The 54,040-nt window shown below is 39.4% G+C and overlaps 1 protein-coding gene across 2 annotated transcripts; it reads left to right on the top strand.

The window, feature by feature from the left end:
• The first annotated feature begins 22,695 nt into the window (after positions 1–22,695).
• Positions 22,696–51,691, top strand: PCF11 (PCF11 cleavage and polyadenylation factor subunit). 2 transcript variants are annotated; one of them, XM_066249239.1, is made up of 16 exons: positions 22,696–23,184; positions 26,799–26,924; positions 28,931–29,119; positions 29,467–29,661; positions 30,753–31,867; positions 32,430–32,610; positions 32,714–32,804; positions 33,723–35,284; positions 37,764–37,863; positions 41,096–41,215; positions 42,049–42,154; positions 46,593–46,776; positions 47,577–47,732; positions 48,152–48,244; positions 48,772–48,807; positions 50,636–51,691. In XM_066249239.1, the coding sequence occupies exons 1-16, from the start codon at positions 22,993–22,995 to the stop codon at positions 50,849–50,851; spliced, it is 4,662 nt and encodes a 1,553-aa protein (XP_066105336.1). In that variant the 5' UTR covers positions 22,696–22,992; the 3' UTR covers positions 50,852–51,691. The 2 variants fall into 2 exon arrangements, with proteins under 2 accessions (XP_066105336.1, XP_066105326.1); XM_066249229.1 differs by having other exon boundaries at positions 32,714–33,197.
• The last annotated feature ends 2,349 nt before the right edge of the window (positions 51,692–54,040 follow it).

The raw sequence follows: 54,040 nt of genomic DNA, 5'->3' as shown, positions 1-54,040 counted from the left end.
CTTCCTTCTCCTCTTTCTGCGAGGACAGTGTTGAAAGAGAATATCCTTTGTACTTCACAACTAAAGTGACCATATTTTTAAAAATGAAAAACATGAACATAAACATCGAAAACCTTTTTTCCTCAATCTGTAAATTTATTCAAATAAAGTCTTGCAAAGCATAAAATTAAACCATATCTAGTGATTCATGAAATTACAAGATTATAAGCTCCATGAGAATGAGGGTCATGTCTCTCTTGTTCAATATTGTAACTTGCTTATCTTCTTCAGGTATCCAATAAAAATCTAAAGGAATGAATAACAATTCACAAAAATATATTTAAGTTACCTGGATATTTTAAATTTGGATTGTCTCAAAAAACAAAATCAAAATTCTGCACTCTGACCCCAATCTGCCGGCCAGTGGCACAAGGCCAGGGCCTCATAGTTTGATTTGATTCAGGATGGTAGGCAATAGAGTCCACACTGAAGCAGTTGCTCCTGAGAGATCAGTGGGGCAGCTGTAGGCAGAATAGGCACAGAAATGGAAGTTTTACGCAAAGTCCAAAAATGCCTCAAAATATTGATTTTGATAAGAACAGAAAAAGTAAGGCCCTGGCCAGTTGGCTCAGTGGTAGAGCATCAGCCCAGCATGTGGATGTCCCAGGTTCAATTCCCAGTCAGGGCACACAGGAGAAGCTACCATCTAATTCTCCACCCTTCCCCCTCTTACTTTCTCTCTCTCTTCCCTTCCTGCAACCATGGCTTGATTGGTGCAAATTGGCTTGGCACTAAAGATGGCTCCATTGCCTCTGCTTTAGTCACTAAGAATAGCTTGGTGTGCTGAGCAACAAAGCAATGCCCCAGATAGGTAGAGTATTGACCGGTAGGGGCTTGCTGGGTGGATCCCAGTTGGCGTGCAGGAGGGAATCTGTCTCTGCCTCCCCTTCTCTCACTGAAAAATAAAAGAGTGATACTCATCTAGCCAATTATTCTCTGAAAGGGTGAAGCTTTTGACCAGTGAAGGATTTGGTAGGGGATTGGTAACACCACTTTTCTAGAGTATTGTCTAGTTTTCAAAACTATTTTTGCCAGTTATCTAGTGTAGTTTAGGTAGTTCAATTAACACTTGAGCCCTGGCCGGTTGGCTCAGTGGTAGAGCGTCGGCCTGGCATGCAGAAGTCCCGGTTTCAATTTCCGGCCAGGGCACACAGGAGAAGCTCCCATCTGCTTCTCCACCCCTCCCCCTCTCCTTCCTCTCTGTCTCTCTCTTCCCCTCCCACAGCCGAGGCTCCATTGGAGCAAAGATGGCCCGGGCGCTGGGGATGGCTACTTGGCCTCTGCCTCAGGCGCTAGAGTGGCCCTGGTCACAACAGGGCGACGCCCCAGAGGGGCAGAGCATCGCCCCCTGGTGGGCGTGCCGGGTGGATCCCGGTTGGGCGCATGTGGGAGTCTGTCTGTCTCTCCCCGTTTCCAGCTTCAGAAAAATACAAAAAAAAAAACCCCCAAACAAACAAACAAACAAAAAAACACTTGAGAATTTTCTAGGTCCCAGGTAGTGTGCTTAATCATAGGACATAAATATGAATAATTGTTCTTTATAGTAATAATAAGTACCATTTATTAGGCTCTTAATACTTGCCAGGGACTATGTTGTTGTTTTAATGTATCAATTCATTTAATTCTCAAATAATTTGTGAAACTGAAATTATTATTACTTTTTAATATAAATTTTCTTTTATTTATTTATTTACTTAGTGAGGGGAAGAATGGCAGAGACAGACTCCCATATGTGCCCCAACCTAGATCCACCTAGCATACACACTAGGGGGTGATGCTGTGCCCATCTGGGCCCCCTGCTCTGTTGTAACCAGAGCCATTTTTTAACACCTGAGGCAGAGGCCATGGAGCCATCTTCAGCGACTGGGGCCAACTTGTTCTAATAAAGCCATGGCTGTAAGAAGGGTGGAAAAGAGAGGGGGGGGGGGGGAGAGAAGCGAGAAGGGGAGGGATGGAGAAATAGATGGGCACTTCTTCTGTGTGCCCTGATCAGGAATCGAACTTGGGACATCCGCGTGCCAGGCTGACTGCCAGGCCAATGCTCTACCACTGAGCCAACTGGTCAGGGCCAATGAAATGATTATTACTTTTTTTTTAAGATTTTATTTATTGATTTTAAAGGAGGGGTGAGCCAGAAGTATTAACTTATAGTTGCTTCACTTTAGTTGTTCATTGTTTGCTTTGTCATATATGCCCTGATCAGGCAAGCCCTGGGTTTTGAACCAGCAACCTCAGCAATCCAGGTTGATGTTCTATCCACTGTGCCACCACAGGCCAGGCTTACTGTTGTTTGTTTTTACACATACAGAAAATGATTGTTAGAGATATTAACCTGTTAAGGTCACATAGTTAACAAGTAAGATTAACAAGTAAGTTAATCAGTAAGATGTGGGACTCTAACCTGGGTTCAACTGTCAGATTCCCTAAAAAATAAATTATCTAAAATTACAAGTAATATTTGTTTAAAAATGTATTACTTCAATTGATGTAATATTCAACTTAAATAATACCACTTGTCTATAAACAATGAGAGTTCTTTGAACATATTATAAAGGTATAAAGTAGATTATATGAGGGATAGTGTTGCAATTCTGGTTTAGAAGCAATTCTGGTTTTCACAGAAGCAGATAAGCACTTTAATATATTTAGAGGCAATATTTAGCAGAGAATTTTTAGGAAATACCTAATGAATACTAGAGTCTTACTAGGACCATGGAGAGGGAAAGTTGAAATAGGGACTATTCAAGAACACTTGTGGTCCCCTACCTCCCACCCTCAATATTCCCATTATAACCTTAACATTTTTTTAATTTATTGATTTTGGGGAAAGAGGAGGAGAGAGAGGGAGAGAGACAGGTACATAGACAGAAACACCAGTTTTAACGCTTTTTTTTTTTGCACCCATTGTTATTCTTTTGCCCTGACTGAGATCAAACCCATAACCTTTAGTACCGGGTCCCCTGAGATCAAACCCATAACCTTTAGTACCGGGTCAATGCTCTAACCAAGTGGGCTATCAGCTGGAGCCCGCATCATCACTTCCTGTCACCTTTTCAAGTCCATTCTCCACCTGCCTGTGCAATTTTACTTCCTCCCCCTCATCTGCCCTGCTTAACATATGAGGATGATGACCATGCTGGATTGTGGAGAGGAAAGGAGAGAGCATTTATGGGGGGAAAAGCCCTTGGTTGTAAGGTGCACAGAACCAGGGTAGGGGAGGTCACCAGAACAGCCCATGGAGACCCGCCTTCTTTGCTAGCAGTGGGGACCTGGGTACCCTGAGAGCTTAGAAGGACTAGTCCCTTCCAGGAGGAGCTGGCTGGAGATAGCAACACAGGTGGCACTAGACACTTCACTGACTAGCCGCAGAGGCAGATTTAACGGCAGTGCACCCCGGGCCCCAACTTCTGAAGGGCCCTGCAAAACCTCTACTTTACACTTTTTTCTAATGACACCAAGTTTGGTTTCATATGTGCAATTTTAAAATTAATAGTACATAATATCTTTTTATTTAAAATATGGTTAACATGTATTTTTATTTTCCCTATAGCTCTCTCTTTCTTTTTTAAGGGGCCCGATATTTTCTTCTGCGCCCAGGGCTTCAACTGACCTTATTCCACCTCTGACTAGCGGGGAAACTCCTTCTTATCCCAGGGCCTTGGGGTTAGGTCTTACTAAAGAATAAGTTCTTGAAGGCATTGTTGTAGGTCTTGCTGAAAACTGTATAGAGCAGGGGATTGAAGAGAGAGTAGAGTAGCCAAGCCAAAGGAAGATGCTCTTCCAGACGCTGGGGATGTCGCAGGAGGAGCAGAGCAGGCCGATGAGCTCCGTGGTGAAGAAGGGGATCCAGCAGAATACAAACACCCCAATCAGGATGCCCGCCATCACAGTGGCCTTCTGCCCCTCTGCTTCTTCGAGTTGTTCCCTTCCACACTGAAGAAGGTGACAGTGGCGGTGTGGACCGTGAGCACTGTGTGCAGCCTCTGGATCCTTCATTCTGTGTTGAAATCAGGCTTTTTCCTGTCTACTTAGAACGAAGGTTCAGTAGGACCATTCGTTAGGACATTCCAAGGACTTTTTCCGTGCCCTCAATGGACTATATCTCTAGAGGCAGATGTTCCTAGGGAAGGCTTTGGCTATTGAAACCTTTGATTTGTAGCAGAGAGAGTAAAACCATTTCAAAATAGAAAAAATAAGGCTATGTAAAATGCCTCACAATCAGAATATTTCTTGGATTTATAATGAAGTGATAAATAGAAACACATGAAAACCCTGACTCCTCTGAGATCATAGGGCAGCTGATTTTTCTGGATTAATCTGTAAATGTCAAAACAATAAAAATAAATAAATACAGGGTGGGGCAAAAGTATGTTTATACTTGTTTATATGGAAAATAATACAATACATAGTAATTCAAGAATAAACTGTGGCCTGACCAGGCAGTTACACAGTGGATAGAGCATCAGCCTGGGGCACTGAGGATGCAGGTTCAAAACCCCGAGGTCATTGACTTGAGCGTGAGATCACAGACACGACCCCATGGTTGCTGGCTTGAGCTCAAAAGTTGCTGGCTTGAAGCCCAAGGTTGCTGGCTTGAGCCCAAGGTCTCTGGCTTGAGAAAAGGGTCACTCACTCTGCTGGAGCCCCTCAGTCAAGGCACTTATGGGAAAGCCATCAATGAACAACTAAGATGCCACAACAAAGAATTGATGCTTCTCATCTCTTTTTCTTCCTATCTATCTGTCCCTCTCTGTCTCTCTTACAAAAAAAAGAATAAACTGTTTCTTGTACTCACAGCTGTAAACCTACTTTGTTCTACCTTGAGTAGTTATTTGTTTGTTTGTAATAGAACTTTCTCTGAAATGTTCTACTTAATGAAGGTGTACAGAATGTTGTGAATCCAAAACAGAGTGCATTCACAGGCTTCTGACAAGAGGTAAAATATTCCTCAACATAAAGAAAATGGACCCTGGCCGGTTATTCAGTTGGTTAGAAACAAGAAGATTGTGGGTTCCATCCCGGGTCAAGGTACACACGGGGAAGTGACCAATGAATGCACAACTAAAGTGGAACAATAAATGAATGCTTCTCACCCTTGCCCAATCCTCTCTGTCTTTCTAAAATCAATCAATAAGAAAAAAAAGAAAATGACAAATCCTTTGAGAAAATGATTTACTTGAGAGCTAGAATGTTAATATATTGCTGATGAGATTGAGGTGTTTCTTAAGTCTCTACAATGTACGCAGTAGTCTCCCCTTATCTATAGTTTAACTTTCCAAAGTTTCTTACCCACAGTCAACTTTCTGAAAATATTAAATGGAAAATTCCAGAAATAAAAAATTCATACATTTTAAATTGATGCTATTCTCAGTAACATCATGAAATCTTATGCCATCCTGCTCCATCCTTCCCAAGATGTGAATCATCCCTTTGTCCAGAGAATCCATGCTGTACACCCTCTGTGCCGACTATTCACTTACTAGCCACCTTGAGCCTTAAGGTGCACATTCAGCTCTTTTAAATGGCATGATAGATTAAGTCATTTTTCCTAATGCTTCATGACCTTCCTGCATTGGGATTCTACATACATGTCCTTATCATGTGACTTTCCTTTATTTCTGAGTCATGTGACTTTCTAACAGAAGATTCCCCCACTGGAGGAGACAGAGGATATCTCCTCTCAGTCCAAATGATGACGTATAAATTGTTTTGTACATTTTGAGATGTAGACCAAAGTGATAAGTATGCTAGTTCCAGGCCAGGAGGACCTCAGTAAGCATCTTGTATTTTTTTTCACTCTTTTTAAAATAGTTTAATATTTAGTACAACAAATATTCATGTTTCACTACAACTTAAAAAATTATTACCAACCTCTTGCTTCCTAAAGGGTGTCTTTGGCCAACAAAGTCTCTCCTGCTGTTCTTTATTATCATTTTGGGTTTTTTTTCATGTCATGAGTTCTTATCTATGTTCTTTTTCATTTGTTTTTCTTCCTTCTTCCCAGGTATTTCTAACCAGCTGACCTTCTAACAAGCCCCACCCGAGAACCAAGCAGCCCCTTTGCATAGTGGGCCCATGGCGCGTTGAGCATCAGGTTTGAGGTTGACACCCAAGGAACTCATCTGAGAGCAGCTTTGGACGCTGGTCACTGAGGAAGCTACAGGTTAACTGTCCACCTGTCGCCTACCAGGGGGTTTGTGACCACCTGGCCAAGTCTGAAGGGGCAGGGGCAGCAGCAGGAATGCTCCCCCGGGGTACTCTGCCTCTCCTGCCACATCTTATGTTTCTGCTGACTCTCTTGGACTCCAGTAACCCTCCAAGAGAAGAACATGTCCCAGGTAGCCACTGGTCCAAGGAGAATGAGGAAATATGTGGAAAGGCTTGAACCCAATCAACTCCTTGAAGTCAAGCCTGATTCCAGTCAAGCTTAGCAGAGCCACATTCAACCTACAAACCAGTGAGAGAGGAAATAAGTATTTGTTGCTAAAAGTCCCTGACAGTTTAAAGTTGATTACTATGTAGCAAAAACTGTTTCAAATCAATGGTTAGTATTAAACATATTTTTAAAGTTTATACTGATTTGGCTCTATAAAATTTTCTAGTTCAATCAAATGAAGAAACCCATGCCATCTTTTTTACTAATTTTTTTCTGAAGAAAAGATAGTTATTTTTTAAAATGTTATTTATATTAATATGCATTTATTGTTATATTTAAATGAATAGTTTTGTAATTTCTAAGTTCTAATTTCTAAAATGATATACATTGATAAATGTAATACATATAAACTAAAAGCTATTTGGGGTCCTCAGTAAGTTTTAAGTCTGTAGTATGGTCCTGAGACTAAAAAAAGTTGAGAACTGCTGTTCTATTGCACAGATATATCATAAATTAACCTATTCCTTACTGATGGACATTTTGATTGTTTTTCAATTGTTGCTACTACATGCTCTACTTCACACTTGTGAGTAAATCTGTCTTGTGTTCTTAGAAGCGAAATTCCGCTCCAGCCAGATAGCTTGGTTGGTGAGAGTATCCTCATGAAGAGCAGAGGTTGCCAGTTAAATCCCCAATCAGGGCACATACAGGAATAGATCAACGTTCCTGTCTTTCTCTCTATATATAAAATCAATAAAATAAACAATTAAAAAATAAATAAAACTTAGAAAAAACAAAAGAAGTGAAGCCTGACCTGTATCAGTCTGATACTTTATCGTGGCAAAGCAGATAAAGTATCAGACTGAGATGCAGAGGACCCAGGTTCCAAACCCCAAGGTCCCTGGCTTGAGCGCAGGGTCGCTGGCTTGAGTGTGAGATTGTAGACATGATCCCATGGTTGCTGGCTTGAGCAAGGGGTCACTCGCTCTGCTGTAGCCCCCCAGTTAAGGCACATGTGAGAAAGCAATCAAAGAACAACTAAGGTGCTGCAATGAAGAATTGATGCTTCTCATCTCTTTCCCTTCTTGTCTGTCTGTCCCTATCTGTCCCTCTGTTCCTCTCTCTGTCTCTGTCACACACACACACACACACACACACACACACATTTCCTTTTTCATATGAAAAAATGAAAGCTGAAAGAAAATAACTTTGTAGCCCTGGCCGGTTGGCTCAGCGGTAGAGCTTCGGCCTAGCGTGCGGAGGACCCGGGTTCGATTCCCAGCCAGGGCACACAGGAGAAGCGCCCATTTGCTTCTCCACCCCTCCGCCGCACTTTCCTTTCTGTCTCTCTCTTCCCCTCCCGCAGCCGAGGCTCCATTGGAGCAAAGATGGCCCGGGCGCTGGGGATGGCTCCTTGGCCTCTGCCCCAGGCGCTAGAGTGGCTCTGGTCGCAATATGGCGACGCCCAGGATGGGCAGAGCATCGCCCCCTGGTGGGCAGAGCGTCGCCCCTGGTGGGCGTACCGGGTGGATCCCGGTCGGGCGCATGCGGGAGTCTGTCTGACTGTCTCTCCCTGTTTCCAGCTTCAGAAAAATGAAAAAAAAAAAAAAAGAAAATAACTTTGTTAGGGCCATTCAGCTAAGAAGTTGTATAGAAACAGAAGTAAAACCATTTTGTAAGAGTCCATGCTTTGCTTAACTAGGCAGTAGAGCAGTGGATAAAGCTTTGAGGACCCAGGTTCGAAACCTCAAGGTCATCAGCTTGAGCATGCAGTCATAGACATGACCCCAAGGTTGCTGGCTTGAGCAAGGGGTCACTGGCTTGAACAAGGGGTCACTGACTTGGCTGGAGTCCCCTGATCAAGGCACATATAAGAAAGCAATCAAGGAACAACTAAGGTGCCCCAACTATGAGTTGATGCTTCTCATCCCTCTCCCTTCATGTCTGTCCTTGTCTATCTGTCTCTAAAAGAAGAAAAGGAAGTTTCTCCATAATGTACACATTCCTTCAGTTTAATTCACTTATCTGATAACAGGCTCTATTCTTACCTTGGCCAACATTATTTCCTGGCATAGAATAGTTCTGGTATTAGGTGAACTTGGCCTCTCAAAGAAGCAAAAGTCAGAAAATGGCTTAAGTGATAAGACTAGAGCTTTCTATTTTGACTCACAAGAATTTCAAGCCCCAAATAATCTGTGAAATGTATTTTTAAATGTGATGCACTTAAAGCTAATTTATATAATTCTCAGAGTAAACTAAAAACAAACTTGTATATCAAAATAACATATGATATTTGTCCACTTTCTTCCCATGAAATTTATACTGTATTATTGCTTTTGGTTAAGCAACATCATTTTCTGCTTAAACATACAAAAAAGACAACACTAAGTGTTTTTAAAGATATGTAATTTAATTTTTCCCAAACCTGGCATTGCCAAAATTATCTTTCTGATACCAAAATCTGATCGTTCCCCCATAATAATCCTTCAGTGGATTCCCATTTCTTGTACTGGAAATCTCATAACAGGTCATTCATGATTGGCTCTTATCTCATAAATTCTTCTACACACATATATTTCATCTGTTTGAAGTGCAGAACTCAGCCTGCTCTATAGTGGCTCAGTGAATAAAGTGTTGACCTGGAATACTGAGGTCGTCAGTTCAAAACTCTGGGCTTGCCTGGTCAAGGTACATATGGGAGTTGATGCTTCCTGCTCCTCCCCCTCTTCTCTTTCTCTTTCTCTTCTCTCTTCTCTCTAAAATGAATAAGTAAAATCTTTTAAAAAAGAAAGAAATAAAGAACTCAGAGATCTATTTTCTTCTTTGAATAGTTCTCTTCAAATAGATGGATGTACAGTGAAACTGATGAAACCTCCCTTAATTGGGCCATAAATTTTTATTTATTTATTTTTTTTGCATTTTTCTGAAGCTGGAAACAGGGAGAGACAGTCAGACAGACTCCCGCATGCGCTTGACTGGGATCCACCCAGCACGCCCACCAGGGGCGAAGCTCTGCCCACCAGGGGGCGATGCTCTGCCCATCCTGGGCGTCGCCATGTTGCGACCAGAGCCACTCTAGCGCCTGAGGCAGAGGCCAAGGAGCCATCCCCTGTGCCCGGGCCATCTTTGCTCCAATGGAGCCTTGGCTGCGGGAGAGGAAGATAGAGACAGAGAGGAAGGAGAGGGGGAGGGGTGGAGAAGCAGATGGGCGCTTCTCCTATGTGCCCTGGCCGGGAATCAAACCCAGGTCCTCTGCACGCTAGGCCAACGCTCTACCGCTGAGCCAACCGGCCAGGGCCGGCCATAAATTTTTATATTCGTAATTTTGTTTTCTTTTTCTTCAAGAAGGTCTTCCAAATTGCATCTGCTTTGGGCCCCATAAAACCTAAATCTACCTCTGTCTTCTTGGTTGGAGTGCCTATTTCTTTCTTAATTTAGTTGCTCCTATTTACTGCATTGTTTCCGCCAACTGTCAGCTCTTTAGGCAACACTTCCCTGACCACTCCAGTCTGAGTTAGATACTTCTTTCCTGCTCTCAGTCTATACTGCTGTGTCATATTTATGGTAATTTTTGGGTTTTTTGCTTATCTCAATCAGCAGATTATAAAGTCCTTGAGAGCAGGGGCCATGTTGAATGAACTAATGAAATAATAAACAACTTTTTAGCAAAACAATCTATAATTTGTTATGAAATACTTTTTGGGAAGTTTTAGTATTCGTTAAATATTCCTTTGTTTTTTTCATGCACAACTGGAAGGAAATGCCAAATGCTTAAGATATATCCAGAGTTGGGTAAAGTAGGTTTACAGTTGTTCAGATGGAAAATAATACAATAATTAGTACATTATAGTACAAGAACAAACTATTTTGTTTACTCACAACTGTAAACCTACTTTTGTTCCACCTTTGTATATAGCAGCAAAACTTAAATTGAGAAATTGTACATATTAAGTCATGTTTTCCAAAAATAAGTAAAAAGATTGCCAAGATTAGGATTACTGGCAAAATAAAAAATTTAAGCCCCAAAACTATGAACTGGATTTTGGAACGTGGTAGCCACACCATTTGAATTGTCATTCAGCCTCCCTCCTTGATGACCTCTATCTCTAAACCCTATAACATCAAGTCAAACTCTATCTCAGGTTCTCAGCTAATCCAGTGTTTGCCTCTTTGAGCTAGTAAAATACAACAGTGGTCAAGTAAGGTGAAATTGAAATCAGAAGGTCTGGATCAGTCAACAAATATTCATTAAATATCTACTGCATGCCAATTTTAGAGCCTCCTTTAGAGGTAATACTTGAATGGCTTTATTCTTGTCTTAGCTATCTTTCTAAGCCACAGACTTGAAAAAACAAATGCTTTGAATTATACTGCTCACAAAAAAATAGGGGATATTTCAAAATGAATATGAAGCGATAAAATATCCCCTAATTTTTGTGAGAAGTATATATAGCTTTAGGAGTGCTCAGGAAAGGATGTCCATGAAACCCTATGTTTAAAAAGCAAGTAATCTCTCTCTCTCTCTCTCTCTCTCTCTCTCTCTCTCTCTCTCCCCTCTCTATAATGAATAAATTTTAAAAAAAATTTTAAAAAAGCCTGACCTGTGGTGGCACAGTGGATAAAGTGTCAACCTGGAAATGCTGAGGTTGCCAGTTCAAAACCCTGGGCTTGCCTGGTCAAGGCACATATGGGAGTTGATGCTTTCTGCTCCTCCCCCCTTCTCTCTCTCTCTCTCTCTCTCTCCCCCCCTCTCCATAATGAATAAATTTAAAAAAAATTAAAAAGCAAGTAATGAACTACATATAATGATCCCTTTTTTGTAAAGATCAAATGATGTAATAAGCCTGACCAGGCAGTGATGCAGTGGATAGAGCATATGCCTGGGATGCTGAGGACCCAGATTAGAAACCTCAAGGTCACCCACTTAAACATTGGTTCATCTGGCTTGAATGTGAGCTCACTGGCTTGAGTGTGGGGTTGCCAGCTTAAGCGTGTGGTCATAGAAATGGCCCCATGGTTGCTGACCTGAGTCCGTAGGCTTGAAGCCTAAGGTTGCTGGCTTGAGCCCAAGGTTGCTGGCTTAAGCAAGGGGTCATTGGCTCAGCTGGAGTCACCCCCCACCCCCCTTCAAGGCACATGTGTGGAAGCAATCAATGAATAACTAAGGTGCCACAACTATGAGTTGATGCTTCTCATCTCTCTCTCTTCTTGTTTGTTTATCCCTGTCTGTCTCTTTCTCTCACTTGCTAATAATAATAAAAACAAAATAAATATGGTAGAATAAAAATCAAATGCACACTTCGTGTTTGTGTGTTCATTGAAAAAGATGTGGACGGGTACACATTAAGCTATGAACAGTAGTTACCTCATGACCAAGGGCAAAGAGAGTAAATTGTCATTTTTTTAAAAAAAGATTTTATTTATTGATATTTAGAGAGAGGAGAGAAAGAAAGAAAGGCAGTGAGGGAGGAGTAGAAAGCATCAACTCAAAGTTGTTGCTTCTTGTATGTGCATTGAACAGGAACAGGCAAGCCTAGGGCTTCAGACCAGCAACCTCCATGTCCCAAGTTAAGGTTTTATCCATTGTGCTACCCTAGGCAGAGGTGGATTTAATGATGGGCACACCAGGCATGCGCCCTGGGCCCCAACTTCTGAAGGGCCCCGCAAAACCCCAACTTTACATTTTTTTTCTAATGACACCAAGTTTGGTTTCATATGTGCAATTTCAACATGAATAGTACATAATATTTTTTATTTATTTAAAAATATGGTTAATATGTATTTCTATTTTCCTTGTCTCTTTTTTTTTTTAAGGGTCCCAATATTTTCTTCTGCGCCTGGGGCCTCAACCCACCTTAATCCGCCTCTGACCATAGGTCAGGCAGAAACCGTCATTTTATTTTTATATTTGAATTTTTTAGCATCAGCATACACTACTTTTGTAATTATAAAATGTGTAAACAATAAAGAATATTTAAATGGATAACACTGTTCATGATTCTAGCAAGAATATATATTATATGTTACTACATACAATGTATAAGTATTACGTTTACATGCATACATATACTATAAGTGGTGTAAACATTATACAGAGTTGGGCAAAAGTAGGTATAGAGTTGTTCATATGAAAAATAATACAATAATTAATAAATAATAAAAGAATAAACTCTGTTTTTCATGTACTCAGAACTCTAAAGCTACTTTTGCCTCACACTGTATATACATATGCTATATGTATGGTGTAAATATAAATATAATTGTATGTTATTTACACACACTGGATTCACATGTTAAAAGGGTAATTCCACCTGCTGGCAATGCTAGTTAACTATCTGTTTTCAAAGGGATTGCTCTTTTTTTAAAAAAAACATTAACTGCAGTGAAGAAGTTTTTATTTTTTTTAATTTTTGCTTTATCATTGGAGTCTGCTGTATATATGTGTGTGTGTGTGTGTGTGTGTGTGTGTGTGTGTGTGTGTGTTTATTACGTGAGTGGTGGCGAGGCAGACAGACTCCTGCATGTGCCCTAACTGTCATCCACCTGGCAAGCCCCTACCAGCCTACCAGACGATGCTTTGCCTGGTTGGGCCACAGCTCCCTTGCTCCGCAACTTAGCTATTTTAGTGTCTGAGGCGGAGGCCATGGAGCCATCCTCAGCACCCGTGGCCAATTTTGCTGGAATCCTTGGAGCCATAGCTGTGGGAGAGGGAGGGAGGGAGGGAGAGAGAGAGAGAGAGAGAGAGAGAGAGAGAGAGAGAGGGAGGGAGAGAGAGATGTGGGGCAGTGGGGGAGAAGCAGATGGTCGCTTCTCCTGTGTGCCCTGACCAGGAATTAAGTCTGGACTTCCACATGCTGGCCTGATGCTCTACTGCTGAGACAACTGGCCAGGGCCTGCTGTATATTTTTTAAATAACTTTTTATTTTTCAATTGGAGTTGATGTACAATATTATATACTGCTCACAAAAACTAGGGGATATGAAGCTATAAAGTATCCCTAATTTTTGTGAGCAGAATTAGAGGATATTTCAAAATGAAAATGAAGCAATAAAATTTACCCTAATTTCTGTGAGCAGTGTATTAGTTTCAGGTGTACAACCCAATGGTTAGACTTTTATGTACCATAACTTATCAAAGGGATTGCTTTTTAATTTTTTTTTTTTTTTTTTTGCATTTTTCTGAAGCTGGAAACAGGGAGAGACAGTCAGACAGACTCCCGCATGCGCCCGACCGGTATCCACCCGGCACGCCCACCATGGGGCAAAGCTCTGCCCACCAGGGGGCGATGCTCTGCCCATCCTGGGCGTCGCCATGTTGCAACCAGAGCCACTCTAGCACCTGAGGCAGAGGCCACAGAGCCATCCCCAGCGCCCGGGCCATCTTTGCTCCAATGGAGCCTTGGCTGCGGGAGGGGAAGAGAGAGACAGAGAGGAAGGCACGGCGGAGGGGTGGAGAAGCAAAGCAAATGGGCACTTCTCCTGTGTGCCTTGGCCAGGAATCGAACCCGGGTCCTCCGCACGCTAGGCTGACGCTCTACCGCTGAGCCAACTGGCCAGGGCTATCAAAGGGATTGCTTTTTAATTTTTGTTTCTGTATTTTCTCTTTATTTCTGTTAGTATACACATTTCTTTCTAGTGACATTAAAATTTTACATCAGAAGGGTAACTGATTGCCTAGAACAATTAGTTAATACTTTTGAGAAATTCACTTCTCTTGTAAACACTCTGTGCACCAAGGGAGGGGTATAGTTATTTCCTCAAAAAAAAAAAGGAAAGGTTTCATATTCTTCAGAAACACAATAGTCAATGGTTTCATTTTTGAAAATTGTTCTGGAATTGGTACTGTTTCATAGTCAGATGTACTTTTTCATATCACTCTATGAGATTATAATTATAATTGGGTTTTAAATTTCATGAAGGCTGGGCCAAGGGTCTATTGAGTTCACCACTGCAAATAACAGAGATGGGCAGATAACTGAGGGTTAATGTTGGTGCAAAGAGGGCATCGATTGCACGTTCTGATGAAAGAACTGGCACTGAAACTATCATGGGAGAAGTTTCATGCTTTTTTTTGTATTTTTTTTGTATTTTTTTTGTATTTTTCCAAAGTGAGAAGCGAGAGGCAGCCCACAGATAGACTCCCGCATGCGCCCAACCGGGACCCACCCAGCATGCTCACCAGGGAGCGATGCTTGGCCCATCTGGGGTGTTGCTCCACTGTAACGGGAGCCATTCCAGTGCCTAAGGTGGAGGCCATAGAGCCATCTTTAGTGCCCGGGCCAACTTTGCTCCCATGGAGCCTTGGCTGCAGGAGAGAAAGAGAGAAATAGAGAGAAAGGAGGGGGGAAGGATAGAGAAGCAGATGGGCACTTCTGTGTGCCCTGGCTGGGAATCGAACCTGGGACTTCCACATGCTGGGCCTACGCTCTACCACTGACCCAACCAGTCAGGGCCCATGCTTTTATTTGTATATTTAAAAATACTAATGATCTAGTTTGTTATCTGTTCTGAGGCTATAAAAATATTCTTGTAGTATAGCACATGATTTAAATAAGATGCTACCTCTTGAGTTTTTGGGGTTTTTTTAGGTGATTGATTTTTAGAGAGAGAGAGAAGGGAGATGGAGAGGAAAGAGGGGAGAGAGAGAAAGAGACAGGTGGACAGACAGAGGAACAGAAGAACATGAATTTGTTGTCCCCATTTTTTTATGCATTCATTAGTTGAGTCTTCTGTGTGCCCTGACCCAGGTTGGAACTTGCAACTTTGGTGTTTGTGGACAATGCTCTAACCAAGTGAGCTACTCCGACAGGGCCACTGTTGCAATTTCCGATCCCTTGTGGGTATATACATGTTCCAGTATAGCCCTAGCTCTACTGTATGTCGATGGCATCCCTGATTTGACTTCCCGGCACAGTGGGACACACCTACTTAACAGCAGGGCTGGAAGCCTTTTTGATACTACTCTTGAGGCAGCTATGAGGATTCTACTTATCAGTGTTGAGACCAACTGCCACTGGAGGAAAGACATGACCAACTAACACACAAATTAGTTGTAAGAACCACACAGGCAAATTATTACTCACAAATCCTTTTGGTGTGCCTGGATACAGTTTAAAGGGGCCCCGTCTGCGTGCTCCTCTCAGCTGTCCTTGGTCAGAGTAGCGTAGACAGCAGCATGGAGATGGTCCATGTTCAATGTTGGAGTCTGGGCAACTACTGCGGGGGTGGGGGGGGGCGCTTAGCATTAGTACCTTTTCTGGCCTATGCCTTCTAACAGGTGTCAATCTACAGGATTAGGATTATCACTTCAAACCACCTTTTTGGGAGTTTCTAGTAGGGAGTCCTTTTAATGTTAATCTATGGAAATGTCACATCAAGTCACTTTAAAGGTGTTTCTAGGGAAGCTTCTTGTTTATGTTAACCTACAGAGTTATGACATCAAACCATTTTTTATCTATATATAACTTTACACACGTACTAACTGGGCCCTGAGCCAAAGGCAGAGTCTTAGTCTGCCTATTTTATCTGTACACACTAAATAAATTCCTGTCCAGACGGCATAGCCTTATTCACTTTCCTTAATTGCTTTTAATATTATATCCTAACTTATTTTTATGTATCTTCCATATTTTTCTATATTTCTATATATTTAATTACTATAACATTGTATTATTGTAACAATGCATTTGTTGATTTATATGCTATGTGTATATTATATACTCTCTCTGTGTAGCTTGGGAGGGTTACAAATAGAAACCAAATCAGAGCTTTGAAACTTTTATTTTTTCTTTTTGAAGTGCACTTGGTTGTTAAAAGAATATAAAAAAATGACAGGCAGATATATACATTCTATAACTCAAAGTTTAGCAAATAAATTCACATTTAAAATCACAAGGAAAACTATTAGAAGATTATTTTACCCTAGACCAGTGGTTCTCAAAGTGTGTGCCAGGGCGCACTGGTGTACCCTAGAAGACTTGCAGGTGTGCCCTATGGTATTCCAGAGAAATATGTGCCTATTGGGGACCAAAAAACCAACAGGGTTTTTGGAATTTAGATTTTTGGGGGACAGAGGTGTGGGGAATTAGCTGTAAACTGATAGCTGCCCAACCCCCCACCTTACTTGCCTGATTAGGTTGCAAAAGGCTGTTAAGCTGTGGTGCTGGATTGTTTACACTACCCCCCATGTTCCCCTAAAGACTGGAGGCAAGTTTCTTCTATCCTTTGTTTGGTGTAAAGTTAAGATGATATGTATGATGGGGGTTTTCAGCACTTGGTAAAATTCTTGGGTTGCCTTGGAAACGTGATCAAAGATCTCACCGATTCACTAATGACCAACTTTGCCCTATGAATAAAGAAAGACGTAATTTTTAGGCGCGCTTTGTTCATGACAGCAGCAATTACAGGGCCCTCCTGACCCCATATTTTCTTAATTCTGCATATTTTCTTAATTCCGCACCATTCCCACTTGGGACCTGGAACTACTAGCTGCACTGGTTCACAGCATGTGCCCAGATATAAAAATAAATTTACATGTTTCTTTTTTTTACAGAGACAGAGAGAGAGTCAGAGAGAGAGGGATAGATAGGGACAGACAGACAGGAACGGAGAGAGATGAGAAGCATCAATCAGTTTTTCGTTGCGACACCTTAGTTGTTCATTGATTGCTTTCTCATATGTGCCTTGACCGTGGGCCTTCAGCAGACCGAGTAACCCCTTGCTTGAGCCAGCAACCTTGGGTCCAAGCTGGTGAGCTTTACTCAAACCAGATGAGCCTGCACTCAAGCTGGCGACCTTGGGGTCTTGAGCCTGGGTCCTTGGCATTCCAGTCCAACTCTCTTTCCCCCGCGCCACCACTTGGTCAGGCTATATTTATTATTAGCACATCATTATATTATTTTTAGATAAATACACCCAAATAAAATGGATAGATTTCTCAAAAAGAACCGTGATATTGAAGAATCTCATTCTGGAAGTGAGCAAAAGTTAAGTATAAATAAAATAGGACTTGAAAGCTGAGAGGCAGCATTTAATTTTTAGCATTTTCTATCACTTAACACTGAATACTACGATTGGATTAGAAACCCATTCAGGGAAGTTTTAAGTGATTTAGGTTTAACATTAACAGAAGAAGAACTGGCAGCTATATCCACTGATTGTGGATTGATGATTAAACATAAGAAATTGTCTTTTGAAGCCTTTTGGGTTTCTATCATATAAAAGAAGAATATGCGGAAATATCTAAAAAAGCTTTGAACATTTTACTACATTTTTTTTTTAAACAGGGACAGAGAGCGAGTCAGAAAGAGGGATAGATAGGGACAGACAGACAGAAACGGAGAGAGATGAGAAGCATCAATCATCAGTTTTTCGTTGCGAGACCTTAGTTGTTCATTGATTGCTTTCTCATATGTGCCTTGACCGTGGGCCTTTAGCAGATCGAGTAACCCCTTGCTTGAGCCAGAGACCTTGGGTCCAAGCTGGTGAGCTTTGCTCAAACCAGATGAGCCCACGCTCAAGCTGGTGACATCGGAGTCTTGAACCTAGGTCCTTCGCATCCCAGTCCAACGCTCTATTGTTAAGCCAGTGGCCACGGCCACCATCACAGCAGCCTGGCCCATGCAGGTTCGCATTGGATTCGGACAGTCGGTAAAGAAACAATGGAGCCAAAAACTGGTGGGCCATCATCTTTAATCCTAGCTTGCACCCGGCAGGCAAGTAAAAACACACACTGGGCTCCAAAACCCACTCACATTCAGTGCTCACAAAGCTACTGACTTATCCGAGTTTCCTAGAATCAAAGGTTTCTAGCTTACCAGACTTATTCACCTATGTTCCCCATCTCCTTCCTTCCCTGCACAAACTGGCTTCTCACTCAGCACTCCACCATTTTGGCTGCTTCTCCTGGCCTCCTCCACATGGCCTTTCTCTGTTCTCCTCTCTGCTCTCTCCTCTAATATTAATTTCAGGAACCAAGAGCGCAAGCTCCTGTTCTGCCCCCATTTTATAGTGTAGAAATCAAAACTTTTAATCCAATATACAAAATAGGAAAGTCTCTAATACAAAGTCACTTATCTGGGGCATGATGGGATTGCACCACCTCACATCAAAAAGGGTGGGAAAGGCTTAGTCCTAGAACCAAGCCCTAGGCTACAAGGATCTTGCCTGCTCACAGGCCGCCCCAACACACATTAATATCACCTGGGTGACAGCTTCCACGTGGCAGTGCCATCTTTAACAAAGTGAGCATAATATATTTTATCTGCCCAGCATCTATCCACTACGCCACTGCCTGGTCAGACTTACTATAATTTTTAACATCCTATTTATGTGAATTAGGATTTTCTACCCTCAACACAATGAAGAGTAAAATGAGAGGAATTCTTCAATGTATTGATGAGGAAATGAGAGTTTGCCTTTCAAGTATAAGTTCTACCGAAAAGTTCTGTCGGTTTCTATCACAAGTTTCGACACGTAAGCACATGTTTATTTGGCGCATGCCTCTCTATTTTTATCACTTTATGTATACATACTGACGTAGCAAATTAACTAAAACAAAGTTTAGAAAAGAGGCTGGCGATGTTCAATAGGAAGAACATCATACTGCATCATGATAATGCCAGGCCACATGCTGCTTTGGGGACTCGTCAAAAAATTGCAGAACTAGGCTGAGAAATTATGTTGCATCCACCATATTCCCCGGACTTAGCACCCTCCGACTATCAATTGTTTTTGTCCTTACAAAATTTTTTGAAGGGTGTAAAGCCAGGAACCAAGGCCAGGGCTACTATCACAGCAGCCTTCTGGCCCATGCAGGTTCGCATTGGATTCGGACAGTCGGTAAAGAAACAGTGGAGCCAAAAACTGGTGGGCCATAGTCTTTAATTCTAGCTTGCACCCGGCGGGCAAGTAAAAAATACACACTGGGCTCCAAAACCCACTCACATTCAGTGCTCACAAAGCCACTGACTTATCCGAGTTTCCTAGAGTCAAAGGTTTCTAGCTCACCAGCCTTATTCTCCTCAGTTCCCCATCTCCTTCCTTATCCCAGATACAAACTCTACACAAACTGGCATCTCACTCAGCACTCCGCCATCTTGGCTGCTTTTCCTGGCCTCCTCCACGTGGCCTCCTTCCACTGCTGGCTCTACTTTCTTTGCTCTCTCATGCTAACCTCAGGAACCAAGAGCCAAGTCCTGTTCTGCCCCCATTTTATAGTGTAGCTTCACAACCTTTAATCCAATATACAAAACAGGGAAGTCTCTAATACAAAGTCACTTCTCTGAGGCATGATTGGATTGTACTGCCCTACAACAAAAAGGGTGGGAAAGGCTTAATCCCAAAACGAAGCCCCAGGCTATAAGGATTCTCAACACACATTAATATCACCTGGGCCACTGCCTCACATGAGCAGTGTTAACTTTAACAAAGTGAGCATAATACATTTTATCTGCCCAACAAAGGGCAAAAAATTAAAAAATGAAGAAGATATCAAACAAGCACTGGTTCAAATTTTCACATCAAAAGATAAAACATTTTTCAAAAATGGCATATACAAATTGCCCTCACTTTGGCAAGAAATCATTACTAATAATGGCAATTATATTATTTAATAAAGTTTATTGACAGAAAAATTTGTATTTTGTTTTATTCCAAAAATGGGCAGAACTTTCCGGTAGACCTTATATATGCCCAAACATTGAAGAAATCGCTAGGATACATCAGGCTCATGTTTTTCATAAGCACAAGAATGAAAAAACTTAACACATTTGCACCGGGACCTGCCAAATTTACTAAATTTTACTAAGAATGTATCTATATATATAAAAAGATAACATTTTTGTCTTTTTTTATTTTTAACCCCCTTTTTTATGAATTCTAAAAAGTATAACAAAAAATGTAACATAAAAATGTTTTTTTAATGTCAGAATAAATTTAATTTTGTCATATTTATTTTGTTTAATTACCATAAAAGCCTGCTTGGACTTCATATTTTTTAAAATTTGACTTAATTATTATAACATATTTCTCATAAATTTGTATATAGTGCGCCTACTATTATTTGTAGGATTTTAAATGCGTCCCCAATTCAAAGTTTGAGAGTCACTGCCCTAGACATTCCCCTCCAGAAAACAGGAACTCAAAAAGTTCCTGGAGTTTAACTGTCTGTTATATCTGAATACTACCACTAATAATAGTATGCAATTTTGAGATCAATGAATAATATTCATCAATTATTCTTAGCTTCACATGAGAAAAGACAAGCTTTCCACCCCTTGGCTTTACTTCTCATTCATATGAAGTATGTTAGGAAGAAATGAAAAATACGTATGTCAAAACAATCTTGTATATTTTATGTGCAGTTCATTATTTATTGTTGGGCGGATAAAGTGTATTATGCTCACTTTGTTAAAGATAACACGAGGAGGCCGCCGCCCAGGTGATATTAATGTGTGTTGGGGTGGGCTAAAGGCAGGCAGAATCCTTGTAGCCTGGGGCTTGGTTTTGGGATTAAGCCTTTCCTACCCTTTTTGATGTAGGGCAGTACAATCCAATCATGCCTCAGAGAAGTGACTTTGTATTAGAGACTTCCCTGTTTTGTATATTGGATTAAGGGTTTGGATTTCTACACTATAAAAGGGGGGGCGGAACGAGAGCTTGGTTTTTGGTTCCTGAGGTTAGCATGAGAGAGCAGAGAAAGTAGAGCCAGCAGCGGAAGGAGGCCACGTGGAGGAGGCCAGGAAAAGCAGCCAAGATGGCAGAGTGCTGAGTGAGATGCCAGTTTGTGTAGAGTTTGTATTTGGGATAAGGAAGGAGACGGGGAACAGAGGTGAATAAGTCTGGTGAGCTAGAAACCTTTGATTCTAGGAAACTCGGATAAGTCAGTGACTTTGTGAGCACTGAATGTGACTGGGTTTTGGAGCCCAGTGTGTATTTTTACTTGCCCGCCGGGTGCAAGCTAAATTAAAGACTATGGCCCACCAGTTTTTGGCTCCGCTGTTTCTTTACCGACTGTCCGAATCCAATGCGAACCTGCATGGGCCAGAAGGCTGCTGTGATAGTGGCTCTGGCCTTGGCTGCTGGCTTTACATTTATCAACTATACTTCAATAAAACTGCTATAAAACCTCCACACGAAACAAAAAAGAAATAAAAATTCTACTCTATATGGGAAAGAATTGCTTCCTTTATTTCTTAAGAGCAGTTAGTTGTTCTGGGGAACAACAAACTGCACAGAGCCTAGTAGCCTAAGGAAGCAAATTTTATCTAAGTAGTACCTTATTTATTAAGCCTTCATTTAGGTTACTATTTCAACTCAGTGAAATACTCTTTTAGTTTATTGTGTTACGCTGCAGTTATTTGAATGCTTTGTTTTTAGAGTATCATTTCCAGCTTCCAATTAGGATTTTAGAAGTTTGGGAAAAGAGCCTCAGAGGTGAAATATATATATTTTCTCCACGTGCCCCAAATAGCGTATTCTAATACTGTTTCGATGGACAGAGAGGAGCTATCACACTTGGGGCTGGGAGTGGCTGTTGTTAATATCCAACCCAGAGATCTAAGTGGGCTTCCGAAAGATCTCCAAATCCATAAAGACATTTTCCTTAGGATTCAACTCAAGAAGGCCAGGCTAGGTGTTTTTACTACTGAATGGAGGAAGTAGGGTGCTGAAGTTCACTCTGCAGACCCTTGCAGAGTTTACGGGTAAATTCGCGTCTCCCTGCCGGTTTTAGTTAGGGAGTGACAGGCCCGGCAGCTGGACCCGCCCAGGCTCTCGGGCGCACCTGAGACTCCAGGGGCGAAGGAGATGGGGAGGGCCGAAAACCTCCGCTCCCTCGGCCACCCAACCCTGGCCGCGGGGGCAGGAGACAGAAGGATGATTGACGGAGCTGATCAGTGGCTAGGGGATTGCAGAGGGTGGGGCGAAGAAGGGACAGCTGAGCTTTCCCCCTTAAACGGGTTGGGTTGGGTCTCGAGAAGAGCGCCCCCCGTCAGGCCTCCTGGCCTCCTTGAATGAGTTGTTATGGTAACAAATGACCGAACAGCCCCTTATGAACTGGCCAATGAGAGGGGCCGTCTCTTCCACCACACCTCCGAGCCTTTAGGTGTTGCGAAAAGAAGGGTAGGAGCATCGAGGAGACTGTGCCGCGACGTTCTGCGGAAGAGCCGGAGGAGGGCCTTGTGACGTTGCCGGAGGAGCCAATCACGCCTGTGTTTGTTCAACGGCCCCGCCCTCTTACCGCACATTTCCCCTCCCCTAGCTCATTTCGCACGACGCAGCGGTTGGGAACACAGACATTTTCGGAGCCGGAACCGCCACTGCCGGCGCCATTTTGTGTCTGTGGAGAAAGAGGCTTCTGTGGCGGCTGGAACTGGACGGAGAACACCCGTGAGAGGGCGGCGTTTCGTACCCGAGGTCCCCCCTGTGTCGTCCCCCAACCCCCCTCCGCGGTCAGCATGTGGTGAAGCCGGAGCCGCGAGAGACACAGGGAGAGGAAGAGGAGTCGGAAGGGAGGCGGGGTGTCGAGAGCGGCTTCAGCTTCGGCTGCGGCGGACCTCGGAGGGGGGCCGCGGCGCAATGTCAGAGCAGACGCCGGCCGAGGCCGGTACTGCGGGGGCCCGGGAGGACGCCTGTCGGGATTATCAGTCATCACTCGAAGACCTGACCTTCAATAGCAAACCGCACATCAATATGCTGACCATTCTAGCCGAGGAGAACCTGCCCTTCGCCAAGGAGATCGTCTCTCTCATCGAGGCCCAAACCGCCAAGGTTTTTATACACCCCGCAGCCTCCTATTCTTCTAATACTCCCTGATTTTAGTGTCAGCCTCATCCCAGGTCTCGCTTCCATCCAAAGGGGCACAGTGTTCCTCGTCTCCAACCCTCCCCCTCCAACTCTGGCTCGGTCTTGGGCCCAGGCTTCGAGCGTGGGCCTCTCGCGGGGGGAGGGAGCGGGGAGGGTACAGGGTGGAGTCCCACTTCCGCTCACCAACTCCTATTTAGGCCACCGCATTGTACGTCCTGACACACGCTTTGAATAGAGCCCTGTGGGGAGGAGGACTTAAAGGCAGGTTGTGGCGTGGGGAAGGAAGAGTCAAAACCATTTGAAGCCCCCGGGAAGGTGGGGAGTGGTTCCTCTCCTACTTTTCCCCTCGGTACCCCTTTGGGTAATCGTGCTCTGTGGGTTGGAAGGAGGTGAAGGGGGACCTGGGAGCGAGCTGTTGGTGGGTGGGAATAGGAGATTGGCCCCGAGTGGAGCAGCCGCTTGTTAGGAGCCCAACATGGCGCCTGAAAAGCACATGATGCAAAAGGGAAGAGAGAAGAATCCATTCCCTGCCAGCCAGGCAGCTGCTCACACCCGTCAGCCCCGTTTTGGGGTGGGGGCGGCTAGCTAGAACTTTAATTCTCCTCTCGGGGTGATTTATTTGTCCCCCAAAATGGGAAGTTGGGGTTGAGTGTGGGGCATGGGTGGCGGGGGGAGGAGATCTTATCCAGCCTGTAGGTGGAGAACTGGCCCATTGGGTAACAAGTACTTGCAGTTTTTTTTGAAAAGTTCAGCCCCTCCTCTTCTCTTTTTTTTCCTCCGTTCCCTCATAGTGAAGACGTGCTTTTCTTCACCCCTTGACAGAAGTGGTCCTCTGCCACCCTGTATTTCCCTGTAGTCCTTTCTCTGGATTCATGTGGGAGTGATATGTCACTTAAGTAAAGTTACTGTTAAACTTAGTTGTCATAATGCGTTTTAATAGCTTCCCAGCACTACTTTTTAAGTTATTTTTCAAGCTTGTACTTACAGTTTAGTTTTTTCTAGTTGTTAGTGATTGAAATTCAACAGGATGAGCTTCCTTTTAGCAGAGTGAACCCCTTTTAAAAGGCCACTTTAACAACAACCACCAATATATTGTTTAGAAGCGGTTTCTGTCTAGTGTAAAACTGAGTGGTCTGACTAATAAATGGTTTTGAAATGTGTGACTGGTATTATAAAATTTGTGAATAAAACATATAAAATATGTATTTGTCTTTTTTATTTACCTTTGTAAGGTGTAGAATCTGTTTCCAAGACTTATTTTTATCTACGTGGTTGTGTGTTTTAAACAAAAGTCTTTAAGTGACTTGGGTTCATTCTTTAGGTTCCATCCACTCTTGGGTAAATCTGTTCACAATATACACGGTTTCAGGTGGTCCTTGCATACCTTAATTTAAAGAGGACAAAAGTAAGGTTTTTTTTAGGGGCCCTACAAGTTTGTCATGCTCAGTCTGACAGCTAAAATACAAGCCTTCATTCTCCTTTTCCTGTGAATGTCTCTGAAACAGCTTTTTTTTTTTTTTTTTTTAAGTATGAGATTTAAAAAAGGAAGCATTCCTCATATTCAACATCCTTTTCTTGGTACCACAAACATGTTGGACATGAAAAACTTAGTTTTTGTCTTGTTGAAGGCTTAACTTGGCATTGAGTGCCTTTTAAAAAAAAGCAACAAGGAAATCACTCACGTTAAAAAAATAACATTGATTTTTAAAATCTAATTGCCTTGTATTGGGGGGGATTACTAATATTCCACAGAGCCTAATATATTTAGCAGCTCAGGTTGTCACTCAAGTTTCTTTTATTGGGTTTTAATGGACCCAGAAGATCTTCGAGAACTGAAAAGTAAATGGTGAATATAGTGATCACATTAAAACTTGTATTTGTGTATGGCTACACAGTGGTGAAAATAGATGGACTTTTTGCTGATAAAAGCTGCAGCTGAAATTTTTTTGGCACACGTTTCCTGGTTATTTTTGTAAAGCCAGATTGAGGAGAAGATGTGAAAGTAACTTTGGGAAAATACCTTTATGGGGTTGAGGGTGAGGGGAGGGATTTTCTGTCATTTGGTAGCAAACTGGCTTGGTTTTGTGTTTCTGGAGGTGAATGTTTGTGTCCTTATTCACTAGCATCTCAGCATTACTAAACTTAAGGATTCACACCTAATTTGACTCCTCCCATGAGGCAGTAGTAGTGAAAAAAATAGTACATGTAGGATCCACTTGTACAATAAAAAATTAGCCTGCTAAACAGATTTTGGGTTTATCGAGAGCCTGTTATAAGTACCACAATGACTAAAATGGTGTAAAACATGACATAAGATAGAGACACAGCAATAAAGCATTTGACATGTTGATTCTTAATTTACCCACATGCGTGGCCTTGTGAACCCTTTTATTAGATAATACTGTAAAAAAATTTTTCATACAAGGTTATTCAAAGGTTTCCTTAGCCAACTTTGGTTGTAGTAAAAGTTATTGGAAGCAAGAGCACTTCACACTTGTATGGGCAATTGGTTTTGTGAAATATGGAATTGTGTACGTCTGAGCTGTGAGCCTACCCTAGCTACAGATAGCTATGGGTAAGTGTTGTTCAGGGTTAAGATTCCTATACACATGGGATGGGTAAATGGGGATAATTTTTTTTTTTTTTAAATCATGGTTGCTCCAGTGGAGTCGGATTTGACACTTAGTTTATGTGGTGTGTCTTAAAGCTCCTCAGCAAGTCTGTGAGCCTGCTGATGCTTTCTGGAAACTTGCTGTGCCTTCTAAAGCCAGTGATGGGTAGGCATCCCAGTTGAACTGGGGCAACATTTATTTGCTTTGAAAAGGGCCGCCTGTATCTGCATCACCACTGGCTCTGCACAAAGTTAGAACCCCTGGTTTGTGCATGTCAGAGGAAAAATATTTCGACGGAGAGTCCATGCTGTGAAGAAAATCTTCAGGACAAATCCTGGTTTCCAGAGTCAAGTTCAACCTGATTTACATGACTCAGCGGCTACTCATCCAGTTTTTCTTGTATGGATAACAACTTGCTCCTTCCTGCAAGTTTAAGTGTTTTTTGCCATTGACTTCGTATGTGAAGTATATTTAATTTCTTTGTACATTGGATTATAGAGAAGTAATCCTAATGATTTTACAGGTAAAAGCTTCATAGACTTTAACATATAAAATTTTATGGAAATTAGAATTTCTGCCAGAAATCTGAAAACTTCATTGAGTTTAGGTACACCTTATAGGTTAATGTGGGTTGAACAGCTTATATTTGGATTGCAGAAAATATCCTCCCCCCCTTTTTGGTCACTTAAAACAGATCTTTACCATATGAACATGAAATTCCATTGAGTGTTAATATACTAGAGATTAAGGTTTTTAATGGTGATTTTGAGCTTATTTTGTATGCTCAACTAAAGATCACTGTAAGAAATGAGTACTTGATTGAACACAAATGTTTCATAAACGTTAATGCTAATTTAAAAATTATCAACAAGAATAGAGGTCTGTATTGTAGGTTTAAAAACTCACTTTTAAAAATACTTTGGTGGCAATTCATTATACTAAACTTCTCAGTTTCTTTTTATTCAGGCTCCTTCCTCAGAGAAGCTTCCTGTTATGTACCTTATGGATTCTATCGTGAAAAACGTTGGACGAGAGTATCTCACTGCCTTTACTAAAAATCTAGTTGCAACATTTATTTGTGTGTTTGAAAAGGTATATATGCATTTAGAAACATTTGAATTTTTAAAAAATGTGTTCCTGATTAAATAAATACTTGCCTTTGTGTTGGGTTTTCTTGGGTGGTGAAAATGTTTTACTTGGACATTTATCAGGTGCCATCATGAAGTTAGTGTTTTATGTTAGATTTTTAATGCAGATTGTAGGGGTTTTACATTACCCATTCAAGAATAGATGACATTTGGCCAAAAGATCTGAAGTTATCAAGAGTATTTCAAATTTCATTGTTTACATTTCTGGTGTTAGGATGTTGGCTATTCCTATCTGAAAAAAGTATCTACCACTGTGTCTCAACCTGTGATTGATACCTGAAACATTTGTGATTTTTTTTTTTCCTGGAAATGTTTCCTCTTGTTACTTTGTGTGAATATGTTTTATATGAATGTTCTAGGAATGTGTGAATAGTGGACCAGTTCATTGCTTTAGGTTATATTGAAAATACTTTTTACCCCCTTAGAGTATAAAAGAAAAGCTTGTTAGTTTTATATCTACAGACTATATTCTTTTGATAACACTGAATCTGGTAGTTTGGTGAATACCCAGTATTAAGTTGAAGACAAGGGATTTGCTGAAGTAATTATCTTCCTTTCAGGCTTTATCTTTCACACTTAGCAAAAGGGCATTTATAAGATATTTAGATTTAGTTACAGTTTTCTAACAAAACATTGGTAGTTCTTATATTTTAGATGTACTTGTTCAGAGAAAACAGTTGTCAGACTTGGAAAATTAGGATTATTTTGAAAGAATTATTCAGTATCAGGTTTTATTTGTTAGAAAATGTAGTTGCTACTTGAGTAATTTTCTCTAAGTTCCTAGAGAAAAATAATACTAAGTATGTATATGTAGAAGAAATTTGGAAGGCTGTATTTGAAATTGTATTAAGGAGCTTGTTAGTAGTGTATTATAGATCTTTATTAAATACTTCTTACCTGAGCCTATAGCTTTGGAGAAGTTGACTTTGCTTTATTTGAAGGTGGGGAACTAAGCCAACCTCTTGGTTTCAATTTTAGTATGTTCAAATTCATTTGCATGTTTGGTAGAATACCTTGACTGAATCTAACTGGGCCTTAACACTAGTTAATGAAAATGACCTTGTAGTAAATCTAATTTATTATCTAAAAACTTAAATGTAGTAAGGCTTTATTATCCTACAGTTAAGTACCTAATTCAGTTTTTTTAAGTACTAGGTTTCTCTGATGGCTAATTTTTAAAATACTGCTACTATGCCCATTGTTGTTTAAGTATGAGCAGTTATTTAAAACTAAAGCTCATCAGTGGGTAAGATTTTGAATTTTAATAATTAAGGTGCCTTCCACACCACAAATAGCTTGTTCTTAAGTATCAACCATATTGTATTGCAGAAGATTGGGAGTGAGATAGTTTTGTCTAAATTTTAACTTTGTACTACCACATAAATAATTTAAGAAACTTAAGCCATCAGGTAAACTTTTGTAGTTGTGTTAATTTTGTCCGGAGTTAAGAATAATACTAGGAATGCTAAATTAAGCCCTAAAATATGGAAATGTTCATTTTTTTTTCCAATGGGCCTTTTTTATTTAGTGACAGGCAAGTTGAAGAAAGACCATGTGTCATTCAGTTTCTTTTGCACATCTGCATTCTTGACAGAAGACACTTTCAAGTTTTTCTGAAGCACATGAGCATCTCTGGGCTTTGTAGTAGTTCTTTATCTCAGTATTTTCAAAGCCATACTTCCTGTAGAAATTGTACTTTTGAAAGTACAGATTAGCCAGTGGTTTGCTTTCATGAATGCTAAGTGATGATTGCTTTTTCTCAAAAAATTTTTTTTGAGGGAGAAACTTATTTTACATTTGCCAACCAAATATATTTTGAATACTTAATTTTATGTAATTATGAATAAGTGTGCTATATGTGAAGTGGAACAGATTGATGTAGCTTTATATTTAATATTTAAAACATTCTATAGTAACTTAACAAGCCATAGAATTGTTCTGTTGTTCTAGGTGGATGAAAATACTAGAAAAAGTTTATTTAAGTTACGTTCTACATGGGATGAAATATTCCCATTGAAGAAACTTTATGCCCTGGATGTCAGAGTCAATTCGTTAGATCCTGCTTGGCCTATTAAACCTCTACCCCCCAATGTGAATACATCTAGCATCCATGTGAATCCTAAATTTTTAAATAAATCGGTAAGTTTTACATGAATGATATGTAACTAATACTTTTAACTGTCAAATTATGACTTCACTAAAATTTTTTGCCAGAAAATAATATCAACAGTTTTCTGTGCTGAAATGGTTTAGTTAAAAATTTTTTCCCTTTAGGTTCACAGTGCATTTAAAAATATGTTCTTATTTAGGTGTTATTTTGATTTTACATTTCTGAAAAGTTTTCTGTATGCTTTTAAACATGATTGGTTGTGTAAAATTATGGATGGTATTTATGAAGAGATAAGTTGATAATTTTTAGTTCCCTCTTCTTTTTTTAGCTGTGATACGTAGCTTTTTTTTTTTTAACAAGTAATTTTCTCTTATAGCCAGAAGAACCTTCAACACCTGGCACAGTGGTCAGTTCCCCTAGCATCTCCACTCCTCCCATTGTTCCTGACATACAAAAGAATCTTACCCAAGAACAACTAATAAGGCAGCAGTTACTAGCAAAACAAAAACAGTTACTAGAACTTCAGCAGAAAAAGCTGGAGCTTGAACTGGAGCAAGCTAAAGCACAATTGGTAAGTAGAGGAAATTTGCATTTTAAATATTCTAAACATATCTTCCGATAGAAAAATAATTATTTTGTAATTGAGTTGTATTAACATTACTTTATTAATAGTGTATTTTTATTTCACAAATTATAGTATATTTTTTAGAGCAATATTTTTAAAGATTTTATTTTGGTTTTACAGAGAGAGGAGGTGGGGGAGGGCAAGAACTATCAATTTTCAGTTCCTTCACTTTAGTTGTTCATTGGTTGGTTGTCATATGTGCCTTGATTCGGCAAACCCAGGGTTTTGAACCAGTGACTTCAGCATTTCAGGTTGACGCTCTGTCCACTACACCACTACAGACCCGGCAGTTAGAGCAAATTTTTATATCCTTATTGTAAAACTCATTGGAATATAAACTACATTATTTTCTTTTAATTATTTTCTAGTGTATTGCTATCTTCTAAGATAACACCTTAGTTTTGTTAATTATATGTGGTTTAATATGAGTCCCAGTATTGTAGGCGTGTTGTAGTGAATGTTGTTCCAGAGTTTGGAACTTGAAATCAGATTTCTAGAAGGCAACAAAAGAAAAAACCATCACAGAATTAAGGACTCTAGGAAGATTACGTGTTTATACGCACGAATGACCCACTAAGTTGTTTTATTTGGCACTTAAATTTGAGAGTAAGGAGGTATATAGAAAGAGTTTTATAAATTTACTATCAGTGCTACTTTTGGAGGAACTAAATTTTATAACAATGTATCTGATATTACTGACTCCTATGAAGCTGGAGTGCAATTAGTAATTTCTTAGCAGCAGTCTGGCTTAGAAACCTGATTAATTAGGAAGTGGGAGGATTTTTTCTCATCTACTTAGAGATTATAAAAACCCAAAGTAAAAAGGATTAGTAAGAAATAATTGGCCATATATATATGTATATATATATATAATAAACTTTTCACTTTAGTCTCCACTTAAAAAGTAGTATACAATATAAAAACAATTTTGAAAAAAATGAATTTGTTGCATAAAGCATATTTTTAGGTTTCAATTTCTTGATAAGTAATCTGCACATTTTGCAGTATTAACATGAACATTTATTTGTATATTTCAGGCAGTTTCTCTTAGTGTTCAGCAGGAAACATCCAACTTAGGTCCTGGATCTGCACCATCCAAATTACATGTTTCACAAATTCCCCCTATGGCAGTTAAAACTCCCCTTCAGGTGCCTGTGCCACCTGAGAAAATCCGTCCAGGTCCGTCCTTACAAATTCAGGATTTGAAAGGAACAAACCGGGATCCCCGTCTTAATAGGATGAGTCAACATTCTTCTCATGGAAAAGATCAAAGTCACAGAAAAGAATTCCTAATGAACACATTAAACCAATCTGATATTAAGACAAGTAAAACTATACCCTCTGAAAAACTAAGTTCATCCAAACAAGAAAAAAGTAAATCAGGTGAAAAAATAACCAAGAAAGAAATTGACCAGTTAGATTCTAAATCTAAATCTAAATCTAAATCACCATCACCTTTGAAAAACAAATTATCTCACACTAAAGACTCGAAAAATCAAGAATCTGAATGCCCCAGGGTGTCTGATATGAGCAAGAGAGATCCAAGATTAAAAAAACATCTTCAAGATAAGACTGATAGCAAAGATGATGATATAAAAGACAGGAGAAAAACAGAAAAAAAGGATAAAGATGAGCATATGAAATCATCTGAACACAGACTGGTTGGAAGTAGAAATAAAATTGTTAATGGCATTGTACAAAAACAGGATACAATAATGGAAGAATTGGAAAAACAGGGAACAAAACCTGGGAGATCAAGTACTAGAAAGCGGTCACGATCACGATCACCCAAGTCTCGGTCACCAATTATACATTCTCCTAAGAGAAGAGATAGGCGGTCACCCAAACGAAGGCAAAGGAGTATGTCTCCAACCTCGACTCCCAAAGCTGGAAAGATTCGCCAGTCGGGGTGTAAGCCGTCACATATGGAAGAATTTATGCCACCTTCCAGAGATGAAAGAAACGCTAAGAGAAGTACTAAACAGGATGTTCGAGATCCAAGGCGAATAAAAAAGACTGAAGATGACCGACTACAAGAAACTGCAAGTCAGCATTCTATAAAGTCAGGCACTGAACCAAAGGAGAATGTAGAAAATTGGCAAAGTTCCAAGTCTACCAAAAGATGGAAATCTGGTTGGGAAGAAAATAAAAGGTAGGATGTTCACATTTTTAATCAAGTAGAACAATATGTACATTTAAAAACAACCTAAAAATTGGTTAATGTTTATTGGGTGCTATCATTGGTGCTTTATTTTTCTTTTAAGTTCTTATAAAATTGTATGTTAAATACCGTTCTTATTGTACAGATAAGGAAAGTAAAGTTTAGAAAGATTAATCTACCAAATGCTGTACATTTAGGACATGCGAGAATTAGAATTTATATCTGATTTTTTTGACTTAAGATCTTGTTCTCTTAAACCAGGGGTCCCCAAACTTTTTACACAGACCCTTAGACCGTTGGAGGGCTGCCACATACAGTGCTCCTCTCACTGACCACCAATGAAAGAGGTGCCCCTTCCAGAAATGTGGAAGTGCAGTGGGGCTGGATAAATGGCCTCAGGGGGCTGCAGTTTGGGGACGCCTGTTAAACATTTAATTAACTTTTATGATTACATATATTCACTGTAACTAGATCCTTTGAAAAGGATTCCTAAATATGGTTCTGAGTGTTTTAAAAAATTTTATGAAGTAACATACTGCTTTTATGGTTTCAGCTTACAACAGGTTGATGAACATAGTAAATCTCCTCATCTAAGGCATAGGGAAAGCTGGTCAAGCACTAAAGGAATCTTGTCACCTCGAACCCCAAAGCAGCAGCATCGATTAAGTGTAGATGCCAATCTTCAGATTCCTAAAGAGTTAACTGTTGCAAGCAAAAGAGAATTACTTCAAAAGGTAGTACTGTGATCCCATGTAATCATTATTCCCTTTGTCTAAGTATTTTTGTAAATATTTTTTATATTTAAAACACTTGATTTCCTTTTATCACCCCATGCAGACGAGTGAACGTTTAGATTCTGGTGAAATTACACAGGATGAGTTCCTTGTTGTTGTGCATCAAATTCGACAGCTATTTCAGTATCAAGAAGGTAAACATAGATGCAATGTACGCGATAGTCCTACAGAAGAAAATAAAGGTGGATTAAAAAAGAAACCTCTCTTATCTGATGCTGAATTAACCTACTATGAACATAAAGCAAAACTGAAAAGGACACAGGTTCAGCATTCATTTCCAAGACTTGATCTCTTAGATCCTGATATTTTTGACTACCCTTTGACTGATGCCTTGTTGTCTGGAATAGAATGTGAGCCATCCAAAAGTAAACATGCAAGTAGGAATAGTGGAGCACAGTTTGACAGAAAAGAACAATTTAGTGAAAGAGCAAGACGTCTTTCTCCTATATCTGGGAGTCGTACTTATGCTGAGAATCTTCCACCCCATGAGGGCCGGAGAAGACATGACGAGCAAGTCTCTGCTAAAGGTAGAAAGTTAAATCAGATTATGCCTATTGAATCACACAGCAGTGAAGGGAAAATGAGCAAGCTAAGTGGGGATGGATTTTTGTGACTGTTCAGACTACCTCTTTTTTTTTTTTAATTTGTTTTTTTCCTCTGTGGGAAGGGAAGAGAGCTAATTTAAGGCCAACTGTATGTTAGGTACTTTACTAGGTTCTTTATGTAATCTGATTTAATCCTCAAAACACCTCTATGAAATAGATTATTATCCCCATTTTACAGTTAGGAATTAAGATCAGAGAGGTTAAATAACTTGCTCTTTAAGTCAAATAATTACTAAGTTGACAGAATGGGGATTTTTTTTTACCCAGGTGTGTCTGACTCTAGAGGGTATCTTTTACCTGATGTTTGATGTTGTCTTTTTTTCTCCCCTCTTAAAGTGAGATAGTATGGATATTTTTGGATAAACATTTACATGAATATAGAAAGACTTTAAGATAACTTTATGTAAATACAGATTCAGGGAAAGTAATTATTTTTCTTTTTACAAGGTGTACGAGAAGAGCAGAGATCACCATTCAATGATCGTTTTCCACTTAAGCGACCTAGATATGAAGATTCAGATAAACCATTTGTAGATAGCCCAGCATCACGGTTCGCCGGCCTTGATACAAATCAGCGACTTACAGCATTAGCTGAAGACAGACCATTATTTGATGGACCTAGTAGGCCATCAGTAACTAGAGATGGCCCAACCAAGATGATTTTTGAAGGACCTAATAAATTAAGCCCTAGAATTGATGGACCTCCTACACCAGGTTCTCTTCGGTTTGATGGGTCACCTGGACAAATGGGGGGAGGTGGCCCTTTGAGATTTGAAGGACCACAAGGTCAGCTAGGAGGCCCATGTCCTTTGAGATTTGAGGGTCCTCCAGGACCAGTAGGGGCACCACTGCGCTTTGAGGGGCCAGTTGGTCAAGCAGGTGGAGGTGGTTTTCGGTTTGAAGGTTCTCCTGGTCTGAGGTTTGAGGGATCTGCAGGTGGTCTACGATTTGAAGGACCAGGGGGCCAGCCTGTGGGTGGTCTCAGATTTGAGGGACATCGGGGTCAACCGGTTGGTGGTCTAAGGTTTGAGGGACCTCATGGTCAACCTGTGGGTGGACTTAGATTTGATAATCCCCGAGGTCAACCTGTAGGTGGACTTAGATTTGAGGGGGGTCATGGTCCGTCAGGGGCTGCAATCAGGTTTGATGGACCTCATGGTCAGCCAGCAGGTGGGATCAGATTTGAGGGTCCTTTGCTACAGCAAGGAGTTGGAATGAGGTTTGAGGGCCCCCATGGTCAGTCAGTAGCTGGTCTGAGGTTTGAAGGACAACATAATCAACTTGGTGGAAACCTTAGGTTTGAGGGTCCACATGGTCAACCGGGGGTTGGGATTAGGTTTGAGGGACCGTTAGTCCAACAGGGAGGTGGAATGAGGTTTGAAGGTCCTGTACCAGGAGGTGGCCTGAGAATTGAAGGGCCTCTGGGTCAAGGTGGTCCAAGATTTGAAGGTTGTCATGCTTTAAGGTTTGATGGTCAGCCAGGTCAGCCATCACTCCTCCCACGATTTGATGGACTACATGGTCAACCAGGTCCTAGATTTGAAAGAACTGGTCAGCCAGGCCCACAGAGGTTTGATGGACCACCTGGACAGCAAGTTCAACCAAGATTTGATGGTGTGCCTCAAAGATTTGATGGTCCACAACACCAGCAAGCATCAAGGTTTGATATTCCCCTTGGTCTTCAAGGCACACGATTTGACAATCATCCTTCACAAAGGCTTGAATCAGTTTCTTTCAACCAGACCGGTCCATATAATGATCCACCTGGCAATGCTTTTAATGCCCCATCCCAAGGACTGCAGTTCCAGAGACATGAACAAATATTTGATTCACCTCAAGGACCAAATTTTAATGGACCACATGGCCCTGGAAACCAGACTTTCTCAAATCCCCTTAACAGAGCTTCTGGACACTATTTTGATGAAAAGAATCTTCAGAATTCTCAGTTTGGAAACTTTGGCAATTTACCTGCTCCAATAACAGTAGGAAATATTCAGGCATCTCAACAGGTACATAAGTCTTTATTTTTAAATTATGTTGTGTGGAGATATGAACAGTTTTTAATATTTCTAGGGTTTAAGGAGGTTTTCAGGAGATAGTTTATTCTACAGATTGGACAATTTTCACTACTTTAAAATTTAAAACTTCACGTGCTAAGAAAATGGGAAGAGAGTCTTTTTCTGAAATTTGCAATTTCAATCCAAAATTGCCCTTTCAAGTATCTAGAGAAAACTCTCTTTCATACATACACCCCCCTTTTTTTAGTAGACTTTATTATTTTATTTTTATTTATTTTTGTGTGTGTATGACAGAAAGACAGATAGGGACAGACAGGAAGGAAGAGAGATGAGAAGCATCAATTCTCTGTTGCAGCTCCTTAGTTGTTCATTGATTGCTTTCTCATATGTGCCTTGACCAGGGGGATACAGCAGACCAAGTGACGCCTCGCTCAAACCAGATGAGCCTGCGCTCAAGCTGGCGACCCCAGGGTTTTGAACCTGGGTCCATTATGTTCCAATCTGATGTTTTATCCACTGTACCACTACCTGATCAGGCTAGACTATATTTTTAGAGTAGTTTTAGGTTCATAACAAAGTTATACTGGAGGTATAGATATTTCCTATATACCTCTTGGCTTCATACATGCATAGCCTCCCTGTTACCTGTGCATGTGTGTTTTTAGGCCTCAAAGCCAGTAAAGCATTATATACTTGGGAGGGTGTTTTATCGATCTCTGTTACATTGTAGAACTGTGATAAGTTTTAAAGTAACCATAGTTTATTATTCCTTAGCCTGAGTTAAATATGAAATTGCCCATGCTTTTACAGTCTATGATTCTTTTTCTTCCTCTCTTCCTACTTTTCACCACCTTTTCAGTCAGTCATTTCAGTCACATAGGGTTATTTGATATTAATAACAACACAGCAAACCTGTGACATGTCTTCCAAATGTATTCATTTTATCATCTAAACATGTACAATCACCTGTTGTTGTTTTTCTACGTACATTTGAAAATGCATTTTGAAATAATTTTAAAGCAATGTGCTTAAAATTTGTGATTAATTCAGTTGAATTTATTTAATACTTCTGCTTGCCTGCTGATATTCTCCTAGGCTAAATTTACTTTTTTTCGAGGTGCTTAAGCTTTCTTACTAAGACAAAATCACTTTATACTAGTAACATTGCATAGAAGAAAATGTAAAACAAGAATAAGATTTTAAAAGCATATTACTAAAAGCATATTCTGTTGATATCAAATTGTTTGAAAAAATAATTGCCCTGCTTAGTTAGATTTACTCTCTTGTATGTTCTTAAAAGAAATGATACTATTATTGACAGATATGCTAGAATGGGATTTGACTTAGTCTTGCTTCCTACATTATACAGAATTGGTGGGATTTTTATCACGTATACATGCCACTGAAAGTTTACATGGATACTGAACATGGCTTATGAATGGATATTTGTTTACATAGCAGAAACATGTAGAAGTCCTACCTTACTCTGGACTGCAAATACAGTATTTGTATGCCTGTAGAGTGGTTTTTCATGACTTTTTTCAACATTCCCTTGATGTCTTTTATAGAAATCTACTTTATAACCTAAAGTATGGTGGCCAAGCAGATGATCACAAAGGGGTTAGATTGCTAATTAAAACTGGCTTTAGACATCTCTGGTGAGGTCAGGAGTTAGGGGCTTATCTTTGCTGCTAACTAGCCATTATGACTGTGTACAGGTTACATCTGGATGTTAGATCTTCTGTTTGTAAAATAAGAAAGCACCAGCAAGTAAAGTGATTTGTGTAAGGTCACACAGCTAATTGTTGGCTACCTTATATTTTCATAGTATCTTAGACTTCTCAAAGAAGCTTCACATCCATTCTCAGTTCTTTGTAATTCTATGAAACAGATTCAGGAAGGTATTATTCCTTTTTTGTGAAAGCCTAGAAGTGAAGTGACCCAGTCAAGTTACACTCTTAGATTTTTTTTTTTTTTTTAATAAGTTTTATTTATTTATTTATTTTACAGAGACAGAGAGTGAGTCAGAGAGAGGGATAGACAGGGACAGACAGACAGGAACGGAGAGAGATGAGAAGCATCAATCATCAGTTTCTCGATGCGTGTTGCGACTTCTTAGTTGTTCATTGATTGCTTTCTCACATGTGCCTTGACCATGGGCCTTCAGCAGACCGAGTAACCCCCCGCTGGGGCCAGCGACCTTGGGTCCAAGCTGGTGAACTCTTTGCTCAAGCCAGATGAGCCAGCGCTCAAGCTGGCGACCTCGGGGTCTCGAACCTGGGTCCTTCCGCATCCCAGTCCGACGCTCTATCCACTGCGCCACCACCTGGTCAGGCCACTCTTAGATTTTTATTCTCATAGAAACCAGGCCTTATGAGCTCTGTGAGTATTTTTATGTGATTAGGATGTTAAAATTTTACTTAAAATGTTACTTAAAAGGATGTTCTTAAAACCAATGTTTCTTTTAAAGGTTCTTACTGGTGTTGCTCAGCCAGTACCATTTGGCCAAGGGCAACAGTTTTTACCAGTTCATCCACAGAATCCTGGAGCATTTGTTCAGAATCCTTCAGGTATGTATTTTCTAACTTTTGTGTTTTTCAAAGGACAAAGAATTGTTGTCTTGCTGAATAGCTACCGTGTCAATTTTAGAAATAGCAATTTTGAGAGGGCATATGCATCTTAGAGACATTTAGTCGGACTGGAGTGTTTTGTTTACATTGTTGATGTGCGTTCACATTGATCCTTTTTATAACTATAGAGATGATTAGCCAGGACTAGTAGACCATTAAAAAGAGGAGGAGTAAAACCTATTGGGTAGAAACTGGAGGGTGGGGTAGGAGTGTGACACTTGTGTTGAAATGAAACAAATGATAAACCTCAGAAATCTGTTACTTGGTATTTTGAGTTTCTGTTTTGTGTGTATGTGTGTGATGATCCAATAAACATTAAATACTGGGGACATTGCCTTATAAAGTTGATTCATTCATATGTCTTTATGGGTACTCAATAATTATATCCAGTGTGTTAAAAGAGTAGCAAAAAACTTCTGTGATTTCTTAGCCAGGTATCCTGATAAGTGTCTTTGTTACTGTGGTGTGACGTATAACAGTATTGGATGCTAGGGCTTTAAAAATGAATTTTAGTTTTAGTATGTGAAAAATAGGACGTATATAAATTATAGTGGTTTATAAAATAATTGCAAAGTTAATGTATTGAGAATTAGCTCAACCAAATCACAGTGATACTTGCTTTATTTTTCAATCTTCAGAAACATGCTCTAGGATGGCACTATTCCATTTACAAATTTAGGGAGTTGTCTAAAACTTCTGAAGTAACTTGGGAAATCCTAACAAGTTCTAGTTTTGCATTAGTTCTTTCTATTTATTTATTTATTTTTATTTAATTAATTGTGTTTACATAGATTCTAGGGTCACCCCGAATGCATCCCCTCTCCCCCGTATTCCCTTCAACATCTTTCTTGTCCCCCTCCCTAAAGCGCCCTCCCCCCTTCCCTTCAGGTTGCATTAGTTCTTAAACTGTGTCATTATAAGAAATTGATTCAATTAATTTGATAGCTTTTTGTTTTTAATTTCTAGGCTGACATTTAGGATGAATATTTTTAATGTTTTTTAATGTCATTGTAATGAAAGAGAAGGAAAGAATTTGGAATTTAAAGTCCGAGGACCAGGCTTAGAATCTCCAATCTGCTACTTCATAGATGGGCAGAATATAAGGAAATGTCCTCGTTGAGCTTCAATTTCTTCCTCTGTAGACAGAGTATGATAAGTCAGTATTTGCCTGGAAAATTTGTTATAAGAGAATCAAATGAGATTGTATGTGCAAAAGTAGTTTGTAACTTGTAAAGTGGTGTATTAATGTATTTTTTTTTAGAATTCAGTTTTTCTTATTGAAGATATTTGTTGTTTTGTACTTGGTTTGCCAGTAGTGTCAAATACTTGTGCCTTATAAATATTAATTCATTTAGTCCTCATAATAATCTTAGTTAGGAACAATTATTATCCTTTTATGTGTAAAGGAAACTGAGGCACAAATAAGCAACTAGATATCACACAACTAGAATGTGGGATTTCCAGTTAGAATCCCAGGAATCTGGTTCCATAGTTCATTTTTTTGATCATTGAACTTGGCCATCTGCAGACTTGTGTATACCTAGTTGTGATTCTTAAGACACTATTATATAGCAAATTCTAATAAAATGTAAATGTTAAACTAGTGTGTGAAATGCTATTGTAATTAACATTGAGGTTGATTTATTCATTCATTTGCACATTCAGACTATGTCTAAGGCATAGTGCTAAGTGTGAAGAGTATGCAGTGGTTAAAGGCAGAGATTAGTGTATGTGGATGCAAATTGAATTTTTTCTCATGAAGAGGAATTTTTAGTGGTTCACAGCTTTTTCTAGTGGTATATAGTGAGATGCATAATAGTGACATACATTGAAATATTAATTTTATGGTTGAGTGAGAGAATAATAATTAGATTAGTGCTTAACAAAATATATAATTGAATTGATTTCTCACCAGTGAGTTTAAGGAGAAGATTGTTATCTTTGTCTCATATTTCAAATTATTGAAGCTTTAATAAGCCTCACACTTGTTCATCAATAGCTTGAGCTGTTTTATAAGGGCAATAATTCAACAAAGGTCGGGGTGGGTATACTCTGAGCCACATGACTCGTTTTCATGTGTAGTCATGGGTGGGTTGGGGAGTAGTATAATATATATTTCTACTTAGGCTTTGGGTCTTTTTTTTCTGAATATGATTAGAAGATGAGGAATAGAAAATTAGGTAGTTGGAAATAGTGATGGTGTGTTGCATTGCATAGAAGGGAATATGAGTATAATGTATTAGTGTTTTCAGTATTTGTCCTAGAATATATTTTTAAGAGGTGATGATTTTCTTACCTAACTGAAAAGTTCATTTTAGGAGCTTTTGAAATAATTGACACTCATCCTAAACAATATGTAAATTTACTGTTGATAGAACATCTTTTCTTTTTTTTTTAAATAAATTTTTATTAATGTTAATGGGATGACATTAATAAGTCAGGGTACATATATTCAAAGAAAACATGTCTAGGTTATCTTGTCATTAAATTATGTTGCATACCCCTCGCCCATAGTCAGATTGTCCTCCGTCACCCTCTATCTAGTTCTCTGTGCCCCTCCCCCTCCCCCTAACTCTCTCCCTCCCTCCCTCCTATGCCCTCCCTCCCCCCACCCCTGGTAACCACTACACTTTTGTCCATGTCTCTTAGTCTCGTTTTTATGTTCCACCAATGTATGGAATCATGTAGTTCTTGTTTTTTTCTGATTTACTTATTTCACTCCATATAATGTTATCAAGATCCCACCATTTTGCTGTAAATGATCTGATGTCATCATTTCTTATGGCTGAGTAGTATTCCATAGTGTATATGTGCCACATCTTCTTTATCCAGCCTTCTATTGAAGGGCTTTTTGGTTGTTTCCATGTCTTGGCCACTGTGAACAGTGCTGCAATGAACATGGGGCTACATGTGTTTTTACGTATCAATGTTTCTGAGGTTTTGGGGTATATACCCAGTAGAGGGATTGCTGGGTCATAAGGTAGTTCTATTTTCAGTTTTTTGAGGAACCACCATACTTTCCTCCATAATGGTTGTACTACTTTACAGTCCCACCAACAGTGGATGAGAGGATAGAACATCTTGAAGAAAACTTTGAAAATGCTTAGTATAATTTGTATCTTTGAATTTCTACTTTCATTTTAAGAGTGCTATTTATTTATTTATTTTTAAGGAGCCCTTCCTAAGGCATATCCTGATAATCATCTCAGTCAGGTGGATGTAAATGAATTATTTTCAAAACTGCTAAAAACAGGAATTCTCAAATTGTCTCAACCTGATTCAGCTACAACACGTAAGTATATTTTCATACTTCATCTTCCAAAGCTCCATGAAATTACAAAGATGTAGGATGTGATACAATGTAAGTTATGATAAAAGTTCTTACTGAAAATAATTGAATTCTTAGGTATACTGTTTTTTGAAAATCTAATAGAATTCGTTTGTAATAAGATTCTTTTTAAAATTTCTGAGACGAGTTTACTACTTTTGTAGTGGACATTGGTTCATAACATGCCTGCAGGTAATGTGTAGACTTTTTATAGTTATTTTATATTGATTAATTATTTTAGTGAGAGAGAGGTTGGGGGAGAGACAGGAAGGGAAAGAGATGAGAAGCAGCAACTTGCAGTTGTTTATTGCCTTGATGAGGGGGTAGCTCCAGCTGAGCCAGTGACCCCTTGCTGAAGCCAGTAACTGGGCTTCAAGCCAGCCATCTTTGTGCTCAAGCCAGGGACAATAGTACCACGCTCAAGTTGGTGAGCCTGTGCTCAAGCCAGATGAGCCCACACTCAAGCTGGCAACTTTGGGGTTTTGAACCTGGGAGCTCAGTGTCACAGGTCAGTGCTCTATTCCGTGAACCACCACTGGTCAGGTTTAATTTAGTTTTTAAAAATAATTTGAATATTGATGAAGTAAAATTTTGTGAAGATAGACTTTTAAGAGATGAGACCTAATATTACTTAACAAAATAAAGAATTCCACTAGGTGTCTTTCCAGTAAATAAATATAAGATTAGAAGCACTGAATAGACAAGGTGGTGTTCTTTATTATAACTACAGTATTTCCCTTTAAAAGACTATATAAAAAGTGGTATTGAGAGATTGGTGTATTTCTTTTCAATTGAAGAAGCAAATGAAGTTGCTGCTCAGCCTTCTGCTGAAGAAGAGGAAGATCAAAATGAAGATCAAGATGTTCCAGATCTTACCAATTTTACAATTGAAGAGTTGAAACAGTATGTAAATTTTTTTCTGACTTTTTTAAGATAAAAAGGACAATGACTTGGCCCTGGCCGGTTGGCTCAGCAGTGGAGCGTCGGCCTGGCATGCGGGGGGCCCGGGTTTGTTTCCCGGCCAGGCCAGGGCACATAGGAGAGGCGCCCATTTGCTTCTCCACCCCCCCTCCTTCCTCTCTGTCTCTCTCTTCCCCTCCCGCAGCGAGGCTCCATTGGAACAGGGATGGCCCGGGCGCTGGGGATGGCTCCTTGGCCTCTGCCCCAGGCGCTGGAGTGGCTCTGGTCTCGGCAAAAGCGACCCCCCGGGGGGTCAGAGCATCACCCCCTGGTGGGCGTGCCGGGTGGATCCGGGTCGGGCGCATGCGGGAGTCTGTCTGGCTGTCTCTCCCCGTTTCCAGCTTTGGAAGGGTACAAAGGAAGGAGGAAAAAAAAAAAAAAAAGACAATTTACTAACATTGGACATTATTAATATAGCTATTAATTTTACCCCTTGTACATTTTTAAAATTAAGGAAGCCTTTTTTTTAATGTAACATAAACTTCAGGAAGCCTGTTTCTAAATCCCCTTTTAAAATATGTCTACTGCACAAATATTTAGGCCTAAATGCTATCCCTAAATTGCTATTTTTTAAAATACTGTTTGGTACAGCTAATACAGAGAGTTGGTATTGATAATCACTCATTTTCCTTTTTATCTTCATTGATTTTGGTTTATTGTTATTATGTATTTGGGGTTAAGAAAATTAGGTTTTTGTATCTAGCATTTAAAAAAAAACAACTTTTTTTTTTCTGTAAGTGAGAGGAGAGGAGACAGTGAGACAGACTCCTGCATATGCCCTTACTGGGATCCACCCAGCAACCCGGTCTGGAGCTGATGCTTGGGGCTGATGCTCGAATCAACTGAGTTATTTTTACCTGAGGCTGAGGAGCTTGGATTAGCCTAGCTATCCTCAGCGCCCCAGGCCAATGTTCGAACCAGTAGAGCCACTGGCTGTGGGAGTGGAAGAGGGATAGAAGGGGGAGAGGGGAGGGGGGGAGAAGCAGATTAGATGGTCGCTTCTCTTGTGTGCCCTGACCGGGAACTGAACCTGGGATGTCAATCTTAACGGCTAATGCTCTGCCCAGGGCCCAAAAATTAAAAAAAAAACTTTTTTCACCTTATAAGTAATGCATGTTCATTGTGGAAAATTAGGAAATACAAGTAAAATTAAAAAAAATAAAATTACATACAATTTCTTACTTTACTGCTAACTACTGTTAACAGATACTTGCATATCTTCCCATAATTTTCTATTGCCTGTATGTATTACTTATAAAAAATGTATAAAGCTATTTTATGGATTTATTATATCTTTATATGAGTACTTGATTTAAAAAAATTGAACAGCTAATATTTTTATCCTTTTGAAAGCATGTTTTTTAAAAGTAATACTTTAAAGGTTTATAATGAGTCTTATAATAAAGACTTATAATAATAAAAGATGGCATCCCTTTCTCCTAGTATTACTGTTCACCCAGAGGCAACCATTTTTTTTAAGAATTTTAGTTATTGTCCTGGCCGGATAGTTTGGTTGGTTAGAGCAGTGGTCCCCAACCATTTTTGGGCCACGGATTGGTTTAATGTCAAAATATTTTCACGGACCAGCCTTTAGGGTGGGATGGATAAATGCACAAAATGAAATTATGCGACTGGCATAAAAACTGTGGTATTTTTGAATATAATTGTCAAACTTACGAGACAAGCGTCAAGAGTGAGTCTTAGATGGATGTAACAGAGGGAATCTGGTCATTTTTTAAAAATAAAACATCGTTTTTACTTAAATATAAATAAAATGGAAATAATGTAAGCTATTTATTCTTTCTCTGCGGACCAGTACCAAATGGCCTACGGACTGGTACTGGTCCACGGCCCAGGGGTTGGGGACCACTGCTATAGAGCATCGTTCCGAAGCAGAGGGGTTGCCAGTTCATCCCCTGGTCAGGGCACATACAATAATAACTCTATATTCCTATTTCTCTTTCTCTCCCTTCTACTTTTGCTGAAATTAAGAAAAAAAAAAGTGGGTACTAAAAAGAAAATACATAATATATATTATATATATATTATAATTTTTTTTATTGATTTTAGGGAGAGGGAGAGAGAAACGTCAGTTTGTTCTTCCCCTTATTTATGCATTCATTGGTTGACTCTTGTATGTGCCCAGACCAGGGATTAAACTCACAACCCTGGTGCATTAGAATGATGGTCCAGCTAACAGCTTCCTGGCCAGGGCCCGAGGCAACCATTTTTTAAACTCTTTTCTATGGTTCCTAGCATTTACTTCTCTTTTTAGTTTATTAATTTTTTTATGGAATGAGAGGTGAGGAGGCAGAGATAAACTCCCTTCTGACTGGGACCCACCGGCAAGCCCCCTACCAGGTGATACTCTGCCTGTCTGGGCCACTGCTCTGTTGCTGGGCAACCGAGCTATTTTAGCACCTGAGGCAAGGCCATGGAGCTATCCTCAGCACCCGGTGCCAACTTTGCTTGAACCATGGTTGAGGAGTGGGGGAGAGAGAGAGAGAGAGACAGACAGACAGACAGACAGAGAGGTGGGTGGGAGGGGTGGAGAAGCAGAAAATAGCTTTTCCTGTGTGCCCTGACTGGGAATCAAACCCTGGACTATCCATACGCCAGGCTAACTGTACCCCTGAGCCAACCAGGCAGAGTCTACTTTTTTTTTTTTAATAAGATACATACACATAAGTAGAGTTACAGTTATGAGTATATGAAACTGTTCATTTTTGTATTATTTATTAATTATTGTATTATTTTCTATATGAACAACTGTAAACCTTTTGCTCCATTTTTTATTTTTTAGATTTATCACATTTTTTGTTCTATCAGGTTTAGAAGTCTTGTGACTTTCTGAAAGTGAAGTTTAGCTAGATCTTTTTATTGTTTTGTCAGCTTGCTTCCATATAGTTATATAACCATTTTTCATGAAATCATTTAACATTAATATTATGACTCAATTTATTTTGTTTGTTGGTATACAAAGTACTTGTATAATGTCTTTTTTTTTTTTTTTGTATTTTTTTCTGAAGTTGGAAATGGGGATGCAGTCAGACTCCCGCATGCGCCCCACCGGGATCCACCTGGCATGTCCACCAGGGGGCGATGCTCTGCCCATCTGGGGTGTTGCTCTGTTGCAACCAGAGCCATTCTAGTGCCTGAGGCAGAGGCCACAGAGCCATCCTCAGCGCCCGGGCAAATTTTGCTCCATTGGAGCCTCAGCTGCAGGGGAGGAAGAGAGAGACAGAGAGGAATGAGAGGGGGTGGGGTGGAGAAGCAGGTGGGTGCTTCTCCTATGTGCCCTGGCCGGGAATCAAACCCGAGACTCCTGCATGCCAGGCCGACGCTCTACCACTGAGCCAACCGGCCAGGGTCGTGTATAATGTCTTTTGCTTTATTCTACTATGTTTCTTTTTGTATTTTTTCTGAAGTGAGAAGTGGGGGGTGGGGGAAGGCAGACAGACAGACTCCTGCTTGTGCCCTACTGGGATCCACCTGGCATGCCCACCAGGGGGCAATGCTTGACCCCTCTGGGGCCTTGTTTCGCTGCAATCTGAGCCATTCTAGCACCTGAGGCAGAGGCCATGGAGCCATCCTCAGGGCCTGGGCCAACTTTGCTCCAATGGAGCTTTGGATGTGGGAAGGGAAGAGAGAGATAGAGGATAAGGGGAAAGGTGGAGAAGCAGATGGGTGCTTCTCCTGCGTGCCCTGGCCAGGAATCGAACCCAAGACCTCCACACGCCAGGCTGACTCTACCACTGACCCAACTGGTCAGGGACTATTCTACTATTTAAGAAAGTGTTTATAGTGTTCCTAACTGCCCTGTGTGTGGATTTATGTGGTCTGTATACAATTTCTTTCCAAATAGGGAGCCCATAATTTTAAAAAATGATTAATACTGACCTAAGTTTCCTATAAATCTTCTAGTTACTCTTTTTAGTAATACATATGATGATTATTTATTCTTGACCTCTTTCCGTGTTTATTAGACCATGCTGGGCAGTTGAATTATTGAGAACTTCAAAGGTCTGAGAGGTATCCCCTTAATATTGACACTAGTTTAAGAAGAGGCCAATTATTGCTTTATTAATTAACACACAGTTGTTGCATTTTTAGCCAAAAAGAAATAAGTAACTGTTAATAATAGGATAGACTGACTTACAGTCCAAAGTTTACCAAAGTTAAGACAAAGAGGGTGAATAATATTAGAGAATAATATTAATCTTTAGTGTTAACAGTCAGTTTTGCATGAAACATTATTTTGTCATATAATGGCTTCATCATTAGTAAAATATAGAAAACTGAAATATTTGTAATTGCCTTTTTTTTTAAAGTCCTTTAAGCCAAGTTATCACAACTAAAGATTTTTTTTTTTTCAAAATAGACGTTATGATAGTGTTATAAATCGACTGTACACTGGTATTCAGTGTTACTCTTGTGGAATGAGGTTTACAACATCACAGACAGATGTCTATGCAGATCACCTGGACTGGCATTATCGGCAAAATAGAACTGAAAAAGACGTCAGCAGAAAAGTCACTCATAGGCGTTGGTACTACAGTTTAACAGTACGTAATCCGTCTGTCTCTGAACTGTCTCTTAACCTTTAAATTCTGTCATTCTGAAAGTTTATTAGTTTAAATAATTGCTGAGATCTAACTTGTGAAGTTTTTTAATAATATATAAAAGGTGTTTTTGTTTGTTTGGTTTTTTTGTTTTGTTTTTTTGCAAGAGAAAGCGAGAGTGAATCAGGAAGGGAGAAAGATGAGAACAATCAACTCATAGTTGCATGCATCACTTTAGTTGTTGTTTCTCATACATTCCTTGACTGGCGGGGGTGGGGGGCTGACCCAGTGACCTCTCTCGCTCAAGCCCGTGATTTATGTGATCATGGTGGATCCCCTGCTCGAGCTGGTGAACCCATACTTAAGCCTAAGAGCCCACACTCAAGCAGGTGACTCAGAGTTTTACAACCTGGGACCTCAGCGTCCGAGGTTGATGGTCTGTTTACTGTGCTACAACCAGTCAAGCAATAAAAGGTTTTTTAAATAAATAATTTGAATATGTATGTAGTAAGTTTTTGTTGAGATTAGACTAGGACACAGATTTCTTCTAAAATTTCAAGTTGCTATTACTGGGTTTTTAAGAAAAATTTTATGTAAAATTTATCTTGTTTAAATTAGTAACTATAAAGACAATGGAAAATTAATATTAAGGTCTTAATTGTAATTAGGTGCTTTATGTTGTTTACTAGTTATGGGGCACAAAGAAAAGGCATATTTTTAAATAATATGACATTATATTGAATATCTGCAGTGAAAGTTTAGGAACAAATGAATATATTCTTTTTAAATCAACCTGTTTTAAGGACTGGATAGAATTTGAAGAAATAGCTGATCTGGAAGAACGTGCAAAGAGCCAGTTTTTTGAAAAGGTACATGAGGAAGTTGTACTCAAAACTCAAGAAGCTGCAAAAGAAAAGGAATTCCAAAGTGTACCTGCAGGGCCAGCTGGAGCAGTTGAGGTGAGAGAATTCTCTAGCTCTGTTCATGTCGTTCCCTTTAAGTAAATAATCATAAGCATACCACTTGGTTATATCCCTCTTTCAGTGATTATAAGATTTCTTCACTTGATATTAGCCAGAGGCCCAGAAGTGATTTTTTTTTTTAAGATTTCTTTTAACCTTTACTCTTCAGTTGTACTCTGTGATCCTGGCTTTGGTTTTTATAACCATCATAGTTACTTACATAATATGTATCAGTGACTAACACCGGTGAAATGTTAGCTATTTTTTGCATGGGAGAATGGAAAGTTTGTATCTGTGTTATATATTGTTTAAACTTGCATAAAAATGCAAATTTTTTCCTCCAGTTAATAAAATGTTTGTATATTTTTATTCAGTGTGTTTATTAGTAAATTTCTTTTTATATAATTCTATTTTAGAGTTGTGAAATCTGTCAAGAACAATTTGAACAATACTGGGATGAAGAAGAGGAGGAATGGCATTTAAAAAATGCTATTAGAGTAGATGGAAAGGTAATTTTCAATTTTTTGTAAGAAGTTTTAAGATTAGTTTTGTATTTGTTTTTTCTAGGGGTAGCTCACCACTTTGAAAGAGAAATGTTTTTGTTTCTAATAAAAGTATTTCTGAGGTTTTGGAATTTAGAGTCAGTGTTTGAGTTGGAAGGGATCTTAGCAGTCATCTAGTTCTGTACTCATTTTATATAACAGGTTGCATAACTAGTTAACGATAAACTAAGGACTAGGTCTTCTAAATCTAGTTTTATTTTCTTTCTGCCTAATCACACTTTTGCTTCTAAATTTATATTTCATCATCACTGGTACTGTCTTGAAAACCTGTCACATTATCTACTTAAATGTAGAAAGCCAAGTTTAAAGAGAAATCTGGTTGAAAATTTTTTATCTATTTTTGTGACAAAATGATTTTTGTCTCCTTTCCAAAGATACCTCTAGTTTAAATTAGAAAAGAAAATCTTATTAGAATAGACATTAGATATGAATAGACATGTGAATACCTACTTATTTTTTTCTTTTTGCTTCAGATTTATCATCCATCATGTTATGAAGATTATCAAAATGTAAGTTCTTTTTAGTTACTGGTCTCATTTACATTAATAAATTATTTTTTGCATCAGAGTGATAATTTTATTTTAACTGAGATATTGAGCTTTTTTGTATTTTTATGTAGTATTTAGGTTATTCACTAAATATTGTTAAATTGATAGAATCTGACTTAAATTTTGAAATTTCTGTATTATTCCTTGCATTGCATTCACTTTAATCTTGATGTCTTTTACTAGTCACTAGTCATAGAGAAATATGAGGGAAACTGAAAGATGAGAAGGATCACAATCTAGAGTTATAGATAGCATCTTGCTTTTTTTCAGACATACTATAGAGGAATAATTTATTTAATATATTTAGTAAGCGAGAGACAGAAAGGGAGATGAGAAGCATCAACTCATAGTTGTGGCCATTTATTTGTTCACTGATTGTTTCTCATTTGTGCCTTGACAGTGGTGGGGGTGGAGGGTGGAGTGGGTGCCTCTACCAAGCCAGTAACCCCTTGCTCAGGCCAGCAACCTTGGGCTTCCAGCCAGCAACCATGAGATCATGTTGATGATCCCATGCTCAAGCCTGATGAGCAGATGACCTCGGGATTTCCTTTCTGGGATACAGCACTCCACTGCGCCACCTCTGGTCAGGCTAGTGGAATAATTTTTAAATGATCACACCTGAAATTTTGAGGGAGAGGCAAGGAGAGAGACACAGGAACATTGACTGTATATGCCTTGACTGGGAAATCGAACCGGCAACCTCCACACTAACCAACAGAGCTATTGGGCCAGTGCTTAATTTTATTTATTTATTTCAAGAGAGACAGAGAAACAAAAGGAGGGGTGCAGGGAAGCATTCATTTGTTGTTCATTCATTGGTGTGCAACCTCATTGTTTCAGGGTGACACTCTTTTTTTAAAAAAGATTTTATTTTTTGTATTTTTCTGAAGTTGGAAATGGGGAGGCAGTCAGACCGACCAGGATCCACCCAGCATGCCCACCAGGGGGCGATGCTCTGCCCATCTGGGGCGTCTCTCTGCTGCAACCAGAGCCATTCTAGCGCCTGAGGCAGAGGCCACAGAGCCATCCTCAGCGCCTGGGCCAACTTTGCTCCACTGGAGCCTCAGCTGCAGGAGGAGAAGAGAGAGACAGAGAGGAAGGAGAGGGGGAGGGATGGAGAAGCAGATGGGTGCTTCCCCTGTGTGCCCTGGCCGGAATCGAACCCAGGATCCTATACGCCAGGCCGATGCTCTACCACTGAGCCAACCAGCCAGGGCCTCAGGGTGACACTCTTAAACAACTGAGCTAACCGGCCAGGCCCACAGTTGAAATTTAAAAAAGACATTAGTGTGTTGCCTGTAGAAACTTTTTTTTCCTGTAGAGTGACCATTTTTTTAAAACCAAACAATGGAATACATTGTCATTCAGAGAATGTGTTCCGTGGGTTCAATAAGCAGTTGCTAGATTGTACATGTACATCAAAAGATTAGACTGTCTATGATGTTTTGAGGGTTTATGGCACTTTTAAAAATCCTAAGTGTTTGAAATTAGGAATCACAAAAATCCTGTGATGTAAGGGTTACTATCTGTGCAGGGTCAATATAGGACATGTCTAATCAATGTCTTTTGGCCTTTTATTGGTTACTGCTTTTCTCATCTCATTGCTGAGTATATATTAAATGCTTAATAGTCTGCTTCTATGGAATGTTTTATAGGGAAGCAGGTATTTCAGTTGCATTTGGTATATATGTTTATTTCTTTGTCTATATAATGGTCTTATAATAAAACTGTCATTTACTGTGATACTTTTGAACTTCAATCAGCACTTATAGTGCTTTTCATTTTGTAGACATCTTCATTTGATTGTACACCATCTCCCAGCAAGACACCTGTTGAAAACCCTTTGAACATTATGTTGAACATTGTCAAAAATGAAATGCAGGAACCTTGTGAAAATCCCCAAGTTAAGGAAGAACAAACTGATAACCCACCAGCTTGTACAGAGGAAAGCATAGCAACACCCACTGAAATTAAAACAGAAAATGATAAAGTCGAGTCAGTTTAAATAAAATGAGAAAGGTATGTTTTTCTTTTTTTAAAAAGCTGCTGTTGGATCTAGAAGGTGAAGAATTTTTTTATGTATATATAGACATATCTATATAAATTGTCTAGCTGAGGCAGGGCCTTCAGCTATCATTTGGTTAATAAATACATTTTAGTATTTGCATTTCCTACTGCCTGCACAGTTTCAGGTGCTTGTTGTGTGAAAGTTCTGTAGATGTGTGCAAATTTAACAAAATGAAATTGTATGTGTAAAAATGTACGATTTTCACTTGTGAAACTGTAAATTATAAATAAAAAATATTTTTGCTATCCATGGAGTGTAATATTTATGCACACCATCAAATAAAGACAGTGTTTCTGTACTTTTTACTGGGTGAAAATGGAAATAAACTGCAACATAAGATTTTTTTCTAGTAGCTCCCATGATTAAAGATAAAGTCTAAGTTTATCCTTCAAAGGGGTTGTGGGAGAACACTGCAGGACTTTTCTCAAATAGAAAAGCCAGATTAAAAACAAATTTTTTTTTTAAAATTTTGAGAACTATGCAGATGTCCATTTTTGAAAAGTATCTAAGAAGCAACTTTTATTCTTGAACTTGGACGCTGATGCCATCAAACAAATATATTTAAGTACTAAAGGTGATTTTTTTTTTATGACATTTTTCAAATTTGTCATGATTTAATGCAGTGAACATTATTTCTATTTTAAGTTACAGGGGAATCTGTAAGAATGTTCATTTGAAACATGGTTAACCTTTTTCATTTGTTGGTTTTGACTGAATTAGATGGATACCATGAGATGTTAATATTCATTACATGTAATAAATAGAATGATGAAGAAACTTCATTTGTGTCTCTTGATTTCTTGAATGGCTTTAGATTGTGACTTTCATCAGCTTTAAAACATGAAGTGGCAGTAAAAGCCAGGCACTCTGGGATGCTAAATCAATCTTTTCAGCCATCTATTGTAAAAGCTAGCCATGTAAAACAATTAGTCATAGTTGAATATTTACTATAGCTAGCCATGTAAAACAATTAGTCATAGTTGAATATTTACTATGTGGTAGGCATCGACAAACACTTTACACATATTTTCTCTGGTACTTAAAAATACTCCTTTATGGTAGATAGTATTGCCAATTTACAGGTGAAATTGAATCACCCATTTAAAAGTTGAACAGGAATGTGAACCTGGCTTTGCTCATTTTGTCTCTACTATTACTATACTTTAAAACAAAACCTTGTGATAAATGCTAGGATAGAAATAGGCATAACACACTACCTGGATGGAGATAGGTTAAGCAAGGCGCTAGTTAAGGTATCTAAGTAACTAGGAGTGGAGTTCACATTTGTTGGAAGAATATCTATGGAGAATGAACAGTGACTATACACTTAATGCATTTTTATAAATTTTTATATAGTTAAAACCCAGTAACTTTGACTAGATTATATAGTCGTCTTGGTCATGCTAGGGAGTTTGTATTACAGTGACTATGGGAGCCACTAGAAATTTTAAACAAAATACCCTATTGGTATGTAAGGTTGACTTTTTTTTTTTTTAAAGAATCAAGTGAATAACATTTTATGATTTTTCAAATGCTATGGAGAGGCCCAGTGGTTAAGTGTACACTAGACTTAAGTGTACACTAGACTAAACACATAAGATAGCTTAACTTTTGAATATACAGTTATGGAAGAAATGTTGGGGTCTGAATTTGAAAAATGTAGGAAACGTTTTCTGTTGTGCCTTTTTTGGGGGGTGGAGGAGGCCATCATAGTTTTTACCAAATGCTTAAAAGTATGTGACAAAAGGCAGGTGACATCAAACCTAGTACAATATTATCTGTATAGAGGAAAGGTCCCTGGGAAACACATTTAGATTTACAGGTAGGGAGGTAAGAGCAGTATTGGAAGTAAAATAGGAAAACCAGCAATGGGGAAATCAATGGATTCTGTAATAGGTGAGAAAATGGTTAAAGAGGTACTCTTTAAGAATTTAATTGGAGATATTTGTTAGAGTGAGATGAATAGATGTGTAAGTTAAAAGCTCACTGGAAACAGGTTGACAAAAGATACCTGTTTTCAGTTGGGAGATGGAAAGCAACTATAAATAGCACAAGAATATGGTAATTAGTGTTAGGAAGGAGTGATGGTCACAGGTATTGGACCTGGAATTGAGAATTCAATTCCTAGTTTTCCTTTGAGGTAGCAGGCTAGATGTCAGGTAGTGATTTAAATATTCCTTCCCCAACCCCAACTTAACTAGTGCTGTGCACTAGAATCACTGTGGGGAGTCTCACTTGGTAGATTCTCATTCAGAGACTCCTCAAATATTTTCCATGGTTACACTTGAAACTAATATATCAATAAAAAAGTTCCATACTTGATATTAATGAACAAATTTCATAACTGATCTAGAAATTATAAACTTTTTGAGTTTTAGCCCCAAAAGATGGAAAAGTAAGTCACCACATAGCAATGGAAACTAGAAACGGTAATCTATACTGGAAAGTGTAGCAAGGAAAGCTGGAAACCTCAGGGAAGATGGAGGTGTCATTTGAAATGAGTTTGTGAGAATAAAAGGAATAGTGTATTTCCTGAAAACTACAAATTTCATTGCTTATACTCTTACAATGTCAACATAATTTACTTAAAACTCCCAACTTTCATGTTCAGGAAAATACTACATAGTAATCTGTTATTCAGCCATAAACAAAATAAGCTTTAGGAAGAAAAATTAGACCTAATTATATATTTAAAACTTAAGATTCTCATGTAAGAGCTTAACCTAAGATAGAGAATTCTAGGTTCTATTTTCCTGGCATTCTTTACAGCCTATTTTAGTGCCTAATAAATGCTCTGAAGGTGTATAGAAAGTAGGAAAACAAGAGGCATCTATCCAGTCTCCAAGTGAAAAGATACAGCTGACTCAAGTGGTAATCTGAAGGTAGAAATGGACAATCAAGTTATTGTCAAGGCCTGAATTTGTGCAGTTTTCTTCTAATCCCATATGGGGTCAACTCCCTGAAATAATGGGTACTTTGTTGGGCAAGTTAAAGAAAATGCCAAAAAGTACCAGTAGGTGCCTTAGTGAGGTTTTGGACGTGTGTACCAGAGAGAGCAAGTGTCTAGAACGCATGAACGCATGAGGATACACGGCAGAAAGTAGAGATGATTACCAAAACCCCCTT

Source organism: Saccopteryx bilineata, chromosome 1 (assembly GCF_036850765.1).
Source record: "Saccopteryx bilineata isolate mSacBil1 chromosome 1, mSacBil1_pri_phased_curated, whole genome shotgun sequence".
Lineage (NCBI taxonomy): Eukaryota > Metazoa > Chordata > Mammalia > Chiroptera > Emballonuridae > Saccopteryx > Saccopteryx bilineata.
The sequence above is the reverse complement of the archived record's forward strand: the minus strand, read 5'-3'. Positions and strand labels throughout refer to the sequence as shown.

Bases quoted from the DNA above. Each gene is read 5' to 3' on its own strand.
- PCF11 (XM_066249229.1), top strand. From the start codon at position 22,993: ATGTCAGAGCAGACGCCGGCCGAGGCCGGTACTGCGGGGGCCCGGGAG. The intron at 42,155-46,592 runs GTATGTAAATTT...TTTTCAAAATAG, and splicing joins ACAATTGAAGAGTTGAAACA to ACGTTATGATAGTGTTATAA. The intron at 48,245-48,771 runs GTAATTTTCAAT...TTTTTGCTTCAG, and splicing joins CTATTAGAGTAGATGGAAAG to ATTTATCATCCATCATGTTA.